Raw genomic sequence first — 61,338 nt, 5'->3', positions numbered from 1 at the left:
CTTCCGGAAAAGCTTAGGAAGGATTTGTAGAAAAACTTGGCAACAATTATAAGAAGTTCTCACTTTTATAGATTTTCCTTCGCGACGTAAAAAATATTAAAAAAATCTTAGGTATAAAAACACATTACTAAATAGCGCACAACTTTACCAATTTTCCATTTATTTACTAATAGACCATTTGAAATTTGATAGATTCCAAATTTTTTTCAACTTTTCCTTTCTTCTTTTAACAAAAACACATTCCATTTTTTGCTTTTTGCATATATTGTATATCGTTACACAGTGAATATGAAAATTACCGCTTCTCTTGAAACAACTTGGAAAATTCTCTAACGGTGAAACATGTTTGGCACGATATACGTAAAGGAAAAATACACTGATCGATATTTCGTAGAAAAATGTGAAGTTTTTGTAACACTGAGCATTATTAAAAATCAAAAAGTATGTTAATAAAAAGGTAAGGTATATTGAAAATAAAAAATCTTAGCCAATTGCATTTACCAGGTAATATTTTAAACAACATATTTTCACATAATGTCGACGAAATGAAAAATATTGTAGAATTTTCTTAGACAACAGCCTGTATAGGGCTGGTAAAAGTATAGTGGGATATTGCATCTAATACAAATACTAATAGGACTATTTGTGTATTTGCTAAGAATATTTTAAAAACGAGAAAGTTGAACACAAAAGTAAGTGATATTTAAACAGGCTTGTCAGAAAATCAGCAATAAAAAAAAAAGTTCCTAAAACTTGGTTATTCACCAACAGTACCCTATATAGTGTGACATGGTAAGAATTTCAGAGCCCGTGTAGAACTGTAGCATTTTAAACGTTTTTAATATCTCTCCATTCGTGTTTTGAATTTAAAAAGCAACCTACTTTTAGGGATTTAATATCCCTATCATGTCTAACTTAATTGGCCAGCCACTATGCTTTCCATCGTTTGTTTTGGAAAGTCCATCGTTTGTTTTGGTAAAATAGGCCCACCTATGACAACATTTTAGACAACTTAACATTGCAACATAAGCTGGTGAAATAAAAAATCTCCCGCTTTAAAATTGCGTATAGTTAACAGTTCAATTGTATCTATAAATTGTAGAAAGTTCTATTGGTCTTCTTGTCCTTTTTGTAACCAAATTAAGGCCACGCACTTAAGTTGCCTACTACTAAAGAGTTTTGAAACTAAATCGAGAACTAACCCTTATCACACAAGCTTCTCATATTTCAAAAACATTAGGAAAAAAAAAACTAGAAGAAAAGTAATACTGTATACTAAGAACAGGATAAAACATGAACTATGTTTTGTAAAGTTTATAAAAAATGATTCATGATTTTATTGTACATTTTAAATATCCATTTGATAAGTGTTTTGAGTGCACTAGAAGGAAATAAATCTGCAAAAAAATGCGTTGCAAAGAGCTATTTGCAAGTGTTAAAACCCTTTTCGTGAAAAAAACGGTCAGAAGACTTACTACTAACATTCTACAACGTGTTTTTCTGAAACGTAAACAGGGGACACACAATGTTGAGAGCCCATGGACACAACTTACCTAAGGCTACAATCCACTGGGCTAAAAGATATATCAGCATTTTTACCCGAAATTGAGGTGAACATGTGACGTGAATATACTGGTCTATAAACGGTAATAAGGATGTGCTTCGAATGAACACTTCTGGACAAGGCAAGCTACTTTGCTGGAATGTAAATATGCTGATGTAGGTCAGAATTCATCAACTCTTGAACGGGTCTTCAGGTTTCATAATCTGAAAAACGAAAATATTCTTAAGATTTCAAAGTTTAAAGAACACTAAAAAGTGGCTTCAGAATGGTAGAGCGACGTTCCCGGTATGGCCGAGGTCGTGAGGTCGAACCTTACCAAAGACTAGTTTTACAAACAGGATGCAGCAGGCAAGGGTGCTATGGACTCGCTTCCCTCTGAGCCATCATAGTTCAGTTGATAAAGCGATGACCAAGGTCGTAGGTTCGAATCTCCCCACAGATCAATTTTGCTAGTTCTTCCTTGTTTGTATTACAATCCTTATTAAGCCAACTGATTTCGGTAAAAAGCCTTTTCGAAGTCACCCAATTTAAGGCTGAAAAGCCCTCGCGTACCACTAATGAACAATGACATATGTAGGGTATTTTAGGGTGTTTTGAACTTTTGATGAACAGGTATAATCTTTCAAAAAAATAATTGTCTTTAAAAAACAGCCTACTTCTCTAAGTACATCAGAGAATCAGCAGTTCATGCTTAGTACCGACCCTAATAATTTCTTAGTGGTCACCATTGTGAAGCCAATATAAAAAAACTGGCAATATGTAACACAGGTTAGAAACCACTGATATAGAGCAGTAACGACTAAGTAACACCAAACATGATATAGACTAAGCAAACCAAGTAATGCTAACCAAGTAATGCTAACCAAGTAATGCCAAGTAATGCTAAATATTAAAAACTAGCCATGTGTACCACATATTAGGAAGCACTGGTATAAGCAACCAGGTAATCCTAACATCAAATCTACCACAGCACAAGTCCAACAAAACAGTCAATCAACAGTTCAACACCTTGCTCTAGTTTTCTCACCTTGTTTTCGTACTTAAGTTGGTTAACCCTGCTCTGCAGATGACACAAGAGCTTAAGGGTGCTGCTGCTGTTGCTTCCGTGGCCACTGTTACTTGCACCGCTAGAGTGACTCGAACTGTAGCTCGGCTTTGGAACGGATGCCTTTATAAAGAAAATTTCGTTTAAGAATAAAATATTTTCAATTTACTTTAAGATTAAAGAAATTTCGTTTATTTGCTTGGTTATCGTCCAATGATGGAAAATATTAAAAAATACTAAAAACAACTTGCATCTCCTTTCAGCCATAAACATAGTTCTCTTCTATAAACTGTTGCTACCAGGTATAGTAATATAAATAAAAAATAGCTCATCTGGTAACTGTAATTCTTTCAGGGTGAGTCAGGGCGACTTGCATAGGTTGCCGAAACGTTGGTTGAGAATTACAGTTACCAGAGGAGCTATTTTTTGATTTATATTACTCTTCCTGGTAGCAACAGTTTATAGAAGAGAACTGTGTTTATGGCTGATAGGAGATATAGGATTTTTTTATTTTATGTTAATATTTCCCACTATTAAATGATGACTGAACAAATGAACAAAATTTCTTTAATCTTAAAGTTACATTGGGAATTTTATCTGAAATATTTTATTCTCAAACGACGATCAATAGTTGAGAAAATATATTTATTATTTTTAGTTAAAAAGTTTCACAGATATCTTAGAAAAACAATAAGGTATAACTAGCCCAAATATGTGTTATTGACAGGCAAATGGACGCTATTACTTTAATCAAGTTACTTCGTTATTACAAAAAATAGAATCTGCTACTTACTGGCTGGTCGTATGGTGAAATCGAATCCTGAAACAGTTTTCTATAAAAAAATAAAAAATTTGCAAATTTATTCTGCTTCAAATAACTCTTAAAAAATGTTACGCACAAGGAATCAACAAATAAATTGGTACAGGGGTTCTTAAACTGGGATCTGTGAGCCCCTTGGGGTTAAGTGGATTAATTTTAGAGCAGTGGTTCCCAACTTTTTGTGGTCGCGACCTTCTTGCCAGTTTTTAAAAGCCTACGTGACCCCCCCTACCCCCTACCCCCCATTTCTTCTTCCATTGGTTAAAAATAAGGGTAAAGGAGACTCAAAAACACGACCGGTTCACTAAAGCAAATGTCGTTAACATAATTGTTGCACATTATTTTACTCCTTACACTGTTTATTTGTTCGTATAGTTTTGTTTCTTGTTAATTTTTCCTTCGACAAATAGTACACGGCGACCCCCGGTTGGGAACCATTGTTTTAGAGCAGTGGTTTTCAACCTGGGGGTCGCGACCCCCGGGTGGGTCGTTTGCCTTTTCTCTGGGGGTCGCGAAGACGACAATCAAAAATACAAATCACTATTGCTAGAATGCGAATTAATTTGCTTCAAAAATTAACTTGTAATGATAGTGAACGTTCGAACAGTGAGCTGCCAGGAAGAAAGATGCGAGATGGAATATTATTTTAACACTGTAGGCTTGCTATTGAGTTCCCGGTATCAATCATAGGTAGGTTACGGCAGTGCTTGTCAACCTTTTTTGGAACAGTACTCACTTAAGTTTACTGAAGAACTAAATCACAAGCAAAAAACTATTAACCGTTGTGACAAGAACCATATTTATTACATCACAATAACGATTATTACATCACATTAACGATTAAACTAAAGTTTAGTCAAATAGTGTTATCGAATAAAAATCTTAATGCGGCGATTAGAGGCTTAAACCGTAACTTTATGAGCTAGTACGTATACTTTTTTTCGGTAATCCGTATAGTTCAACCAAATTTACAACAATCGGTCGAGAAATGTGATCGTTTTACCAATTTAAATGTGACTCTAATTCACTTAGGTTCATTAATTCAAAATTGAGGGGTCGCGTAAGTTTCGAAAACTGGAAAAGGGGTCGCGACAAGAAAAAGGTTGGAAACCATTGTTTGTTTTAGAGGGTCCATGAAGGACTAATAGAAATATCTGTGAACCATTAGATAAATGGAATGAATATTTACATAAAGAGTTTAATTGAAAAATCGCCTTGGCGCCTTTTTCTATTTAGACGTTAGTTTTAAATTAAGCGAACCGAAAACGGCAGGTTTCTTAATATTACTTGTTTTATGGCGTCAGTTTATGACGTCATCTCTAAAAATTCCACGCGAAGCCAAAATAAATGTTTTGGAGGGATGACGTTGAAAAAAATGTTGAAAAACCCAACTTTTGTAGCTTAAGGTTAAAAAACTTTGAAAACTTTTTTTGTCGCGGCCCAAAGTACTCTTTCTATTGAAGGCCCACTACGTAAAACCACTACGAAACAGTGGCGGAAAAAAAAAGAAATGTTTTGGAGGGGCAACGTTAAAAAAATTGAAAATCTCAACATTTGTAGCTCGTTGTTAAAAAAAATTGTTTTGACTTCAAGATTAATTTATTTCACATGTATGGGAGCACTTTTAAAAACACAACCTAACCAAATAGAAAAACAAATTTGAAGCCGCTGTTCTAGCATAGTGGTACACTGCCTAAATAGCTTGTATTTAAAAGTAAGGAAACAGGCAGACGTGAAAAGTGTTGAAATGCTCAAACCCTCAGAAACAAGAAAAGTACAATTTAATCAAAAAAATCCTAATCAGCATTAAGCATTGGAGCATAATGGTCGTACGTTGTAGTAAGGCGTAATAAGAATATCAAAGCCCATATAGAAGTAGGTTTTAAACGTTTCGAAGAGTATTAGGCAAAAAATTTCAAATCTATAAAATCATGTCCGCGTTTTGTAATATGCACAAAATTATGTAAAACATAGAACGAAATGAGATTTATTCAAAACTAAGTTCGAAGCTTAATTGAGATCTACCTGTCCAGTTGCAGAATGTACTCCTCCCCAAACTTTTTTGCCAAATGTTGAGCTGTCATTTCTTTCCAATAATCGACTCCACTTCCAATTCGAGGTCGGACTTGGGGAGGCTCTTCCTGGGAGAGCATTCTGCAAAATAAAAAGCGGAAAAGTTTTATATAATATAAACTATTTAGATAGGAAGTAAAATTCGAACATAAAAAATTACATCAATAAAATAGCTAGGCTATCATGCTATGCATTTTCTGTAGGTTTTTAAATAATACCAAAGCAGCCATGACATATGGACAAATTGGTTTTAAAACTACCAAGTCAGATTACTGTGTTAATATTTAGATGGTGGCTCTTCCTGGGAATTAATTCTGGAAAAATAAACATGAATTTTTGGGGCTTTTATTTATTTATTTTCTTTTATACAAGATGTAAACAAATATATTTTTTCCGTTAAATGTGTAGAACATGGTTACAGTTATGGGCAATATAAAAGACTATTGTTCAAAGTAGAATCAAAGGGGGGATTGGTTTCAAATCTAAAATTAGAAATCCAGAATAATGAACCCTAGTAAATTTTTATTATTTAAACTTTGGGGGGATAATTATATTATACCCTATGATGCAATTATCCATTTATCAACAAAACGGCTGGCATATGTATATTTTAACAAGAAATAAGCCCCCCAAATGTTTAACATTCACAACCAACATAAGAAATAAACCAGCGGTTGCCAATTTGGGTTCGTGAAGCAGTTTTGGGAGATCCACAAATAAAAAGTTTTATTTCTAAGCCCAACTGAAAAAAGAAAATTGAATAGTGAAGCAGTCTCAATAAAACTTGCCATATATACTAGTTCTTTTATTTTATCCTTTTGCTTTATTCTTCTTGGGTCTTCATATTTTAATTTACTCAGGTATTCGTAGGGCAATAAAATTAAAACTTTGGGAACCACTCACATACACAAATAATCAATAGTAAGCTAAAAATAAAGAATAGCAGGGAAAGGTGCCTTCAATTTTACAAAAGTGTTTTTTCTTAGAGTTAAAACTGCTGAAGCTCCCCATAGAATAAAAAGTAAACAAGAACTTTATGAAAAGCCACCTTTCATTTCTAGTTTGAAGTGCAGGGACTTTGTTGGCAAGAAGTTCTTTCTGAGCGAGCTTTCGATTTCTTCGCTTTGCTTCGTTTAAATCATCAACGAGGTTAAGAGAGAGTTTAGAAACTTCATCAACCAACTCTTTTAATCCAGACACCGCTTCAACGCCAGTACAACTGTAAATGTGCCATAATTTAGCAAGATTTCCATAAAACACCACCAAACATTGAACTTTTAGTAAGGATGTCAAAGCCCATAAAGTAGGCAGCATTTTGGACGTTTTGATCGAATCTTAAGATAATGGCTGGAGGTTGTAGTTAGACATATAATGAACATAAAACCCATGCAGAAGAAAGTGGCATTTAATTGTTTCGATCTAATCTTTATTCATTTACAACATACAAAATCAGCTTTAAGCAAACATTTGCAAATCTAGGATATCAAGAAGGTTTTCAAAATATGATGTTGAAAATGAAAAAGAGTATTTTAAAATAATAAAAAAAATAAGGCTTTAATACGCTGTATGGGCTTTAATATTCATTATATGCTAACTAAACCTCCAGCCATTATCTTAAGATTTATTCGAAACATTTAAAACTGTTACCTACTTCTGTATGAGATATTCATAGTACAGTACGTGTAACTAAACCTCCAGCCATATTCTTAAGATTTATTCAAAACGTTCAAAACTGCTACCTACTTCTGCATGGGCTTTGATTATCCTTGTACGTCTAACTAAAACCTCCCATTATGCTAAGTCTAAATATTGCACTATATTTTACTAATAAAAGTTGGTCTACAAAAAATTTCAGAAGAAAAACAAAGTAACCTTTCTATTTGGATTACTTTTACCATGCTTTAAGTTATTTAGTTTATGAACAAACAAATTATATATAGTCTCGTTTAAAGTCACAGTATTACACAACTGACAAAAGTTTTTAATTGCATAAATTTCAAATTTTAAGTTGTTGCCCAAAAATAGTTTAAAATCGTCAATGTGGTTTTCAATAATATTAAAACATAAGCAAACAAATTATAAACAACTGATTTGGTTTTAACTAACAGCAAAATTAAAAAAACACAACAAACACTAGTTTTAGCACATAACTAGAGAAAAATAGAAACGGATGATAAAATAGTTGGGTAATTTCTACTATCCAAATTGCAATTAGAAGGCACATTTCCATTACAACACTTATCTTACCCTTTCTTTGGTAAATTTCCACTAGACGAACTTTTAGTGGCCAAACAGTTTTGTAGGTGGAGTAGTTTTTCGCATTCGTCCAAAACGCCAGAAACTACTTTTTGGTCTTTTTGTTGGTCCTTTACCATTTCCTCCCTTGCCTAAAAAATTAAAATAAATAAAAGCCTTTATTACAAGGAATCCATTCTGATAGCTTAATAATCGTGCATGAGAATTTTAAATAGCCAAAGACAACTTCAAAACGGATTATCGGCCTAATAATTAAGGATTCTTGTGGTAATGTTAATTTATTGTAAAGTATGTAAATCACTACACATAAAAAAAACCAAGCTTGCAATTGTTATTTTTACACCAAAAGGAAAACTTGAATTCATATAAATAAAAAAATAAAATAATTTCACCTTTTACCATATAAAATTTTTTTTTAAAAAAAAAAAAGGGTTATGTAGCAATTGTGCTGAAATTTGTTTTAGTATAAATATTTTTTAAACTTTACGCACAAATCTGATGCAAAAAAGTCACTCTCCAAGGCCGCCATCAATGTTTTCCATTAAAGAATCAAAACGTCCACTTAAAAGCTACAAAGATTACAAACCTTCACAAGCAGTTGGTTCATTTCTTGCTTGAGGTATTCGTTCTTGTTGATTATGCATTCATAATTGTCTTGTATCGCGTTCGAGTTTGTTATGAGAGCAGAATTCAACTTTTTCTGTGATTCCAGAGCTTCACTGAGCTGTGAAATCGACTGTCTCTGACTCTCCATTGATTTTAACACATCTTTCAGTTTCTAAATAAAAAATAAAAAATTGTGGCGATATTCGAACAGCTTACAAAAGGTAGGAATGTCTGATAAGAAATGGTTTATATTTGTAGAAATGCAGTAATGTTTTGACACAAAAAGTTAATTAAAAACAACTAGAACTGATTTAAGAGATAATTATATAAAAAATAAGCTAGATATGATTGTATCAGATCACAGACAATAGAAAGCAGGGGTTCTTAAACTTATTTTACCGCGGACCCCTAAAAAGTATTTTTGTTTCACGTTCACCAGTATAGGCAAGGAATTTTATAGATGACGTCATAAATTATTGACACAATACGAGTAGACTAAAAAATCTGCTGTTTCCGTTCCAAAACATGTAAAAGTCCAATCTACATTCAGTGCAAAAACACATCTTATTTACTTTATCAATTTTCTTTGAACAAATGCTTACTCTTCAAATATAAACTAACATTTCAATTAAGGCTTCATGGACCCCTATGGTAAGCAAGCAGCCTCAGGTTTTTGTACAAAACCCCAGATTCACAACTTAATATTTTGTTTGTCTGGATTTGTTAACATAACCCCCCCTCGAAACCCATTCTTATCGTTACTTAACTATTCCTATTGTTTCGAAACAATGCATTCTTCAAAAGACAGGCCATGCCATTTGTCAACAAGGAGCACAGTTGCTTTGTGAAGCGAACAACGCTGTGTGACAGTGCGCGTTAATTATGTCAAATAATTGCATTTCAAAGATATAATTAACTGTTTTATAGCTTAAGCTACAAATAGTGTTGAATAATGCTAGTTGTAAGCTAAAAATAGATAAAAACTAGACGGGGGTGCGGTTGTTGTATATTTTGTCAGGGGGTATATTTTCAGGTCTTGTGTTTATTTTTATTTTGTTTTAATTTTTTTTTTTTTTTTTTTTTTTTCAATTTTTTTTTTCATGTTCATTTTTAGGTTTTTATTTTTTATTTTTTATTTTATACTTTTTATTTTTTAATATTTTGTATTTTGTATTGTGTATTTTATATTATATATTTCATATTTTGTTTTTCATTTTCCTTAACTTGTTTCTGCAAGCAAAAACAGATATGGGCCGAAAACTTCCCCACTTTGCTGCGAAAGGGGTTCCAATATGGCGTAGTACTTGGGGAATGATCGAAACATATATTTGATAAATAGAATTTACATAGATAATGTGTATGGCCATTTTATTACATTTTGGCCAGCTTACGTGTTTGAAAAGCAAATATTATCATTCTCCTAAAGACTTAAAATGGTTTAACGCCTATGGTTTGCAATACTTATGCAAACTTTTACTCGGTAAATTTTTACCATGGCTTGGTCCGAGCAATCACTGTTAAAACAGACTTTAAATCTGTAGTTTCAAACAATATGAAAAACACTATTATGTGCTCAATACGCAAACTATTAAATCGAAAGTTTTGCTAGTTGTTTAGGCCTGATATTGGTATGTTGGTTGGAGCAACATGCACAACAGGTGCTAACAGAGAGGCGTACACTGCCTTAAGATTTCGCATTTAAATTTGCGGCGGTAAATACACCCTATTGACACTTGATTATTAGGCGAAGCTTTTCATTATAAATGTGTCGCCGATATTCTGCCTTGAACATCCCTACTCGAAATGCTTCCCTGCTTTAATTGTACGGTGGGTGAAACTTTATTCACGGCCTTACCTCTTTTTGTATTACCGCGACAATACGATGAAATACGATTTGAAGAATATTGGAAAAATCGTATTTGGAGAATATTTGCTATTTGCACCTGTATAGTATGTTACTCCAATCCAACACAATTTTAATATAAATCAAAAAACAGCTCCTCTGGTACGTGTAATTGTTAACCAACGTTTCGGCAACCTATACAAGCCGCCTTCGTCAGGGTGATTGACACTGAACGCTCGTACAATAAATGGAAAGCAAAAAAAGCAGAAATAAACGCGAGCAACAAAACGATAAGAAAATAATTAGCGACTGCCTCTAGGCCTTCAGCAGGTGCTTGTAGCATGCAGAAAGCACAGTTTTGACGTTCATGGTGTTACCCTTCTTATGAATATTCCACGATTCCAAAAATAATATTTTCCTGTAGTCTGATTCTCGTGCTATTATTGAACGTTAAACGTTGGTTAACAATTACACTTACCAGAGGAGCTGTGTTTTGATTTACATTACCATGCCTGGTAGCAACAGTTTATACACAATTTTAAGTTGTGTAGGCCTGGTGTTGATATGTTGGATTGGAGTTGCCACCAGATTTCGCATTTAAATTTGCGGCGGTAAAATAAGATGTTTCTTAAGACCATTAAGTAATTTTACTAAAGAGAAGCCTCTTTTTAAAATGCAAGTCGCATGGCCCAGTTTTGGACCTGTCACTTCGCACAATGAAAGTCTCACGCGCGGGACAATAAAGCGCAGCAGGCGGTGAGTCGCTTGGTCACTTCACAAGCTGGAAAAAGCAAGCGAATATGAACGAATTCTGTATGAAAGTTTATCTGCTGCTAGATGGCAGTCGTTATCTAGAAAGAGCTAAAACGCAATATTTCAGGTTTTTGCCCCCTAAGCAAAGGCCCCTGGGGGTGCAGCCTCATAAACTTCTACAAAGCACCTACATACCACTCTACGCCATGTCTGAAAATTTGAAGGTTCTACAATGTCTACTTTTTCTATAAAGCTTCGGACAAAAATCGGTCTGAAACATACCATAGGAAACCAAAAAAGAATAGCGGCAAAAACAAGATATGTCCCGAAAATAAATTTTCGGCCCATATAATAAGATTCAATCAAGTTAGTTGTTTTGCAAGAAGTGGTACACATGACACTGCAGAGCGTCGAAGTGGTACAAGATCTTAAAAATGTTGGAAAACCCTGCCCTAAAACTAGTTTATAGTATTTGTACTGCTTAAAAAACAACACACTTTAAGCCGTAAATGTTCTGTGATGGGAAAATGGATGGACTTAGTAAATGAGGCAATTAATCGACAGTATAACACGCTGAAAAACTATAAAAAACATTTACTCAATATTTAATCACAGAACACAAAAGCAATACAATATAATTCTGCACAAGTAGAGCTTAATATATATTTTAATTTGCTCACATTGCTGTTTTCTTCATTTTCCGAAGCTAGCTGTTGATTTTGAGTGTTTAACTCGGCTACTTGCTTTTTATGCCGCTTCTCAGTTTGGGAAAGAAGATGTTCAACTTCAGCCGTTTTCTGCTTCCATTTTTCAACCTCTGATAAAACTTTCTCCTCCTAAACAAAAAAACACAAAAAACTTAAAAAAAAACAATGTTTAAATTCATGTAAAAAAATGTCTCAAGATAATCATTTTTGTTCATCCTACAATAGTACTCCTAACTTTGAGTCATTACTAGAGATAGACCGATAATATCGGCCGATATTTGGCTTCTACCAATAACGCTATCTAGTACAAAATTATGATAAAAATTTTCCTGTACAACAACAAAAAAAAAAAATTTTTAATAAAAAAATTGAGTTTTATCATCACGCCAAGTTAATATGCAAAATAATAGCTTAATAATTAATAAAGGTATATAAATTAAAACGTTATTTGAATTTATTTTTAAATAACTCAAATTTTGAACATTTCTTAGGTATATATATAAAAAAAATTGGTATCGGCATCAGTCAAAAAAGTGATTCCGGTCAATCTCTAGAAGTCATTACCTCCAAAGTGATATCAAACAAGTTTAAGGCGGGTTTTTAAAATAGTTTGAGATGCCGTCTATGGCCTCTGCAAAGCCAAATGAAGCATAAACCAATTGCTTAATTTTATTAATGATACAGTGGATGCAAATTACGGGACATTCTAGTGTTTTAATTCTAATAATAAATAGCAGGTCATCCAATTATCAAAAAAAAGTTTTGTTAGAAGTCAATTTAGTTCATCTCAGGGCTAACAACAGTAAAAAGGTAAAAACAAAATCACAATTACAAAAATTTACTGTTTTGCACATATGAATGTAAATAGAGCAGAAAATATTCCAATTGAGAAGCCCAAAATACCCAATGTGAAATGACCAACATAAAATTAAACCAATGTGAAATGACCAACATAAAAATTAAACCAATGTGAAATGACCAACATAAAATGAAACCAATGTGAAATGACCAACATAAAAATTAAACCAATGTGAAATGACCAACATAAAATGAAACCAATGTGAAATGACCAACATAAAAATTAAACCAACGTGAAATGACTAAAAACATAAAAATTAAACCAATGTGAAATGACCAACATAAAAAACAAGCAAAATACGGCTTGTGTTTATTGTGAAAAGAAAGAATTGCCGGCAGTGTACATTTCAGTTGTAATATGATCCTAGGTGCTATTTATAAAGCACAGCAAGGGACAGGGAATAGATCTGCTTCGTCATCGAATGTTTTTAATCCATCAACATAAGGTCTCACCTTGTCGGATTTGTTTGACCGTAAGTCGTCTATGGTCCACTGAAGGTTAGCGATGAGATCATCTTTCTCTGCAAGCGTTTCGTCAAAAACACTCTGAGTGTGTTCCAATTTCTATGATGAACATTACAAATGTCAAAGCTCTTAATAAATATCAGCAATTTCGGGTAAAAATATGGTCAACTTTACTATCTTTTTTACATATAAAAAAGTTCAAAAAAAAAAAAAAAAAAACAAGGTGCTGTCTAGTTTGCAATAAAACATATTGCAAACAAAACAAAACTTAAAATATAAGAAAATATTTTAATTTGGGATATTGCTATTTATCTAGAAGAGACCATTTTTATTTTGAAACATATATGCAGCACACAACAGTGCATACCAAAAGCAAACAACATTTCTGTTAAAAAGCCCTCCCAAGTCACTAAATCAGTAAGAAATTTCTCATATCAATAAGACTATAGATCAGGGGTGTCCAACATGTGGCATGCACGCCAAATGTGGCACGTAACCTAACAAAAATGGCACGCAAGCCCCACAACAATACTAAACTTGTTATTTAGTCAATTGTTGAAAAACACTAAATTTATTATTCAGCCAATTGCCATTTTTTATTTACAATATAAAACAATCGCTGTAGTGGAAGCTAGCATTCACATAATTTTAATCAAAAGTCAGCTCACCGACGGACACTTGGATGCAGTAATGCACAATTTTACTACACAGCCTAAGGCCAATCTATCTTCTAAGTTTGGCTGAAAATAAACGTTTGCAAAGAAGCAGGTTTGTTCAATTAATAATGTTTTTCTTGATTGAATAAACAATTTTTTTTCATGTGTAGATAAACGTTTTTATGTTTTGTTAAAAGGGCTTTTAATATTAAAAGGAATTAGTCACAGAACTTTGGCACGGGAAGAAGTTGTAAGATGAAAAATTGGCATGTCGGCATGTTTGAGTTGCTATAGATGTTACATAAGGCCTATGTTGTGAAAACAAATAATGCCGGTAGTGTATCAATTTCGGTTGTAATCCAATCCAAAAATCTGCTTTGTTATCTTAACATTAACAAATTGATGTCAACATAAGGTCTCACCTTGTCGGGCTTGCTCGCTCGTAAGTCGTCTATGGTCCACTGAAGGTTAGCGATGACATCATCTTTTTCCGCAAGCATTACGTCAAAAACACACTGAGAGTGTTCCAATTTCTGTGAGAAAATTAATGTCGTAAAAGCTATGAACTATTCGGGTAAAAAAATGGTGGACTATACTATACTTTTCAAAAATGCTTATCATAAGATCTCTATGTGCATCTTGATGTTGGTTTTGTCACATTTTTTTTAACCTATTGATATTAAAAACCATTAAATATACAAGGAAACAACACTATTCTATACTGGGAACTGCTATTTGAACAATTCTATATTCAGTGGGGTATTTATTGTTAGATCAATTTGTCCTTGAGAATATAAAGGTTTTCAGGTGGCGTTTTTAAATACTAATATTTTAATAATTATGTTGTAAATATCACTACTGCACTGAAGATGGCAAAAGCACTTATAAATTCTGCACTTACAAGTAATAATATAGAGGCCTTATCAGATTTTTTTATTTTTGTATCAAATAAAGAGTAAAACATGTTTGAAGCCTAATTCATTTTAAAGGGCTTTATGTTTATGTCGTGATGAGTGTGTTTATAGTAAATAAATTTGTGTTTAAATGCAAGAAATATAAATGTTTACTATTGTTACTTCAAACCACGTTTATTTTACCATGTATTGTAACAAGATAAAAGGTGTTGCTTAAACATTGTGTAAATAAAATTAGAGTTGACCGATTATAGGCTGATATTTTTCTTCTACCGATATATTGGTATCTGTCAGTTTCGGCCGATATATATCACAAAAATATAATGAATTTTTTTCTGAGAATTCAACAAATTTCTTAATTTTTGGCATTTTTTTATTTTTAGCATCGTTCCGAGTAAATATGCAAAATAAGAGTATAATAAAGATGGGTAGATACGCTGAAATGTTATTCGATTTTCTTTTCAATTAAAGAAATTTTGACTATATTTCAAGTATATAAAAATCAGGTATCGATAAATAATATATTGTGCTTTAAAAAATATATACATGCGGACGATGTCTACAAAAACGCATCTAAATCAAATCCCCACACAAATACCTCTTCAAGTGAGTCAATTTGTTTCAGGTAAAGCTTCTTTTCTTGAAAAAGCATAGCTTTGGCTCCATCTAGTGCCCGTTCAAGCTCAACCCTTTCTTCAAGCGACGTTTTAGAAACCTCTCCTTTGCGAATGCGAGAAAGCAGCTGGTCTCGTTCCAAAGTTACTTTCTTTAACTGAAATAACAAAGTTGTTGTTTTTTAAATTTGTAAAATGACCATGTTCTGCTTACTTGTGTTCAAACCATTTAAAAATTTATAACAGTGGTTCTCAACCTTTTTAATGGAACGGACTAATTTATTTTTATGATAAGAGTTTGTGGACTTATAGGAATGATACAAAAGTTTTTTAGATAACATGAAATTTAAAAGCAATTTAATTTTGAACAAACTTGCAATTTTATTTTAGCTTTAAATGCATCAATCGCTGTTCTGTAACATGTGCTTGTTAGTTAGTTAGTTCAGGCAATAATAGAAGAAAAATTGCAAAGCTTATGCAATCGCTGACTTATCTAGAACCTTACACAGACTCAAATAAGTCGATGACTTAAGAGTGGAAAAGCACTAGAAAATTACATGAAAATAAAAGACCACAAAAAAAAAACAATGAATGACAAACATTTTTCTTTCAATAAGACATTGCACAAATGTTCACTGTTCAATAATAAACCAATAATAAAATGGATTTTTTCACCTTCATATGGATTTGTGATGTCCAGTGTGTCATATGGCATGCGTATTGCGTATCAAAGCACAGGCAGATTTAACAAGAAGATATTGACCCCAAACACAGAAGTTCTTATCAGCCTATAAGCTTGACCTACATCAGGGTTCGGCAACCTTTTTCTAGTCGGGGGCCAAAGCCAAAATTAAGATGACTTATGACAAGCATAAAATGTTTGATGTGTCAATAATAAATTTGAATTACCAATTGTTTTAATTCAAAATGGGTCTAATTAAAATAATAAGAAGGAGGTTAAATGCAATAAGAAGACACAAGATTGGCAAAACTTTGATGGTTTATAGTTTCATGGTTTGTATGGCGACTTTAGGGTGGAAATCCCCTCAAAATGCTGGAAGTTTCTCAAATTATTTTAGCGAACCTAAACAATAAAACCAGCGGTGTATCTTTATTATATTTTTTTCACATATATAAGTAAACTTGCACACTAATCGCGAGTGTAACTTTTCCTGCAATAATTTCAGGGCATCTAAAAATGCTTTGCACACCCACATTCGACGCCTATGTATATATATATATATATATATATAAATGCATATACATACTTAATGTAGCTAAACAAACTGACTTTGCCTTTTTAGACAAAATATGTAGGGTTGTTCCTAAGCTTTACACTGGCCAGCCGGGCGGGTGGCTATCAATCAGCACTCGCCCGGACGAAATACCAATCGCCAAATTTGTTGGTGCCGTCTGCAAATTTCCGTCCTAGCTAGGGATGTTCAAAGTAGAATATCGAATCCCATCTGGATTCGAATCCAATTCTGCCGTTTATTTCGGATAATTGGAACCGATATAATTTAATGTTTTAACGCGGATTGTTGCGCCTAATTGCACCTGTCGCTGCGGCGAAAATTGCAAATCCGCACCTGACAATACACGTTAGTAGTCGCTCACCCAATAACGCTTGATTGACACTTAATTATAAGACAAAGGTTATCACGAAACGCGAAGTAATTGGTCGCCCGAAAAAACGCTGACACTGCACTTAAGGGTAGATTTACAGCAAACACAATAAATGTGTCGCTGCAGAGACAGGCCTTAATCTAAACTTACCACACGCGTTTGTACAATTAGGCGCAATAATCGGCGGCAAATCATTAAATTATATCAGTTCCAATTACCCGAAATAAACGGCATAATTGGATTCAATCCCATCTGGGATTCGATATTCTACTTTGAACATCCCTATTGACCGCAGGTTGTTTTGTGCCACAAACAAAACGCGTCACGTTTCGCCTGAGCACTATAGTTACTAGCTAAACAGCAAATAATGAAAAAATAATTGAAAATTTACAAATAACCCGCCGATCGCTTGAAAGCTTTCGCGGCAATAAGAAAAAAATTCATTCGCAAAGTTAACAACCATATGCACCAGAGGTTCTGTGCAGCGCAACGCCCAATAGTGGGTCGATTTAATCTATCAAATTTTTTAAAACTGGACAAACTGTCTTTATTACGAGCTTTAAATGGGACTTTGTTTAACCTTGTGGAGTGTTCAATGTATTTGCGCCTTAGTGTTTAAGAAAATAACTGGCGCTAAGTAATATTTTGTTAGTACTGGTGTTTAGCACAAGTTGTCCTACAACAACTAATTGAATTTCTCGCCGAAGCCACTCGCCAGTCGGGCGAATTGGTATCAATCAGCACTCGCCCCGAGCGATTTTCACTCTCATTAGCGAGCGGGTGAGTGCTTAATCCCAACCCTGATATGTATTCCTTTAAAAAATGCTGAACCGGTCTTTCAGTCAGGTTTTTAAACTTACTGTTTACTTTGTAAGATCAGACATTAAATGCACTCTTAGAAATGCCTAGCTTTCAAGAATGATCAGCTTTTAGAAACGCTTAGCCACTTTACCTGTTGCTGCTTTCCGCAAGTGCAAATATCGTCGGCAGATTCTTCAAACCATTCTTCGACAGCATTTTGAGAAGCTGCATCAGATTGTGAAACTTCCTCTGTATAATAAGGGCTGGGATATTCGTGTTCTGCTTCATAGCTGCAAAACAATAACTCTGTTTCAAAAAATTAAACACAAAAATATACATATTTTATTAGCAATACCATATATATAACTAGGCATATTACACAAACAACAGTGTTAAAATCCTTTATTGTAGATAAAAATCCAACTTTAGTAGAAAGAGAGTGGCCCAAATAATAGATAAAAGATTCATTCTTTTATTAGCAAACGTTTCGGCAATTTCTTTTGCCATCATCAGTGCAGTAAGTGAGACTAAGATAAAAACGAGTCACTATATATACGCTCGGACGTTTTAGAACGTTATATAAACAGAAAAAGGAAGTCGCAAAGTAACGGAGATAAGAACTGCAACGGAAAAGTACATCCGTAAGGCGAAAGTAGGGCAAAGAAGTAGGGCAAAGGCAAAAGAAATTGCCGAAACGTTTGCTAATAAAAGAATGAATCTTTTATCTATTATTTGGGCCACTCTCTTTCTACTAAAGATAATCAACAGATCCGTGTTTAGTGTTCCTAAAAATCCAACTGTTTAAGTAATTTTTTTGAAAAATTATACTTAAGTACCATTTGGTTTCTTTGTTTAAAACATCTGGATTTCCTTTTTTCTCTGGCTTTTCGTAATCCGCATAACTGGATTGCTAAAAACATTGTTTTCATTTAATGGTAATAAAATTATGTATAAATTATAACTACAGAGATATCTAAATGGCTTTTTGCTAAATGTAGTGTTTAAACCATTAACTTTCTATTCAAAAAGTGATAATTTTCATCCAAATCTTGTTTCAAAATAAAATAGTTTTGAAGGCTGCTATAGTCCTAACATATAGGATTTTAAAAGCATACCAGTAACACTAAACCCAACGCCGCAACTAAACTAATACAATGATTAAATTGCAAAACCTTTGCAAGGATATTTCTTAAATGGTTGATGTCGTCAAAATAGGTTGAGCATCTTGCAGCAATTTGTTGCCTTTGAGAACCTTCTTTATCTAAAAAGAATTTTAACACTCTGTTTATATAAGTTTCTTAACTAGAATCAATAGTTTAGAAACAAAGAAGTATTATATACAATTCCAATTTATCAAGAAAGTAAATTTTTTAAGTCAAAAACTTAAAAACAAGATAAAAACCTGTGTAAGACTCCATTTTTACTGTGATAATTTCAATAGGTTTTCATCATGATTTGGTTTATTTCCCGAAAGTCATTAGTGAATGACTCACAATTAATCAGGTTACAAAGTTATCCAATTAAGTATACATTCTCCTAGATATACAAATCAAATAACTAAAGCAGTTAAATCAGTACTGTAAAAATTAAACACTAAAATTGTATTTTAACAATTATGGACGTTGGATATTATCCGATTGGTATGAGAGTATCGGTACTTGCCTGATGCAATTGTGGTATCAGTGTCAATCTGATAATTTCATTTCACCATTAATCAATTAAATCCAAATACCTTTAAAATGCTTAAACATCTCCCCCAAGTTCTATCTGGGATACGAGTATAGTATTTTAACCAGGACTGCCAGAGTTCAATTTTAGACTGAACTGAGTCGGTTTATGTCCGTGGAGTTAGACTCAGGTCAGGTCAAGTAAGACTACATATGACTACTCGAATCCAGAGTCTAATGTGCATAATTGCAGGTTCAAAATCGAAAAACCTGCAAACTGTTAATTGTAAAGCTTGAATGTTTGTCACACACATATAGTGGGGCTGAGTAATATGACATCCTTAAAAGTATGTTGCTTTATATCCACCCTTTGAGTTAATTTATTGGGTGAAACCAATCTGCATTCGGTGCACAACTCAATTTTTTTTTAAAATTTGTTTGCTAAATTAGTATATTGCACACTTTATTTGAAAAAAAAGTTTGCCGTAGGATTTTGTACCTTAACTTTGGCATTGGACACCCAAGATCTATAAAAAGTATGGCAAGTGCACCTTTGATTTTTTTTCAACAGACTAGACATGACCCCTAGAAAATGAATATGCACCCAGTTTTCGCATCTGTTACAGTGGCACGTGCACTTTTGACCTTGGTTGCACCCTGTCACCAGGGCTGCAGAGTCGGTTACAAATAACCCAAGTCCAACTCCGGCCAAAAAAATAAACCCGAGTCCGGCTAATACTCTACAGCCTGTATTGTACCAATTTACGTAACTAAAATAATGTGGATATTCAGCAATCCACTTATAGGGGTTTCGTATAATTCATTCACTCAAAATACATGGTTGGAAAATATTCCATCATATAATATTCCACCTTTACAATTTCCATTTGGCGGCCGTTTCAGTTTTAAAATTTGGTACTGAGCATGTCGGACTTGGGACTCCAGTAGTTTTACAAGGTCTTACTTGAGTCCCGAGTCCGACTCCAGCAAAAACAAACTGACTCCTCAAGTTCAGTGTTCGACTCCGTAGCCCTGCCTGTCACCCAATTTTTTTCTGTGGTGCACCTGCTAGGTTTCTAAATTTAGAGCAATATGCACTTTGCACTCTCATTGGCGAGCGGGCGAGTGCTTAATCCCAACCCTGATATGTATTCCTTAAAAAAATGCTGAACCGGTCTTTCAGTCAGGTTTTTAAACTTACTGTTTACTTTGTAAGATCGGACATAAAATGAACTTTTAGAAATGCCTAGCTTTCAAGAATACTCAGCTTTTAGAAATAGCGATTTTGACAGAAGAGATAACGACAAAACACTGTGTTTAAATGAACATCGGAAAAAAAAAGAAGAATTTATTGAAAGATACCTTTAAATTAATAATTCTATTAATATTTCTTACAAACAAATAAAACATCGGGAAGGAATCTCACATTTTTCTAAATTTAGAGCAATATGCACTTTAAACTGTAAAGGTTTTACAAAACGAAAAACCCAGCTTCATTCCTTGGCAATCTACAATCGTTTAAACCAGCGATTCCCAAACTGGGGTCCGTTCAGCATTTTTAGAGGGTCCGCAAAGAGAATAAGTCTTTAAGTTTTTCAACATTAGGCTTTAGCAAATGTTTTAAACATTATCTGTCTTCATTATTGTCTTTAGTTATGCTTTAATATTCAATCACATAGCGTGTTTTATTATGTCTCTTGTGACATCATAAAGCATCTATTATGATGCTTTGCTACCTGGTCCTTCTATTAGCGAACTGTTGCATTATTCGGAATGTAGTTACATTAGAAAGAATCGTGTTAAATGCAAAGGGTCTATTTTTTAGAAAAGTTTGGGAACCGCTGGTTTGAAGTTTCAACCAATATAGGCGCTGGCAAAGAATCCTACCGCTGTTTGTTTTACACAAACGAAACGAGTTGTCAAAATTGAAACCGCAAGAAATAAATGGGAGAATAACTATCATCATAAAAATACTTGACTCACCCTAACCCAAATAATTTAGCAATATAAACCCCCAGACGAAAATGTAGTTCTAGACCAGCGCCAAGCCATTGTCATAAGTGGAATTAAATTACAACAAAACACTCTTTAAACTGAATAAAAATTAGGTAAATATTTAGTGACACAATCCTATGAATGATTAATTCTAGCAATATTTCTCCAAAACAAATAAAACTTCAGGAAGGCTTTGCACAATTTTATAAATTCAGGGTATTATGAATTTTTGGCGCTGGTCTAGAATCCTACCACAGTTCTCAAATCAACGCACAGAATTTGAGTTAGGGTGCGGGTTAGCGTTTGGGTGTGGGTGGGTCAAGTATTATTATATTCTTTATTTAACAATAATACCTGACCGACCTTAACCCAAACGCTAACCTGTACCCTAACCCAAATGGTGTTTCGCTGTGGTAGGATTCTAGACCAGCGCCGAATTTTTAACTGTGCAGGTTTTACAAAACGCTGGTCTAGAATCCTACCACAAGGCAAATTATTTGGGTTAGGGTGCGTGTTGGCGTTTGGGTTAGGGTGGGTCAAGTGTTATTATTATTAAATAATGAATATAATAATACTTGACCTACATCCAAACCCAAATATTGTGTGTTGATTTAATAATTGTGGTAGGATTCTAGACCAGCGCCAAACATGCTTTGGTTGGCAATCTATAATTGTTGAAACAAATATATTTTGTAAAATACCAAATGCGCTTTTGAAGTCTTATCAAGAAACTAATTCATGCGTTAACTACTTTTCAATTAAATTGACTGTTTCACAAATCCTCATGATTTAACGCTTGTCAAAATATACATAAACGATTTTCAAAAATTGTGAAAAAATTGTCCATTGTGTTTAGCGTTTAAAAATGAGATTTATTTTTATCAACGAGGTTTGGCTGTAAAACAATTGCAACAAAAAAAATTAAGTAACAATGACGTCATTAAAAGCTTTAATTACGTAAAGCAAAGTTGGCCGCAATGACCAGTTTGGTTACCTGGCAACCGAATTGATCTGCTCGATTGTTGCGCCCCCAAACGGTGATATTTATCTTTACAACTACCGCAAGGTGGCAGAAAAGAGTTACGGGAAGTTAAGTGCGAAATAAAACAACATCTACGTCTGAAAAAAAACACAGTTAGACCGAAATACGACTAAATCCTAATATTCGTAATACCGTCTAACTCAGTGTAAGACTTAAATGGCCGAAATCAGACATATACAACATTTTACGTTCAACCAAAGCCCACTCCTAAGTTTATAACTACCGTAACTCCCCTAATAGTTTCAAACCCCATTTTTTAACACCACCCATTGCCCACCAAAACCCCGAAACGGTGACAATAAATCAGGTGCCACAACAGCGGCGACCTAACGGCACCGGTCAAACTAGGCAGCCCAAGCGTCTGCAACAGCGGTTCTCAACCAGTGGGCCTTAAGAACATTTGAGGTTGGCCACAGACCAATTTAAAAAAGCTAGATTTAGTTTCATTTGTGTCACTATATTTAATTTTACAGGAATAGTGGCTTGAAGAGGAATTAAAAAGGAATGTAAATTTATTGTTCAGCCGCAAGTAGCTCACTAATCCACGCTTTTAAATAATCTGTTTTGAAATATGTTCTGCTGTGTTTTGTTGTAAACCTATTTTTCATTTTTTTCTTTCTTAAAAATTTATTGGACCACAAAATTTTTTGCAACGTAAATGGGCCACGAACGAAAAAAGGTTGAGAACAACTGGTCTACAACAAAACGGCCGACGCCAGACTTTTAAGTTCTGTCATGTAAATTAGTCCGTATTTGGCATTATATTTCGTTCGTTCAAATACTATAGTGTTATTATTGTTATAGATTTTGCTTCTTTTCGTGTTGTTGATTTTTAGGTCTTATTATGTATTCCAAGGTTAACGCTTAGATAGAAACATTGCTACAATGCAATGCTCTTTCAAAAAGTTAAGCGAAGAGAGTTGTAGATAAGTGTATCGCCTAAGCTCCGTTGTTAAATTTACGCTTGATAATTGCAAAAAGGCTGAGAAACATTAGGTTAAACAAAGAAAGTTCAGGAGGATTTTGAGTAAAATTGCTATTTATAAATCCTTAAATTTTAAATATCATTTCAAATTGTTACACCAAAGCGTCATAGCAGACATCATATGTTGTTCCAAAAAAATACATCACATTTTGTTCCAAAATAGTTTTTAACATTGAAGCTTCCGTACCCGGCCACAATAAACCCATTTGCCTAAAGTACACGGTGTGACGTAGCAGTTGTACCTAGTTGACTGAGAGCGTATTTGGCCGAGAGCGTTCATAACGCATGTATTTCACCTTTAGAAAAGGGTAAAAAGACTGGGTATAAAAGGCTCTAAACCTATTTTTCATTTTTTTCTTTCTTAAAAATTTATTGGACCACAAAATTTTTTGCAACGTAAATGGGCCACGAACGAAAAAAGGTTGAGAACAACTGGTCTACAACAAAACGGCCGACGCCAGACTTTTAAGTTCTGTCGTGCATATTAGTGCGTATTTGGCATTATGTTTCGTTCGTTCAAATACTATAGTGTTATTATTGTTATAGATTTTGCTTCTTTTCGTATTGTTGATTTTTAGGTCTTATTATGTATTCCAAGGTTAACGCTTAGATAGAAACATTGCTACAATGCAATGCTCTTTCAAAAAGTTAAGCGAAGAGAGATGTTGATAAATGTATCGCCAAAGCTCCGTTGTTAAATTTACGCTTGATAATTGCAAAAAGGCTGAGAAACATTAGGTTCAACAAAGAAAGTTCAGGAGGATTTTGAGTAAAATTGCTATTTATAAATCTTAATTTTTAAATATCATTTCAAATTGTTACACCAAAGCGTCATAGCAGACATCACATGTTGTTCCAAAAATTTACATCACATGTTGTTCCGAAATGGTTGTTAACATTGAAGCTTCCGTGACCGGCCACAATAAACCCATTTACACAAAGTACACGGTGTGACGTAGCAGTTGTACCTAGTTGACTGTCAGCGTATTTGGTCGAGAGCGTTCATAACGCATGTATTTCACCTTTAGAAAAGGGTAAAAAGACTGGGCATAAAAGGCTGGGTTGGCAAATACAATCACCAGTGAGAATTATACTCTTCTACAAAAAGCAAGTTTATAAAAATAAAGTGGATTGGCTGGTTCAATATAATTACTGTTGTTCCAAACTTAGTTTTGGCATCATCGTTGTTTTGTATTAATTATTTTTGAATTATTTCTGCGTTGATAGATTTCGTTTTTCATTTTACTGTCAAATATCATGGCTGTAAAACTATTGCAACAAAATCGACTAAAGATTTAATTCTTTATTAATGTGGATACTAATCAACGAAAATTGATGAAGAAATTTCCAAAAATGTATTTATTTATAACTAACTTGAACTTAAAGGGTGTTCCTTTCTAAAAACAAAATTAGGAAAAAACTAATATTTATTTTAGTTAGCCGTTAGGAAAGTTGTAAATAAGTAAAATTTTAAATGGTATTCAAAATAATATAAAAATTCAAGTCTGAAAAAAATTATTGCTTTTATCATCACCATTACATTTAAATCAATGAATATTACTAATATTGTTTAGTTTTTTAATATTATATAGAATGCCAATAAACAACAAAATATAGGGTAAAATTGTTTGAAACTTTACGAAACATAAAAGTCGACCAAGTCAATGGGCCCCAATCGCCATCGGTGTTGTAAAGAAATACTTTTGAAAAAACTGAAATCCCAACAAGTCATTCGTAAAATACCTTGTCCAAGTTGTATTTTTAAGAAATAGCATTTTAACCCAAGTCGTTTGTCCGAAAGACACCTAGTTAAGCCGCACAAGAATATATTATTACGCACAAGAATATATACTATTACGTCATACATGAGAAATATGAGAATTTTTTCGTAAACAACTTTTTTTTTTTTTTATGAAGGTGCTAGAAGTAAGATTTACGATACTGGATAGCAAAAGGTTTCGAAATTATTATGTTGTGTAGTTTATCTTTGAAAGGGTACGTACTGCACAACGTATATGTGTGAAAATATATTCATATTACCGCGGACCACAGTTTGGGAAACCCTGATTTAGGTCACTTCCTCTAATAAGTCATGTTTGAGTTAATTTAAAGTGACTTGCGTGCACTTAAATCAACTCATTAACTGTATATTTATGCAGAATAGTCATGTAGTGCAATGGTTATCCACCGGGGTGCCATTTTTAAGGTTCAAGGGTGCAGAGAGAATATTGAGGATGCTCAACTCTTACAACTTTTTGTTTAACATTAGAGTGGAATAAATCCAATTATAACTTTCTACGTTGTGTAGAGTTGATGTGTGTTGTTCCAGTTCCATTTATGTTGTGTTATTTTAGTGAATTACCTTCGGTAAAATCTTGTAGGGCTAGCCATAAAAGGCTGAGAAACACCGATGTAGTGTATTGCTCAGAGTAATGTTGTAAGTAAATACCCTACTTAACCTGGGCAACGCCGGGTATTGTAACCCTAACGCTAATAACAAGTAAAAATTCCTCTAAAAACGACTTAACAGACATTTATTGAAAACAAACAATATGCAACTTTTGTAATTTCTCATAATTTGATCTTGAAATGTGTGCTTGTACCGAATTATCTAATGGGAGCACCGTATTGACCTAAACCTCTTTTGCAACCCCAAAGCTATTTTAATTTGTTATTTTGGCAGTTATTTTTTGCTTTGGTTAAAAGTAGCCTACTTTTGTGTGGTATGTCATTCATTGTACAATATATCTATTTTTTTATTTTTGACGAATTTTTTTTACTTGACGAAAAGTTAACGAATTGCATGCTTTTTCGTACAGCTTTAAAAACCTGTAGGAAATTAGTAAAAGGAAAATTTTCGAAAATGAGGTTGGCATTTTTAGCTTTACTCAGTTTTGTGAAACTATCAATCGGTTCCTCAGGGTGCCAAGATTATCAGTGGCAATGTAAAAATGGAGAAGCCTGCATCGACCAATGCGATGTTTGCAATGGCTTTGGAAACTGTGACGACTTTACCGACGAATTGGAATGCAAAACTTGCAAGCAAGGAGCGTTCAGGTGCGAATTGGAAGGACGTTGTATAGTGCCAAGTCGGGTTTGCGATGGTTCAATGCTCTGTATGACAGGTGATGATGAGTTGAACTGTACAACTTGCCCCAAAGATCGGCCTTGGAAATGTGAAACAGGCACCAAATGCATTATTAGAAGGTCGGTGTGTGATGGGTGGAAGGACTGCGACGACAATAGTGACGAATTGAACTGCACGATATCGTGCGATGACTTTCAGTGGAGATGCAAAGACGGGAGCGAATGTATCGATTACCAGTCGATTTGTAACGGAAACAAGGACTGCAAAGATGGAAGCGACGAGTTGAACTGTAATGGAAATTGCTCTAACGAAGACTGGTTATGCCAACAGCAGAGTGAATGTATTCCTAAACGCTGGCTTTGCGACGGAATTGCAAATTGTGACGACAACAGTGACGAGATGAACTGTACAACTTGCAAAAACAACGCTTGGCTGTGTGAAGATAAAAGCAAGTGTATTGAGCAAAGTTTTGTTTGTGATGCATTTAAGAATTGTGAAGACAACAGTGACGAGATGAACTGTACAACTTGCAAAAACAACGCTTGGCTGTGTGAAGATAAAAGCAAGTGTATTGAGCAAAGTTTTGTTTGTGATGCATTTAAGAATTGTGAAGACAACAGTGACGAGTCGAACTGCACAACTTGCCCCGACGATCGATGGAAATGTGGAAATGAAAGCGTTTGTGTTAATCAATGCTATGTTTGTAATGGAGTGAAGGATTGTAGCGACAATAGCGACGAGTCAAACTGCGGAGTTTGTCAGGTTGGTAGACATCTAATGTGCGGTTGTTTGTCCCACCTAAGTCCATGCAAACCCAACGGGAAGTGCATAAAGGAACATCAACTCGCAGATGGAGTTAAGGATTGTGAAAATGGAGACGACGAACCTTGTAATTGGTCTGAAGCAGGTTACTTTCAGAATGCTTGGCGCTGTTCGGATGAGTTTAAAATGGACATTCTGCTTTCGTTTCGGTCTTACAATGAACAATTCAACTGCAGTAAAATACTTGGTCCTTGTGAAGATGGAAAAGACAAACGTTGCTACACTGGAGAGTGGCTTTGCTCGAACGTGGTTATTACAAATTTTTACGAGCAAATTGACGGATTGTTTGACAATAAACACGACCGCTGCATCAATCCTAAACCTGGCTTCGGATTCAAATGTTTAGAAATAACGCTAACATCGCACAAGCCAAAAACATGTCGCTTACCACAAGGGAATATTTACGACGATGCTGCTCAATGTGGAGATGAGTCGGATTTGTGCTTCGTTGAAGGTGAATTTAAGTGCTTTTTGTGCTTGGATGAAAGACTGGTGATATCTCAACAACAAGTCTGCGACGGAATTGTGGACTGCTACGATCTTTCCGATGAATGTTTATGTGGAAACCAGACTGTTTGTGATGCAATATTGGGCGACGCTAGAGACACTTGCCCTCCCAATCAAATACATTGCCACAATGAAACTGACTGCTTGAATATTGAAGATACTTTATGCAATGAAGAAGTCAGTTGTGCGAGACAGTCCAACATTTGGTGCAGCGGTTCCCATAATCAAAGCTTAGAAACAGTTACATGCAATGTTTTTGACATGACTTATTACACTTATAAGTTGGCCAAAGCGACGAAATGCGACGGAAGACCCGAGTGTCAATATTTATCTGATGAATGTGATGATTGTGCAACTCGACCCCCCTTCTGTGATGACTTGTGTGCATCAAGTAGTATATTTGAGGTATTTGTCTGCCGGGGTTTAGTAATGGGAGAGCAAAACGAGTCAGTTTGCAACGAAATCGAAAAAAACCTTTGCCCGAAACGCTACAATTGTCGGCACGGCTCAACGTTTGCCAGCATTGACGTCACTTTGCTTTGTGACGGAATAATCCAGTGTGATGACGAATCAGATGAAATGGAGTCTCGGTGCAAGGACACAAGGTTTTATTGCGTCAACAAAGAACCATTGTCGGTCGACATCGACTTGGTTGAAGATGGACTACAACAGTGTTCGGACGGAAGTGACGAATGCCCGGATGTTAGCAAGTATAACACCGTGTTTTCAAATGTGAAAGAAATGATTGCAAACCTTTTTTTTAGAGTAATGTTCTGGGTCATGGGATTTCTAGCTGTGGGTGGAAATTTTACTGTTTTTGTTACCACCTTTAAGGAAATGGCTACTCATAAAAAATCCAGTGAAGTAAAAAAAATGAATCATTTTTTTATTTTAAATTTGTCTTTTGCCGATTTTTTGATGGGTGTTTATTTGCTTGGTATAGCTGCTAAAGGCGCCCAACTTTCAGGTGATTATTGTTTGAATGATGCCGCATGGCGAACAAGTATTCCTTGCAGTTTGTTCGGTTTTCTGGTAATCCTAGCTTCTGATGCAAGTGCTTTAATTATGGCAACAATGACAGCATATCGACTTTATACTGTGTGTAATCCATTTGAAACTAGGGATATAAAACTCTATAAAGTTTACTTGTCTTGTATTTCTGCATGGCTTGTAAGTATCTTGCTTGCAGCCGCACCCTTAATTCCTTACCCATCTGGTTACTTCATTTCTCATGTTTGGTTTCCAAATCTATTTTATAAAACGTCCAGAGTTCCCCGAAACGAAACACTGCTTCTTGCAAAACGAATTTTAAAGGATAATTTTACTGATCAACCTTGGTATGACATAAAACAACTAATAAGCTCAACATTTCCACGATTTCCAATTAAAGGTGAATTTGGTTACTATGGTGAAACTAGCGTTTGCATGCCTAGGTTGTTTGCTTCAGTAAATGAGTCTTCTTGGCAATATTCAACCTTTCTGATAACCCTTAACTGTACATTGTTTATTTTCATGTTTGTGTCTTATATTGTCATTTACATTAAAAGTAACAACATGTCGAAAGCTAAAAAGAAACAAGCCAACACTAAATTGCAAAGGCGTATTTCTCGCTTGCTTTTTACTGACTTTTGTTGCTGGATTCCTTTATGCATTTGTGGCTTCTTGGCTGTATCTGGTTTTCCACTTTCCAAAGATGTTTACATTGTCAGTGCTGGCATTTTACTCCCCATTAATAGTGCAGTGAACCCATTACTTTACTCAAACTGGCTTGATTCTTTTTATATTCGCTGCAAAAATCTTGTTATGGCCAGGATTCAAAACCTTGGCAGCGAAACTGAACCGAGCGAGAATGTGACTGGCTAATGTTCAGCTCATCTAAAAGTTTTGTTTTAAAACAGTTAAACTTTAAGGTTGTTTTTTGCAATTGCTATTTCTATACCCATGCTGCTTTTCTGAAACTTAAAAGTGAAACTGGACCATAATAGGCCACATAGTTAATCAGTAATTTTGTTTCACTGCTATATTTGAGCTGTATTTATTGCTTACAATTTTTTCTGTGTTGATATTTTTTATTGTTATTAAACAATGTACCACTAATTAACTATAACCTTAGTAAATAACTATGACTATTTGTTTCTATTATTGCTTATGCTAAACCTATTTTTAGAGCGTTTTCACAAATTCTTGTTTTCAATTGTGTTAATGAATTATAATCAAATATATATAACAGAAATACAGTTTTGCTTGTTTCTTTGTGCAAAAGGTTAAACGAGTAGTACTTTAACCTTTAGCGAGAATGCGAGCTTATTGAAACTTAAAGCTTTAAAACCATAGCCTTGTTAAAATATTATTGGTACGTTAGCAAAAAGCAATTTCAGCAGAAAAAAGTTATCCATTTTTATATTTGTGATAAGATTTATTTATTTTAGAAAAGTATTTTTACAGGTTAACGTTCATTGATTGTTATCACCTTCCATGAATAAAGCTTTTGACAATTTTTAAACAAGCCAGTTTGAAACTATTTAAGTCTAAGTGAAGTATTTTGCAAAAAATAACAATTCAAGCTCCAGTCCATGTCATTATTTCCACTAGGGTTGTACTCCACTAATGTATGTACAAGCAAGCAAAGCTATTGGTAAAAGCTGCATTATTACAACAAAATACTTTGTATACTGAACAAACATTAGGTAATAATTTAATTATGCAATCATCTAAAACTGTGGTTCTCAACCGGGGTCCGCAAAAAGTTTTCAGTGAGTCCGCAAAAACTTCTAAATATACCTTCATTAAATAAATTAACGCTTGGAAGTTATAAACACGCTTAATCACAAGTTTGGTTAGTGACAAATCACATTGTAACATTTTGAAAATCGCATTGAGTGTGACGTAACACTTTCATTATGATGTAACACACATATATTGTAAAATGGAAGTCAGCATTACAACAGTTCACATGTACCCTACTGGATTTTTAGCTTAGTTAGCCTATCGTTCGTAAAGATGACATCCGTCTATCATTGTTGAAATACAACCACGCATTTCAAAACTTGCTTCGTGAGATGCAGCAGCAAAAATCGCATTATAACAAACGAGTCATAATAAAGGAATTTGGTGTTTTCTGTTACTTATACTGAATTTATGAAATTATTAAAATATACTGAATTATGAATTGTTAAAACGAACTAAACCCAGTTATTACACCAGAAAAATCTAAGGGGTCCGCGACTATTTGGAAGCATCAAAAAGGGTATACAGGTACAAAAAGGCTAAGAACCACTGATCTAAAATGATTAATTCTAGTAATAATTCTCCCTAACACATATAACGAGCAACCTACAGCCGCCCGTATAAATGACACCGGCTACCAACCCCGGTGAATAACACCTCGGGAAGGCTTTGCACAATTTTCTAAATTCAGGGTAATACGCATTTAAACTTAGGTTTCCGAAAAACGAAAAACCCAGTTGCCTGTCAAAATATACATCGACGATTTTCAAAAATCTATTGTGTTTAATATTCAAAAATGAGATTTATATAATGTGGGAAACAAAATTTAGTAACAATGACATCATTAAAAGTTTTGATTACGTAAATTCGAAACAATGATAGTTGTGCCGACATGACCGGTTTAGTTACATGAGCACCGAATTTACAGTTGTACCTAGTTCACTGTAAGCGTATTAGGGCGAGAGAGTTCATACCGCATTTGTAACATGTTAAAAAACTAAACGCCAATAAATACACGCAGTTAAACTTATTAAAGAGTAAAACGTCTGACCCTAAATGGATGCATTGGCGCATGTAATTTTACTCCTGATAAAATTAGTCTCGTTAACAAAAAGCAAATAACATAAAAATAATTTCCAGGGTTACTCTCATTGGCGTTTCGAATATTCGTTAGATTATTTAAACTATGTAGTTTTATATTTTTTTTTGTTTGATAAAAAGTTCGTTCAATTATTTATGCCTAGTCAAACTTTGTCAGGTATAATTATTGATGTGAAAAAAGGATTGGCAGTTAATCTTGTTATGTGTTGTTGATTAGTGAGATTCTCCTGTTTAGCTTTTGTGTCAATCGTTCAAAATACACTTCAAGAATTTGTGCCTTGTCGGGATCAACGATTCATGTATCGAAGTTTGAACTGTAGACATATTGGTGGAATTTATAATTACTACAATTGGTTCAAAGTTAATTTTGGTGGTTTCACTGCAATAATTAGGCTTTATTTATTGTTTACAATTGTTTTTAGAATTGGTATTTTTATTGTTATTAAACAATGTACCACGAATCTTAGTAAAATAAGTAGGCTATGACTATTTGTTTCTTAGATTGCTGTACAAAACCCATTTTTCCAGCTTTTCCACAGAAAAGAAATTCCTGTTTTCAATTGTATTTAAGAATTTATTGAAATGTAATCAAATATATTCACAAATAGATTTTTGCATGTTTCTTTATTGAAATATAATTTCGTAAGCTTATTGTAGTTTAAAGCAATGAAACTAAAACCTTAGCATTGTTGAAACTTGAAATATGTCTGACAATTTATTGGTACGTTATCGACAAGCAATTTCAGTATAAAATATTTAGCCATTTTTATTTTCACTTTAATGCAGTGGTGCGAATCAGCCGGTTCGCGTCGGTTCAATAGAACCGTCTGTCTCAATGTTATGAGATCAGCGAACCGATTTAGCATTTGCTGGTTACTCTCTATAAATTTAATTATCTAATACACCGAATTTTTAAATCCAAGTAGCTCAGCTGTTTTTTTTTTGCAATAATTAAGTTCGCACGTAACAGTCATACATTGTGTTTATTTTGATAACTGTACTTTTCCTTTTGTGTTTGTCGGTCTGATAATTTAATTGTTGCGTCATAAGAACAATAGTCATGAGACGACTGCTGCTTTTTACTGTGGCTCTGTGGCAGTTAGCAGTGATGGGATTCAGCCGGTTTGATGTTCGCAACATTCGCTGGAACCAGGGACGCCGGCGAGGGGGGGAACGGGGGGGGGCAAGCACCCCTACTGCCCTTTGCTAAGGGGGGCTGTAGAGCGGCAAGGGGGGGGGGGAGTGCCCTATTCATGCAAAATGATATATTGCTTTCACAACGTTAAATATTATGCGACGGAAATCATGAAGCAGTTTTGTACACGCAAATTAGAAAATTCAAGTAACTTTTACTAGTCCACAGGGCCGAATAGAGTAGGGCTTGAGCTACGGAAAAATGCAAAAAAATCGTGACATGGTTGACATTTGTTTAAACATTTTTGGTACCATTTTAAGCCAATCTAGAGAGCGTGGCCGCAAAAAATTTTCCGGCGGAGTAGCCCCGGACCCCCCAATATTTTGGACCGCTACGCTCGCCTGCGGTCTATGTTGCCCTTACCAAAAAAGTCGCCCCCCTTGCCCTGAAATCGCTCCGGCGTCCCTGGCTGGAACCTGGGGTTGCATCCTGTTTTTGCAAGTACTTTAGTTATTTGCTGATTAAATATGACAGTTTGTAACAGAACCTGCTGACAAACAAATTGAATCCCACCACTGCTTTTATGTGATCGTCATTGTTCTTCTACCTGCATTTTTTTGGGTATTACTTTTATGTGATCCTAGGTTGAAAAGGAAAGAATGAAGTATTCCATGACAAAAGCAATGAACAAATTTACATTTAACACACGTCCAAAATGAACACCAAAGTAAACGGTTTTTGTTTTGAAATTATAGAATACAATGACTTTGCATGGCATTTTGTGTTGTTTGTTTTTTCGAGCAGCGTACGTGACTACAGAAATAGTTATAGTTTCCTGATGTAATTGGTTTACGGGCAACTCATTGCATTTTATCTTACATAACATTGTGTTGCATAACATTGTGTTACATAACATGGTGTTGCATAACTGTGTTTTATAACTGTGTACTACATAACAGTTTGTTACACAATTGCTTTTTACAACTGTTTACTACGTAATGTGCTTTGAAAAACAATTCAAAGGCCGTTAACAATTTGCTAGTTAGCCTATTCGGTCACGTAGAATATTATATTGAGACCCCTGTAATTTGCCAAAATATCCTTTTAGGGTAATTACTCACAAGTTTGTGAGGGAATACCTCACAAGTTAGGAAAAACATTACCATTATGCCGAGTTGTTACTTACTGGTGTTAAAGGGAAACTAACATTAATAATACCAAGGTGGATAATTGTGTTTAAAACCACCATCTGTGTTTCTTTAAATTGTAGAGTCTCATTGTATAATTGATCATAAGAATTTAAGTTTATTTATTTGCAAGAAGTAACGACAATCCACGTTAAAATGTAGTTGATGTTATAAATGTTTTTATATATTCAATATGAGCTTAAAAACATTCTTAAGCATTTAAATTTGGCAGTTTGGTTTTATTACTTGCAATCATTATTATGCAAAATTGAACGGTGTCATGCAACATTGGTTTGTCATCTTTGAAGTCTAATGGTAAGATAGTAGGCAATTAATATGTATAACGATTATTTTATGTATTTGTACAACATTGTTTGCTTCTCCTATGTGTTGGATGGCGAATCTGTAAAATATAAATAAATTTTATGTTTTAATTACACGTTATATACTAAACACATTGCCAGTCTACATAAGTACATATTTTTTCCTCCCAAATTCACACTAACCAACGACAACGCAAATCTATAGTGACTGTGCGCTCAATCAATCGGCAAAGACTAAACACTTGTGAAGTCAACAGATAATATCTCTTAATTATCAACAAATTGTGTTAACCTTACGATTAGTCGTCATGTGAAGATGCTTTTTCTTCCTTAAATCCCTTCCTTTCATTTTCTTTCGTTCCCCCCTGAAAAAATACAGTTGAAACTTAGTATAAAATGTTCCGTAGATAAATTTGTTGTGAAATTATTTCGCACAAAGTAAATATACGAAGTGGCTAAATATCTATTATTGGTTAAATTAAGTATTATTGTAAGTGAAGTTTAAAAATCACTAACTTGTAAATGTATTCAGACGTAAAAGAAAACATTTTATACCGGATGCCTTCAGAAATTACCAAATTCAGTTAGTCAGAATTCATGCAAGACAATTAATTAGAGAAATATCAAGCCTGAAGTAATGTGACGACCTTGGCATCGCTCTACCGACTGAGCTACGCACAAATTTAAGTCATGTCGCGCCCATCAAAGACGTAGCCAGGATATTAAGCACCCGGGGGCAAACTAGGAAATAGGCGCACCATCCTCCATGTTTAATCACATTTTCTATTGCATTAACATAATATACCTTAGTTTATAGGAAAAACAATTTAAATTTTAATATAGGCAATCTCATTTTGACGCCCGGGACATATGTATCCCACCGCCACCCGTAACTGTTGTCGCCTAACAAAAGTTTGTGGCAATAAGAAATACAAACAAATTTGCAGTTTACCGAAACAGTATAAACAAAACAAGTATAAACAAAACAATAAAAAAAATTATTGAATAAAACTCGACAAATCTTTTTTTTAAAATAGTGTTAATGTAACTGACCTTATACGTGCGAGAATTAATCTTTCAGGTTTTTGTGTAAGTCGACGGCTTCATACAGGTGCTACTTCCACCGCTCGATGTCGCCCTTAAGCTCCATTAGTTTCCCGCAAATAAATCTCAAACTGGGCAAGCTTTAATGCTCAACTTCTGTGAGTAAATAACTAATTAGCCGATTACTTATAAAGCATCAATCAGCTTGGACATCTGGTTTGCTGATTGGTCAATATAAGTCACGTGGTGGCAATCTACCGTGCTTTTCAGAGATGAATTTTGTGTTTTTCCTTTTAAATGAATCAAACATATAGCCGTGGTTGCCACAGAAATTTATGAAAAAATAGAAGACAAGCTTATTGCTTAGACACGACGTAAAATCGTATGGGAATCAACTTGAATTTTTATGATTTTAGTTCAAATATAAGAAAGCTATATATAAAAAAACTGGTATTGGAAAGCCCATTAAATCGCATTTTGATATTGTTCACATTGGCTGAAGATCAAAGAAACGTGAAAACGTGACGTCAATGCGTTTTTTGGCGAAAACCATTCAATCAAAGTAAGTCAAGACATACTAAAAACATAATTAAGATTCGTGCCGAGCGCGAAACATTTGCCATTTACACAGTAATTGTCGGCAAATGCTGTGGTTATTTCAGGCCATTGTCACGTGCCCCCTGGAGCCGCCCCCGGTGCTAAATAGTTTAGGAGTAAAATTTCGCTTGAATATCCGTAAATGCTTTTTAGCTGCAGTGATTGCAAATCATTTAATGGTGATTCCACTGAGGTAAGAAATCTGCGGCTTACTAAGTAAAAAGGAAAATAAAATCCAGGCACAAACAGCTGTACACCCTTATTTTAACTGAAGACCTCTGTACCTACTTTATGCTGCATTCAACAGTGTTCGAACCAATGGTTCAGAAATAACTTACTTAATTTCATTGCTTATTCCCTGATGAATTTGAACCAAACTTTTTAGCAACTGCTGGATTATTTTGCTATATGACAAACTAGTTTGCAAATTAAAAACCTTGTTAATTTATAATTTTAAAGGTCACCGCTTTATTTGTCAAATATGCTGACTCCCAATAAAGTTCTTAAGATTTTGTTAATTTCTTTGCAAATCCGAAAGCTTGCTGTTGTTTTAATTAGTGATTTAACTAATTACTTTTACCACTGTTTAAAATCGTTTCGCATTTTTTTTTTGCACCGAGTTACAACTTTACAAATTAAATAATCGATTATTTTCGTCTGACTCATTTTCGTCCAACCTGTGAAAGTTGATTCCGATCTCTCTCGTTATACAGACTCGAGACTTGATTAAACAAAGAGAAGGTGTTACGTCGAGCGCTGCGCTGTATTGTGACGCGTGTTGCCAAACAATGGCTTCAGTTGTAGAATGTGACGTCATCAATATGGGCGAAAACTCTGGTTCGCTTGAAATCGCTTGATATTTAACTTGTATGCGGGAATAGGCGACCACTGCTCTACCAGCTGAACTATCAACAGAACGAATAAACTGATGTTTATTAAGATTTGTGTAAATATTTCTTAATAATAAAATCGCATTTTTATTTTATCTTTGCGCAGTTTAAGTCAATCAAGGTGGTTTCTATAATAAAATAAAGTTTAATTTGCGTTTGATTTTAATTGAATAACAATTTATGAGAACCACTTATATGTAATTTCCTTTACTTCATATTAAACCTCTTTAAATCAAATATTTGACACCTGATAATGATTTACCAATAGTACACCTTAACATTTTGCACATACAATTTAATGTTTTGTTTCATAAGCGAGAATTACAAATTTCAATACAATGTAAATGCATTCAAATCAAGGCTTTGAAGCCGGAGCCCCGGAGCCGTGCATTTACAACGGAGCTGGAGCCGGAGCCGGACCTCTATGTGAAATTCAAATGGAGCTGGAGCAGTTGTTTAAAAATGGATCCTGCTTCGATGTGTTTCATAAGATGCTATGCTACTACAAATGGCTGATTTCAAATAATTTAACAGCAGTCCTTCACAAAATTAGGAATTGTTGCCTCTTTGGCGCCACCTTTTCTAACTATAACCAAGTTGCTGGGGGATTTGACAGCAGACTGAGCAGAGCATTCAGCTGCGACCGATGATATTGACTATTGACTGACCCCATTTGATAGTTTTTACCGGAGCTGGAGCTGGAGCAGTGGTATCAGTAAGCTCCGGAGGAGCAATTTAATATTTACGTCTGCTACAAAGCCCTGATTGAAATACCACTTCAATTTGGCATATTCATTCAAAAAGACTACCAACAATAATTATGAAGAAGTTTTTTTCGGGAGTAGGCTACAAGGCACGGTTTGCAATTTCTAATATTTCATCGCATGCTTTAATTTTCTCACTTGCCAAAGGATGGTCGATTTTTGTGAACAACTTGATTGCTGTTTTCGAACTCTGCATTGCTTTGTCATGTAGCTTCATCAGCAAATAACATTCACCGATTCCCAAGTGACAATCTGCAATAATCATCGCTTCTTTATCGGGATCCGACGTCGAAAGAAGTTCGATTTCTTGTTTAAAGCATTTTACCGCATTTTCAAACTTGCCAAGTTGTTGATACGAACAACCGACCAAACAAAACACAAATGTATATTCTTCTAATGGAACCAGTTTTATGTGCTCTTGTCCTTGTTTGAAATAATCAGCAACTTGCTCATATTTGCTTAATTTAAAACAACTTCTAATGAGCATCATGGAACATCTTCCAATCATTACATCTATCTCTACAGTTTTATCAAAACCCAAAAACATTCCCAGAGAAGTTTCCAGTGGGTTGTAAGCTTCCTCGTATCGATCAAGTATGAAGAGAAAAATTCCAGCGTTTAATTGCGCTTTTGCAACTAACCGCATAAATTCATGTTCCTGATGTCCATCACATGTGGAGATTACTTCTTTAAACCGATCTAACGCTAATTTGTAATTATTGTTGATACCATTATGCATTGCAATACACATATGCATTTCAGCTTTGACACGAACTTTGCTTCGCTGAAATTGTTTACTTGAGGGGTAGAGCTCATAAGCTTCCTTATACAATTCACTTGCTCGTAGAAAATTTCCTTTTTCAAGGTGGATTTTGCCTCTGAACACTTTGCATTCAGCAGCCAGATTATATTTGTTGTTTGGAACGTAATGCTGACTCTGAGAAATATTTTCTGTCATTTTAATTGCCTTTTTAGCTTCTGAGTAGTTTTCCATAGCGATGTAAGTTTTACAAAGTTCTAAAAACGCAACTGCTGTCTCGTGATCTGAAGTTTCATCAAAGGCCTTTTCACGACATTGAAGTAGATATTCCTCGCCGTATTCAATGCTTTCTTTGTATTTACCAATACCATAGTAATATAGAGAAACATTTCGTTGTGCATGTTTGTAAACATTGTCGTTTAGAACAACAAGATCAATCATAATACCAGCCTCCTTAAACATTTGCTCTTTAACATACAACCCGAACAACTCGCATTGGCTTCTTCGCATATCCATATCTATGCTGCTTGAATACAAAGCTTTTTTGCAGCATTCAATCGCATCCAAGTTCATTCCAAGCTCAATGTTACAACGTCCCATCATATTCAAGGTAACAGCCCGCAGTGAATCATCGTCTTCCATGCAATTTAAAGCACATTGAAAACACATTAAAGCGGTTTTAGGCAAATTAACTCTAACCTGACAAAAACCTTCCCAAATGCAACTCAGAAATTTTGCTTCTTTTGACTCAAACATATTTTTGCTTCTTGCTTTTTTAATGACATTAATTGCTTCGTTATACAAACGTAAATACATAAGCGAAAGTATAGCACGACACCAAGTTAATTCTTTTGGTTCAGATTGTTTGTTGGTAAACATTTGCAAAGTGGAAGCTAAAGAGAAAAATTCAAAAATTCTCGATTTTCCAAATTCTTCTAACAACACATCATGAAAAGGTTCGAATCTTGCGTCAAGATAATCGCACTGGCCGGAGTATTTGAAGTAAACCCGCAACCTAACTTCACAGGCGAAAGCAAGTGCGAACATAAAATCATCTGATTGTTGCTGTGATATTTGACTTGGAGTCAATTCCCGCAGAATATCGAAAGAAGACGACGATTTGCAATTATGTCGTCTGCCAAGTGCTGCTATAAACAAAGTGACGCTTCGAAATACGACGTTTTTGATGTTTACCGAGTTTTCATAATTCATCAAAGTCAAGCATTTATAGATGTTGAATTTGTCAGTATCCTCCTTAAGTTGATTTTCTAGATTATCATCGAAACGAGGCTGTTGTAAGATGTTATATGTTTCTATCTTCAATTGGTCGTAGATTGCATCATCGCCACAAACAAAGCATATTTTAGTTAAAATATCGCCCAAATGGTAACCGTTTTTAAGGTCAATATCCCGTCCAAGATATTCAAGCATTTCAGAGACAGGTTTAATCAGCTCAGTATCCCAGGGTTTGTTCGGTGTAGCTGACCTACCAAGTGGGAACTTGCAAGCATGTGGCATCATTCCATCAAACGAAATGCCTCGAGGAGTGTGCGCATCGAAGAACCAATCTTGGTCGTTTTCCTGATCATTAATGAAAGGCAAAGCTACGCTTGGTATTATGGTTTCACCAAAGTTTACAACCACAACTTGAAACATTACAGATACCCAACGGAAATATTCAAGTATATTATTATGATCTGAACGATTTTGAACACCTTCTTCCAACAAATAGATGTGCTCGAAATCTGAAAAAGGAGTGATTTCATTTCTAGCAAGTGATCCCATTCCAACCAAAGCATATTTACAAGGAGCTGGACCTGTAGCTTCCACACAAAACTCCATTATATCTGCCATTAGCCACTTGTATTTTTCTGTGATGATTTTTTGTAAACTCTCAATCAGACTAGCTCTACGTTGATCAGTTTCTGCAAGTGAAATTGCTTTTAACGCACTTTTCCTAACCCTACGCCTAAAGTCTTTCACTTTAGTGACAGATGCTTCAACCAGTTGCTTGAAACAGTCCACACTGGTGCCATGGCTGCCAGCAAGTTGAAGAACACGCGAACAAAGCTGATCGAGATCTTTCTCAACCTCAGCAACGTTGTCAGGTTTTCTCACAACAGCTGCATTTAACAACACGGCGCTGCGAATGAGAGATATTTTCTTGTCTCTACCATCGGGTAGTTCATCAGCTATTTCGTGATAAGCCCGGCCGAGTTGATGGATAACTTTGGCGGATTGTTTTACATCACGTTCCTTTCCGTTTGCGTAACATAATGATTTTAATTCCTCTGCAAGTTCAAAAGTTTTAACTTTGTAAATACCAGCTTTATTATCTGAGCACTCTTGCATATTTTTACTGATTGTGAATTACAAAAGAACAATTGCTGTAAAATATTAAAATGCAGCTTTAAATCAATCTTGTTATTTACCTTTTGAATGTACTTCTGAACTAAATAAAGTCGTCTAAATTGCAAGCAACATACTACTGACTGTAATTTCGCCTACAACTACAGCACAACACTAAGCTTACACCAACACAAGTAGGCTGGTTGTGGCGCAATAATATCCGACTGTGGTGCAACAAAGGAAGTGTGGCGCTTTTTATGCTTTGACAATAAATCGACCGTGACGAGTTATACGACGATTCCGACAAAAGGCGTTTGACTTGGCTACGGCCTTGTATAGCCACGAGCGGATCAAAATATGGTAAAAAATAATTGTTGCGAGTTAAGAGTTTGAATTGACTTTTTGCATTTTTGCAGGCTGCTTATTTATTCAATCTACTGAAAATGCAACTCAAAACATCTTTCCTTAATGTATATATCGTATTAACAAAAAAACGAAAAAATATGACATTACTAGTTTACGAAGAAACTAGTCGATTTGAGACACAATCAGCGGGAAACAGTTGAAAGACGACCAGCGCCTTCGGTGTCTACAATGTAGACTACACGCACTGCTATCATCACGAAAAAAAGATACCTTTTATAAAATTTATACTTACTGCATGTGTTGCGCCACGTAGTGCAACGTTTAGGCTTAGGTAAAAATGATATGTCTTAAAACCATTGTATTCTAATGCTTAGCCCTCTAAAAAAGCTATTACGCTTTCCCAGTGACGTGCGGTGAGGTTCCTAGATGGTGAGGCACTAATTTTTTCGAGTCACGTTTTACTTTAACAACCGCAAAAACGGTATCGTAATAATAAAAATAAAATGAAAGTTTGAACTCTTTTTGTTTAGATTTTGCCATTGTATGAACTGCATACCGTTTCGAGAAGCAACTGACTGAATTTTAACGCAATACTTAAAAATTATTCAGAGAGCGAAAACAAAATCACCAAAAAGTACAGTTGTAAAACCACATTATTAAAGCAAACGTAATAATGACTACATCTTTTATGGCGTAACAGTGCATGACATTTGAAAGCGTGGCAAGCCTGTGATTGACTGTTGTGGTAGGCTACTGCTCATAAAAGCTACAAAACGAATTATTATTAGGAGTACAATATTTATAAATTTCTGGCTACGCCTATGACAGCCACACATCCACTCCGTTTTTACCAATCTTTTTGAAAGTTGCGTGTTATTTTTTTTTTGTCCAGTCGTCTGGTGCAAAACTTTGAAATTTGCAATAGGTCTGCCTTTATTTATGACTTCAACTTTAGAGCTTTACACTACAAGAAGTCAATGTACATGCACTATGCCAGCATTTAAGCTGGACAAAGAAAGGTTTCATAGCGTGGACGTCACAATTGAGGCATGCCTCAAATCATAGCTGAATCGTTCATCATGTTTTCCGAGAGAATTAGCGAAAGAAAAAGGCACGCATAATGCAGTGTATAGCACTTCTGTGATCTGAAGAGAGGCACGGCCTGGTGCTGCCTCACTTTGCGTATTCAATGATTTTGACCGCGTGAACGCTTGATATGAATAACGCAAAAAAATAGAAGAAAAAAATAAAGCACGCTTTAGGTAAAGAAACGTAAAATTTTTGGTAGAGATATAACTGATATATATTTTGCTTTGCCAGACGTTGGAACTACCTCACCCTGACTGCATGTCCCTGCGCTTCCGTTAAATTACTTTTGGTTGTATGTTAATAGCCACATTCATTTTGCATCGGCTATAATGCGAGGCTAGCAAATATACACGAATATCGAATATGCTACAATGTGATATGAAATAGTTACAAAGAGCCCCAGCTTGAGGGCTTCTTAATTTTGTTTAACCTCGCTACATTCAGGTAAGATTTCGCAACTTACCGCTCTTATTGCAGTTCTAGTTAACTTACATCGTCAGGACACCGCAGTCGTCCTTCACTATAGTAACGCCACAATTTCAAATTTTATTTAATTTGTTAATAAAAAGTGCCAGAAATACAGGCTTAAAATAGGTCGATCGCGTATAAAATGACTTTGTTTGCTGGTCAGTCCTTTTTCCCAGACAAAAGTTTATGAGCGTTTTCCTTTTAAAAACTGAAGCTATGAAAAGAAGTAACAAAAGGTAAATAAATAAAAGGACGAACTACCAAGCTTATAAAGCTTGTTACCACATATTTCTACAGGAAGCTAAGCAAATCAATGTTAAAGTCCGGGCACCTTTATTATTTCAATGTTTATTTTTGAGTCCCGGTGACCTTTTTGACGTATATATAAGTGATATATTTTCTTTTCCTAAAGGCTTAAAATAAGTTGCACTGAAAAAATACTTAAACACTATATACTCTATTTAACCTGGACAATGCCCGGTATTTCGAGACCAAAGTAAATAAACATAAGTAAACAATTAAATTTAGCAATTTAACGAATATTTTAAAAGGATTATTTCAGAATAAATCTTTAAGCTTCTTAAAAATCACGAATTCGTACAAGTGTCACTTCCACCGATCGATGTCGCCCTTGAGCTCGATTACTTACCGCGATCAAATGGCTGAAGCTTCTGAGCAAGGCTGTCAGAACAACACGGCGCTGCGAATGAGAGACCTTTCATGTTCGCATACATCAGTTGATTTATCGTCTATTTGTCGATTTACGTGACCCTAGTTTGTGGTTAACATTTGCGGTTTCTTAACATAACCTTATTTTCATCAATAAATCAGAGAAAATTTGATATCAAGTTCGCATTTTCTTGTGTAAACGTTATGTTTCGATTCCAAACTTTCCACCATAACTCACCACAGCTATTTTAATTACAGCCTCGCAAATATATATTCTGTGAAACAAACATTGATGTATTTACTTAGTGGCTTCATCAAACATAAGCAAGGCTACCACCGACCTACAAACCAAAATGAGGACGGTTAAGTCCTAGAAAGGAAGATAAGGCAATTCTGAACAAATCTTTCATTCAAACGACCCACGTTTCACGACATATTCATGATAAATCTGCAACACAGAACTCACTTAAGATGCTGATTGCTTTGGACGCAATATTGTAGAGTTACCATGGGTCAGCATATAAAAAAAATCTCGATTCAGGGGGCCATGTCCCCACCCGAAACGTGAACAGATTTTACTGTGTAGATGCAATCTGTTTGCATACGATGGCATGTTTTGTCAAGTGTGGGCTCATAAACTATTTCTGCCATGAAACCTGAATGCAATTTGTTTCCAAATTATATTTTAATGCCATAATAAAATATATTTGCGCCTCGCGTAATTAGCTTGAGGTTCACTTGCATATTTGCGCACATGTTCACACAAGAACAACAGGTGTCTTAAAGATTAGTTGTTTCATGACGTAATTTATGACTGCATCTATAATTTTTCATGTCCTCCCTTTTAACGAAATTCCCTGACAGTTACCAGCTTAATGCCTTTAACAGATAAACGACGGAAACCAGTAAAACTTTTTAGGCTGGAGAGGTGTAACTTTTAATACAAAAGATGCAGCATTGTATTAATATTTTTGATTCGCGCAAAACAAGAAACAGCTTTATATCGTTTAAGTTGCCAAAACTTTTATTTGTGATGTTGTGATGAGAGGCACGACGCATTAGGGCTTAAACAATTTATCAAAATGGGCCAAGACATACTAGTAACATAATTGAGATTCATGCCGAGCGCGAAACATTTGGCATTTACACAGTAATTATCGGCAAATGCTGTAGTTATTTGGGGGCCGGGGAGCCGCCCCCAGTGCTTAATAGTTTGGGGGTGAGATTTCGCTTGAATATAATAGGAAAAGGCATTTTTAGCATTAGTGATTGCGAATCATTTAATGGCGATTCTATTTAAATTAAAAACAACATCGACAGCTTACTAAGTAAAAAAGCAAAATTAATGTCAGGCACAAACAGCAGTATATCCTTCTTTTAACTGAAGCCCTCTGATCTTACTTTGCAATCAACACCGAACCACTATAGAAGGCACCGGGCTATTTGTACTTGTTTGGGTTTATGAATGATAATAGGAGGAGTTAGCATTCGGGTTAGAAGTGGAATTATTAAGGCAATTAGTGATAAAGTAAGGGGTAGGATCTTAGGTTAGTTACTTCTTATTTTAGGCTTTATTCTAAAAGATTTAGGCCCTTTTTCCGATGACGTAGTATTTCGACTCTTATTTCTTAGTCTAATTTTGAGTCAAAATTTTATTTTATTTTAACGTCGATGTATTTCCAATTTCTGTTTTATTACTGGAATCAAGTGAAACTTAAACCACCTAAACACAATACAAGGGATTTTGAGTTAATTTAGTTAAAACTAATAAACCTTTTTTAATAATGGTTGACATTAATTTGTATAATTTAACTAATTTTGGTAATTTGAACTTTGTAATTGTAACAAATATAGTTAAAACGTCTGGTTTAATTCATACTAATATTTAATCATTTTAATTGACTTTTAATTGATTAATTATAATAATCTGGCTAAATGCAAATTTTTACTCAATCCCTGGAAGTAAGGCTGATTTAAACAAGGTAAAAATGCTATTTAATTATTTTAATTGGGTTTTTAATTGATAAATTGTAATATATGTGGCTAAATGCAAAGTCATCACTCATTTCCTGGAGGTAAATATATTTTTTATCGCACGTGTTCTAGGTTCATAGATACATGGTAGTAGGTCCATGATACTGGGATGTAAGCAAAGAGGACATTTATCCATAAATACTTAAATCTAACGCAAATAAATTATATTAACTTCACGATTGTTCACATTTTCATCAACAAACACAAACAGCGACGTTTACAAAGTGATCGCCCAACCAGCAATTTGCATCCACACATAAAAGCACCCAGACATAATACAAACAAGCACATAAATACACCTTCATACTCGATACACGCACTCGTATAATGCCGACCAAGTAGGGTAAAGGTCACCGCTGTAAATAAGCTGACTCACAATGAAGTTCAGCGGGCGCAAATAAAATTGCTAAGTCATGTTTAAAGGAGTAAGTTTCGTAGTTTGGGGAAACTTTTGTGAATTCAAGTTTGTTTTTAGTTTAGCTGTTGAATTAACTAATAACGAGTAATTTAATCCGTTGCAAAACTAATTAAAATCATTCCTGGATATTTTTGCACCGAGTTACAACTTTATTAATTAAAATAATCAATTGTTTTCATCTGACTAATATTTACATTCTGTGAAAGTTAATTCCGATCTCTCACGCTCTACAGACTCGAGACTTTCTTAAAATACAATATTTGGAAACTGAAAAATACAATATTTGGTAACTGAAAATAATTTACCAATAAGGCAAAACCTGAAAAGGATTTCAAATTGAGCATTATTAACTTTCGTATTTTGTTTCAACGTTTAAATTATAAGAATTTCAATAAAAGTTGTGATGTCCAAAGGCCACGCCAAGTCATTTGGACGACATTTAAGGTTTTAAATTAGACAAAATAACTAGGAAGAAGTTTATTTTTTAGATTTAAAACCACGTCTTGCAAGTTTTATTATTTTGTCGCATTCTTTAATTCTTTCACTTGCCACAGGATGGTCGATTTTTCTCCACAACTTGATTGCTGTTTTCGAACTCTGCATTGCTTTTTCATGTAGCTTCATCTGCAAATAACATCCACCCATATACAAGTGACAATCTGCAATATACTTTTCTACTTCTTTATCGGGATCCGACGTCGAGTGAAGTTCGATTTCTTGTTTAAAGCATTTAACCGCATTTTCAAATTTGTCGAGTTGTTGATACGAATGACGGACAAAACATAATAAATATTTTCGTTCTTCTAATGTAAGAAGTTTGATATATTTCTGTGCTTGTTCAAAATAATCAACAACTTGCTCATGTTTGTTTAATTTAAAGCAACAGCTAATGAGTTCCATTGAACATTTTCCAATCATGACATCTATCTCTACAGTTTTATCAAGACTTAAAAACATTCCCAGAGAAGTTTCCAGTGAGTTATAAGCTTCCTCGTATCGATCAAGTTTGTTGAGACAATCTCCAGCGTTATATTGCGCATTTGCAACTAACAGCATTAAGCCATGTCCCTGATGTCCATCACATGTGGAAATTACTTCTTTAAACTGCTTTAACGCTAATTCGAAGTTATTGTTGTTATCATTATGTATTGCAATACACCTATGCAGTTCAGCTCTGGCACGAACTTTGCTTAGATCAAATTGTTTACTGGAAGGGTAGAGCTCATAAGCTTCCTTATACAATTCACTTGCTCGTGAAAAGTTTCCTTTTCCAAGTTGGATTTCGCCTCTGGACGCTTTGCATTCAGCAGGGAGATGAAATTCGTCGTCTGGAACGTAATGCTTTGTTTTTGAAATATCTTCCACGATTTCAATAGCTTTTTCAGCTTCTGTGTAGTTTTCCATCACTGTGTAAGTTTGACAAAGTTCTAGCAACGCATCTGCTGTGTCGTGATCTGAAGTTTCATCGAAGGCATTTTTACGACATTGAAGTAAATATTTCTCGCCATATTTAATGCTTTCTTTGTATTTACCAATATAGCAGTAATATCGAGAAACATGGTGTTGTGCGTTTTTCGAAACATTGTCGTTTAGAACAAGATTAATCATGTCACCAGCCTTCTTAAACATATGCTCTGTAACATACAACCCGAACAACTCGCATTGGACTGTTCGTGCAAACATATCTACGCTGCGTAAATGCAAAGCTTTTTCCCAGCATTCAATCGCATCCAATTTCATTTCAAGTCCATTGTAACAAATTCCCATCCAACACAAGATTACAGCCCGCATTGGATCGTGATCTTCCACGAAATCGAACGCACATCGAAAAAGCATTAACGAAGTTTTGCGCTGATTAATATTATGTTGACAAACACCTTCCCAAAAGCAACTCAGTGATTTTGCTTCTTTTGACTCAAATATATTTTTGCTTCTTGTTTTTTTTATGGCCTTAATTGCCTCGCTATACAAACGTAAGGACATAATCGAAAATATAACACGACGCCAAGTTGATTCTTTCAATTCAGATTGCTTGTTGGTAAACATTTGCAAAGTGGAAGCTAAAGAGAAAAATTCAACAATTCTCGATTTTCCAAATACTTCAAGCAACAAATCATGAAAAGGTTCGAATCTTGCGTCAAAATAATCGCATTGGCCGGAGTATTTGAAGTAAACCCGCAACCTAACTTCACAGGCGAAAGCAAGTGCGAACATAAAATCATCCGATTGTTGCTGTGATATTTGGCTTGGAGCCAATTCCCGCAGAATGTCGAAAGAAGACGGAGATTTGCAATTATATCGTCTACCAAGTGCTGCTATAAACAAAGTTACGCTTCGAAATACAACGCTTTTGATGTTTACTGAGTTTTTACTTTGCATTAAACTTAAGCATTCAAGGATGTTAAATTTGTCAGTATCCTCCTTAAGTTGTTTTTCTAGATTCTCATCGAAACAAGGTTGTTGTAAGATGTCAATTATTTTTATTTTCAATTGATCGTAGATTGCATCATCGCCACAAACAAAGCATATTTTAGTTAAAATATCGCCCAAGTGGTAACCGTTTTTAAGGTCAATATCCCGTCCAAGATATTCAAGCATTTCAGAAACAGGTTTGATCAGCTCAGTATCCCAGGGTTTGTTCGGTGTAGCTGACCTACCAAGTGGGAACTTGCAAGCATGTGGCATCATTCCATCAAACGAAATGCCACGAGGTGTGTGCGCATCAAAGAACCAATCTTGGTCGTTTTCCTGATCATTAATGAAAGGCAAAGCGACGCTTGGTATTATGGTTTCACCAAAGTTTACAACCACAACTTGAAACATCACAGACACCCAACGGAAATATTCTAGTATATTATCATAATCTGAACGATTTTGAACACCTTCTTCTAACAAATGGATGTGCTCGAAATCTGAATAAGGAGTGATTTCGTTTCTAGCAAGTGATCCCATACCAACCAAAGTATATTTACAAGGAGCTGGACCTGTAGCTTCCACACAAAACTCCATGATATCTGACATGAGCCACTTGTATTTTTCTGTGATGATGTTTTGCAAACTCTCTATCAGACTAGCTCTACGTTGATCGGTTTCTGCAAGTGAAATTGCTTTTAACGCAATATCCTTTATCCAACACCGAAAGTCTTTCATTTTAGTGACAGATGCTTCAACCAGTTGCTTCAAACTGTCCACACTGGTGTCATGGCTGCCAGCAAGTAGAAGAACACGCGAACAAAGCTCATCGAGATCTTTCTCAACCTCAGCAACGTCGTCAGGTTTCCTCACAACAGCTGCATTTAACAACACGGCGCTGCGAATGAGAGATATTTTCTTGTCTCTACCCTCTGGTAATTCATCAGCTATTTCGTGATATGCCCGGCCGAGTTGATAGATAATTTTGGCGGATTGTTTTACATCACGTTCCTTTCCGTTTGCGTAACATAATGATTTTAATTCCTTTGCAAGTTCAAAAGTTTGAGCTTTGTAAATGCTAACTTTATTATCTAAGCACCCTTCCATATTACAACTGATTGTACATTTCTAAAAAAGCAAGTAAAGTTGTAAAATGCATGTTAATATTGTTTTTTAAAGATTAAATGCACTTCAGATCTAAAAAGTACGACTTCTAATTACAAGAAACGAAGTTCTACTGACTGTAATTCAGTCTACATTAGAACAGCTCAATATTAAGCTTAAGCCAATTCAGGTAGGCTGGTTGTGACGCGACAATAACCGGATGTGACGCGGCAATAACCAGCCGTGACGCAATGAGGAACCTGAACCATCGTTTGTCGAAGCGAGCATTAGTGAACTGAATCCAAGTGATGTTTGTTTTAAACCGAAACAAAAATGTTTCAGGGAAACAACTTGTAGTTTGGATAAAAAAAAGTTTCCAATGACTCTTCTCGATTGTTCTTTCTGACAATTATAACAAAAGCAAAGTGCACAACTATTTATAATAAATATGCTGTTGCTGCCAGGCATAGTATATTTAAAATAGGTTCGTCTGGCATATATTTCTCCAACCAACGTCTCGGCTCACTATACAGAAAGCCTTCGTCAGGGACTAACACACAAAGCCAACAGGACGCAAAGAAAAAAGGAGATAAAAATGTGCGAGACGCGTTCAAACTACACAGCGATTAAACAACGTTTAAATTCAAAGCGATAAGACAACGTTTAGTGGTTATCTTTTAGCACCTGTCGGTACGGCGCTGGAAACAAAACGTCCGTTTTGATGTTTATCGTATCCGGCCTTTGGTGTATATGCCAGGATTCCCGAAACAGACGTTTTCGGTAGTCGCTCTCGTTTGCAACAACAGCGTCCCCATCAAAATTAATACCGTGTTGGCGACTGCAGGCGTGCTGCGCCAAAGCGGACTTTTTAGCGTCGTTGTTATTCACGTCGCGAATATGTTCTTTCCGGCGTGTGTTGAACGATCTTCCTGTTTCGCCAATATAAACCATCGGAAAATCTCCGCATGGAATTGTATAGTGTTAGTCTCTGACGAAGGTTTGCCGTATAGCAAGCCGAAACGTTGGTTAAATAAATATATGCCAGACGAACCTATTTTAACTATTTATAAGTTTATCAAAAAAATATGTTTAAAAAGGTTTAACGGTACGTTCTTGATAGATAGATTTTTTTTGGAAACGAAACAACTAAAACTCATTACGAAGTAACAAGGAAAAATTACAGTTGTTGTTCCAGGATGCAGTGAAAGACCGTAAGGTACATCGAGTCAACTGCACTCTGTTTGTACAAATGTTCATTAGAAAAAAACAAAAACATATACCCAACACACAAATAAGTGATACATTGGAAAAACACAAGAAATATAAGATAACAAACAAAAAGTCAATAACGACGACGCAGGTTTACTGCCGGAAATAACATGGACGCATATCTACAGCCTAAATAAAAATAATACAATTATTCAAACCACAAGTTCAAGGAGTTTGAGAAATAACAGCAAAAGCGGAAACATAAATGACGGAAATACAGATATATATGAATGTTTAAACATAATAATAATATTCGTCCACATAAGATGAGCTCGAAGAGATTGAACGGAAAAGCATCAATTATAACAGCAAAAAAACAACAATATAATACAATTACTCATACCAAAAGTTCAAGAAAATTGACTTAAAATCATTCACAATAACAGCCAAAACGAATTTTTTAATACAAATGACGAAAACGCAGAGATGTATGGAAATTTAAACTTAAGAATAATATTCTTACACAAAACAAAAGCTTGAGATTGAAAGGAAAAGCATCAATTATAACAGCAGCATTTTTTTATCGCCGCAGACGACGGAAACAAATTTAAAAAAACAACAACAACGATACATTTACCCATACCAAAAGTTCAAAAATATTCAACGTAAAAAGCATCACAAATTATTATGACTAGACGAAGTACTGGTATTTTCTACATATAGAAATATACTTGAGTGATAAGAATTTTAAAAATTACCCTATTCTAATAATATGAATTTGTAATTGTCGCAAATTGAGTTAAGACACCTGATTAACTTCACATGTGCTATAAGGAGATATTCTGTGGTGGTAATGACTTTTAAACAGAACTACTTTGTTATGTATTCTGCAAATATATACTAAAAACTTTGTAACCTATATTATGAATTTGTATTTAATGCTTTTAGCAACATTTGATGTTAAACACTCCTTGTTTTTTTATGCGACAATTTCGTAAACGTAACAGGTTTAATTTGATTTCTTGTTAAGCCAAACTTTTTTTTAATCAAACTTCTAGAAACTCATTTTTCATGTGGATCTTTATTACCATCTAGCGGACAAACATTTGTTGAACATTAAAATATCCAATGATTACATTAGAACTTGACTTATGTATTGTGTTATGTTGTAAATTGTGTAACATGTTCACCTTGAAATAGCTCGAAAATATACAGGGGGCCTAATTGTTACAGTGCAATGTGCGGTTTGGAATTGTGTGCCGTTGAAATATATAAACTTAGCTGAAAGCGCCTGTAAACCTCGTTTACTTTACTCAATATACTCTAGTATTGGCCTTAGCTCTGAATGGATTGAATACTCCAGTGAACTTAACTTTTTACGGACAATTAAACTCTCAACTTAGAAATAACACAACAACTTTACACAAGGATAATTATAAAACTCAATACTCATGCCGCTTTAGCTTTGTATAATGTTTAAATAGTTCTAGAAATATCAGGGCCCATGTATTACGTATAAGTAAAACCTTCAGCCATTATGCTCCACAGTTTAACAGTAGAGTAAATTTAATAGTTAAAAAATAATAAATATCATGCAAGTCACATTACTTGTCACTTTTAAATAAACAGCAATAAACTGAATTCCAGCAAAACTTACTCGAAACTCACCTTAAGGCAATTAATTAGTTGCCAATCTTCCATTGCGTTCTTGTGGCTTTCAGCATGCTTTGGGCTGCAAAGAAGTCAGTTTGTTGCAACAATTCAACAAACTTTGTTCATTTGTGCGTTTCTACAGCGGGCCTTGGTTGAAGAAAGAGTTGTTAAAGTAATTTAAGTGTAAAACGCTAAACTGTTATATTGACCCCTTTTTTATTAAAATATTTTTATTTTTGTTACATTGCATGGCAGATGTGTTTTATAAAAGGTTATACAACTTTAGATACATTGCTACTTATTTATACAGCGGATGTTTTCATTTGTACCAATATTTTGGTGTTGATTTGCTTTTTTGTACAATTTTATGTTTAAAGAGTTGCACTGTAGATGTATTTGGAATATTCAAAACAGACGCTGCATGTAGAATGTTTTCGGAAATTATTTAAAAACTTCAAATAAGAAATGTTACTTCTGAAAGGCGGATTATGTGCTTACTTTGTTTGGTGGTTGATTATCATTATATTATGCCTTGGTCGTTAGATATAAGGTTTTATTGACATTTTTCGGTTGTTATGCTGTTTTTGAAGTATTTTGTTTCTGTCTTTTTTGATTGTTTAAAGGATTTTGTTTTTGTCTTTTTTGATTGTTTGAAGGATTTTGTTTTTACTTTTTTGGTTGTTTGAAGTATTTTGTTTTTATCTTTTTTGATTGTTTAAAGGATTTTGTTTTTACTTTTTTAGTTGTTTGAAGTATTTTGTTTTTGTCTTTTTTGATTGTTGAATGCAATATTTTAATTTGAACTTTTTGATTGAGGAAACGATTTTGTTATTACTTTTTTTGGGTGGTGGAAGGATTCTGTTTTTGTCTTTTTTGATGGTAGGTTGAAGACATTTTTACGTGTTTTTGTTCTTTGACCGATTTTTTTTTGCATTTTATGATTGTTGAAGGATTTTACTTTCTGGTTGTTGTGTGAATAATTATTTAGTTTTCGTTGTTGTTGGAAATATTTTGGTTGTTCAATGATAGCGTGTTTACCATTTTTTTTAAATAATAGACTATTGCCGTTTCTTTTTTGCTTGGTGGCTTGCTTTGAATGTGTTTAAATTGTTTGGGCGTTTACGGATTAGTTTTATTAGAATAGTAATTTGTCATTTCTTGTAATTTATGGTGATAAAAGTATAGCCTGTGTATGTATTGCACTGAAAAAACGATGGTGTGGTCGTACAAGTTGTGCGCGCAGCTCGAAAACATAGGGGATTTGTGCAGTCAGATGTATCTAACCATAGCTCATTTTAAGCCTTATTGTTTTCTATAACCTACCACATGACAACACATACTTACAGAAAGCTCAACAAGCTGCTTTTCTGCGCGGAACATCAACTTCCAACCTAAGACTGCAGCCAACAAAGAAAGCGCAGCAAGTTTAGCGGAGCACGCAGCAGCTGGCAAGTTTTCCTGCGTGGACCACAACACTTACTTGTTTCACATTTAACGTTGGTTTCAGATACGCAGATTATAGCGCCTCTGCTTTGATAACGATGGAGCAACTATACAACGGATCATCATAATATTTCATGTTCAAGTTGTTTTAATTTACATCGGTCGGAATAAACCTATTTACACATCTTTGAAACATCAAGTACTGTAAATACCACAGATTAAAGACATGCTATAAAAGTTTAGTCCTGTTACTTGTTGGAGTCACATATGTGAACAAACTTCGTCAAACTTCAGTATGTTGATGACATGCTTAAATACTATGTGTTGTTGATTTATAATTAGAGCACCACAGCAACAATCTCAAACATATTTGAATATCACAGATGCAAGAAAAGAGAGAGAAATTAAGAACAGTCATCGACTACTCGATATATTCCACAAGGTGCATCAAAAAAGTGAAATTACCAAGAAATCAGAAGGTAATGAAAGAACAGAATAGTTTTATGTATTATGCTACTTAACCCTGGTATAATATCACATAAAACTTTACTTATTTCGCAGCAAAATGAAATGTACTTTTTAACACTTCGCTGCGACTCGAATAATAAGAATAAACAGCAATATTTTGGCCTCTATGCAATATCAACTAACAACTTTCTCTATAGGCTTAACTGGCAATGATTGAGTTTACAATGCAACATCAACCAAAATCCACAATGCTGAATCCTAAGTTATCTTTGATGCCCAATGCGGTTTACATTTGGGACCCACGTGGAATTTTGTAATTCGTGTTCGATTAACTTTGTTTTGCTTAAAATCAACCCGTTGTCGGCTTTTAAGCTTTATTTACAACAACAAAATTCAAATTTACCTAAAGTTTCTTGATTTTGTTCACCAAGAAGACTGGCCTCTAAATTCAACATTCACTTATGACGTCAAAAAGCATCGTCTCCTACCAAGTAACGTAACAATAGTATATTGGCTGTAGCGCGCGTCAACCTCGCTTGTGGGTTTTTATATTTATTTGTTAAAATCACAAATATGTCGCAATTTTTGTTCGTATATTGCGTAATCTCGGTTAAGCATTGCGCAAACCCGGTTCTACATTTCGTATTGTCGCGTCTGTGTTGCGTAATCTCGGTAGTATATTGCGTAATCGCGGTTCTGCGTTGGGAATTTCAGTTCACTATTGCGTATTCATGTTTCAGTATTGCACAATCTCTGTTAAAGGTTTTGCAATTCCGGTTTAGGTTTCATATTGCGTAGCTTACCTAAGTTCAGCTATTTCAGGTTTAGTTTAAATTTTATTCAGTTTCTTGAGACAAAGATGTTTTCAGCAAGGAATAGCTTTACTACGCGTAACAGATTTCGTATCAATTTAACTTTTTGTTTTTTTACTTTTACCACTTGTTGCGAACACCTTAAAATTAGATTAAGAAATCTTTTAAGCATTATTTCTATCCCACAAGTGAAGTTGACATTTAATGTGACCGTTACTAATTAGAAAACTTATCACACAAATTCGATGTTAATGATAATAAGTAAAGTACAACCATGGGCGCGTTACAGCTTTTATTTGTGTTTTGCGAATAGTCAAGCATTTTTAGTTTCTATTTAAATATTGTAAATTCGCGTCCTAACAATTTATTTAATTAAATACTAAACATTTTGCTTAAACATTACCATTTTAGTTTTTTTAATAGCGGACATTAAATTAAAGGTTTAAAATGTTATTTAATTTTTTATTTTTATATTCATGACCCAATAATGGCGACAACTTAAAAACCAGTAGATTAGAGATAGTCAAGATCTATGTCCAAAAAATTCAGTTATACAAATTTTAGAAGATTGCAAAAGAACACTCACAAACAGAATCATAAAATTGCAGATAGTTTATTTGGTTTCTGTCGATAAAGGATTATCGTAGAAAAAATATGAGAAAATTTCAGTTTATTGTAAAATTCAGTTCAATTTTGCTGATTCTGCAAGAAAGTTTTACCACCGAGGTTGCTGAGTCATAATATGAACTCGGGTAAGTTTCATTTTAAGTTTGGTTGCAAACTGCATCAAATTTCTCGCGGATTTTTTTGTTTTTCAGGGTCGACACTTTCTCACTGCTGCCACCTACCTGACACACCTGATTCTCAAGAAGGTAAAAAATAAATTATCCTCCCATGAAATAGATCTATTTCGAAATACTAAAACTAGGCCGAAGGCTACTTTTCAACTGCATAAAATAAATGAGCTAACCGTGCAAGATATTCGCTACAAGATATAGTTAAGATATACTTTGGTCGATGAATTCAACATAAACATTAAATTTGCAGATCACCAACATGAAGGAATCCAATCCAGATCGTAAATAGAGATCAAGATTAAGTATACGGTAATTATTGTCCGGTTTAAAACCAATATTTAGTAAGATTTGTATTTTAAGATTCTTTCTGGAAAAGTTGGAATCAACGCGAGTTCAAGAAGTTTAACTTCCCTTCATGGAAGAAAACAAGGTCAATATAATAAACTTATGCAGTTGGTTTCAAAACTTTGTCGGTAGAACTTAAATACTTCCGTCGAGGTGACATTAACTAAGTGTGTCGAATTAAAAGTCAAGTAAGCTAACATTGCAATAAATTTGTACAAGATATATAGTTTCGTCGAATATTACATCATAAACATAAAATTGCAGATCACCAACATGAAAGAATTCAACCAAGATCGTAAATAAAGACCAAGATTTAGCATCGGGTAATTATTGTCGGGTTAAAGCTTTTTATTTATTCCCACTTTCGTTTGAAGATTCCTGGCGTTTCATGAACAAGATGGAATCCAAGTGAACTCAACAAGTTTTATTCAATGGATGGAGACAAGGTGAATACAAAACTTTTATATACATTTACTTTTATAATCACAACTTGTGGATGTTGCTGTGAGCTTTGTGGTTACAGCAGATCAGTTACTATTCTTGAACAAATCAATGACGTCAGATATAATGTTTGTATGTTTTCAGTGTAGAAAGTTGGCAGCTAGTCCGTTATTTTGTGCTCAGTGTCATGTTGGCTGGTGGTCGGCGTCATGTTGGCATATTGCCACTGTCATGTTGGCAGATGGTCAGTGTCATGTTGGCTGGTGGTCGGTGTCATGTTGGCAGATGGTCGGTGTCATGGTGGCTGGTGATCGGTGTCATGCTGGTTGGTAGTTAGCGTCATGCTGGCATATTGCGGAAGATGGTCGGTGTCATGTTGGCTGGTGGTTAGTGTCATGCTGGCATATTGCCACTGTCATGCTGGCCGTTGGTCGGTGTCGTGTTGGCTAGTGGTGGTCGTTGTCGTGTTGGCTAGTGGTGGTCGTTGTCGTGTTGGCTAGTGGTGTTGACTAGTGGTCGGTGCCGTGTTGGTCGGTGTCGGTCGGTGTCGTGTTGGCTGGTGGTTGGTGTCGTGTTGGCTAGTGGTGGGCAGTGTCGTGTTGGCTGTGGGTGGTCGGTTTCATGTTGGCTGTTGGTCAGTGTCGTGTTGGCTGGTGGTCGGTGTCGTGTTGGCTGTTGGTCGGTGTCGTGTTGGCTAGTGGTCGGTGTCGTGTTGGCTAGTGGCCGTCGTCGTGTTGGCTAGTGGTCGGTGTCGTGGTGGCTAGTGGCCGTCGTCGTGTTGGCTAGTGGTCGGTGTCGTGGTGGCTAGTGGCCGTCGTCGTGTTGGCTAGTGGTCGGTTTCGTGTTGGCTAGTGGTCGGTGTCGTGTTGGCTAGTGGTCGGTGTCGTGTTGGCTACTGGCGGTCAGTGTCATGTTGGCTAGTGGTGGTCGTTGTCAGGTTGGCTGTTGGTCGGTGTCGTGGTGGCTAGTGGCCGTCGTCGTGTTGGCTGGTGGTCGGTGTCGTGTTGGCTGGTGGTCGGTGTCGTGTTGGCTACTGGCGGTCAGTGTCGTGTTGGCTAGTGGTGTTCGGTGTCATGTTGACAGGTGGTCTGTGTTATGTCGGTTGCTTGTGTTTGGTGGCATGTTTTTTTATGTGCAGGTGACATGGACATGAGTTATTCGAATATAAAGTTTGCAGACGTAGGTGCGTTATATAGGTAGCCGATGTCTTTGTGGCAGGTGGTCGGACGGTGTCGTGTTGGCTGATGACAGGCTATGTGTATATTGGCAGGTAGTCAGTTATCTTGTGGCATGGTAAGTTTTTATTAAACTTTTATCAATGTTTAGTTTTTAGTTGACACAGCTACAATATTTATTAAGTTCCGGTTCTGCTCGCTTCGGATTTTTAATTTAAATGAACAATAAAAATTGAAAAAATCGACCAGCTTTTGCTACAAAATTTGCTAATAAATTTAAACAATGATATTGATGCCGAGAAATGTGGTTTATTTACACAACGAAACAATAATTCACGATACAATTGATGATGTCAGTAAATGGTCTGTAAATCAAGAAAAGCAATAAAAGCGCATTAAAATTGCGATTAAGTTTTGTTACTTGCAATAATTGTCGAGAAACATTACAGTTAATTTGTAATAATTTTTTGTAGAGCTTTATTGACCTACAAAAGCTTGTGAAAAGGATCTAATGATTAATTATTGGAAAGATTAGTTGATTATATTCTTTGTACAATGTTGTTTTCACTCCATTTTGAAAATGACGAATCTGTGAAACATAATTCACGATAATTAAAGCAAAACCCAGTGTTGTAGGGACTCAAGTTAAACTGCACTTAAGTTACTGTTTTCATATGACTTGGATTAACTTAAGTCTTTTGGACAGTAGGACTTGGGTTAAAACAAAGTGTTTCTATTAGGCATTTTTATAAAATTGACTTATTTATCTCTTTTTTACACAAACAATTAACTTGCTACATGTTGCGTCTTTGTTATTCTTTGTTTTATTGTTACTCATAATTGGATGAGTTTAACCATTTTAATAGTTTGAGGTTTAATTTTTATGACAAAGACTTGACTTAAAAACTTGCTCTGATTATGACTTGATTGGGATTTTGACTCAAATGTGACTTAAGCCGTTTCAAAATGAACTGTTTACAACACTGGCACACACACAAAGTAAAAGTAATTTCAAGAAATTAACGACCAAAAACATAGTGTATGTTCGTTTTTCTACTAAAATGACATTAGTCAACGATAACAGAAAATTAATATCCATTATGTGGACTAAAATAAATTAAGTGTCCGTATAAGATAATCGTTCTCAATCAATTGTATTAAACTTACCATTTTTTGTTATATGAAGATGCTTTTTCTTGATTGAAGTCGTTCACAATCTGATTATTTTCCTCCTAAAGAAATTTGAAATTATTTTACAATACCAATGATCAATCAAGTATTATTGCATAATGTATAGATGTGGGCGTATCCCAAAATTAATTAAATAATGATATAAACAACGTATTTTATTTTAATCCTAGCAAATCATAATAGTTGTGTCAAACCAACAAGCAACAATTAAATACTTTATTAGCAAAACTTCTCACCCTCAAACTTATTTTCTCCTGAAAACATCTGATTCTCTGCAGTTTGCCTCTGCATCCGCCACGGCCCCTGCACAAAAAAATCATGCAACAAGAAAAGACTTAACAAATATCTTAAATGAAGTGTTTGCATTGAATATATATTCTATAAAATTGTATTAATAATCTTCTTACTTTCTTTTTCTACATACAACGATTTGCTTTATGTAATACTTTTGTTACTTTTGGTTGAAATTTTTTCCTATATTTAACACCGGTTTGGCTGTTTATTGTAACTGTATTTATACATTCTGGACTTCGGTCAATGTTTATTTAGGTTTTATCAAACTGCTTTAGATTGATAGCAGTAGTTCGATGTATTACGCTTTTTTAGTTAAATGCGTAAGCTTACGGAAAATCTGACGTCACAGTATCAGTCATAATAAACAAAGCAGCATAAAGCACAACAACAAATACCAGTTTGTTCATTTTACTTTACTTCTGTTATTCACTCTAAGAAATACGCTTGATAAATAACTGCAAGATGTTTGATAATCAATTGTGAAGCTAAAAAGGTCGAGTAGATCGACATTATGTTGATTAAATGTTAGAACAGCGCACAGTGACTTTACGACCACTCCGTATTCAATTGCATGCTAGGCTTTTTTAATTTAACTTTGCGCCTGTACAGCCTAGAGCTCAACTGAGAAGAACCAACAACTTCTGCCATTTATATACGTGCATGGAAGTTTTCTTTTTTTGTAAACAGGTTTCTTGTTTTTCGTCGATCAAACTACCAAACTTATAAAGCTTCTTGCAACATATTTCTACAGGATGCTAAGCGAATTCATGGTAAAGTCCAAGCACCAATACCCCTTTATTATTCCAATGTTAATTTTTTACATGAGTCCCAAAGCCGGGTGACATTTTTGACTTCTGTATAAGTGACATACTTTGTTTTCCTGACTCCTTAAAAACGGCTGCACTGAAAACAAATTTCAGAAACTAATTTTTGTCATATTATTGTGAATATTTATAAATAAACTGGCAAGTACTCTATTTAACCTGGGCAACATTCGGTATTTCGTCCAGTATAGACCAAAGTAAATAAAAATAAACTAAACAATCTAATTTAGCAATTCAACAATTTTTTTATGACCTTGGCTTTACAATATTTAACCTTGAACTGCGTTGCCCTCATGGGTACTAAATGTTGATCCCACCCGTTACTTCCGTTAGAGCTAAATAAAAAGATTTAATTCAATCTTGTTTTGTCAAGGTTTTATTGGAACTTGCGTGTAAGTTGGACGATTTGGTGAATGAACAACAAAAGCTCACTTGGCAGGTTTGGCCTTTTCAGCTTTATCCTAAACACGAAGAGCTTCAGACATGGTGCTTCAGGCGCACCTTACTTACTGCTTCAACGCACTTGCTTGACAAATTTGCCATTTTCACACAAACGCCAGCAAAAGCGTTTCATCAGCAAAGCTTCACCGTAAAGGCTCGTAACTATACGCTCTGAGGTTACATAAGGTCACGTTTGGGTCTATATCTAGCGAGGTTACTTGCGGTCAAGCTGCAAAGCAACTCTATTAATTTCAACTTACTTTATTTACAGCAAATATTAAGTTGCCTTTAAAAACACATTTGTTATATAATCACAACCTATAAACATCGCATATAAGAAAATTGTTTTTTATTTTGTGTTGTTAATTTGCTTAGCAGACTAAACGTTAATTTTGTAGGTAGCCGTTATTTTTGTACCTCTTAATATTTAATTTTCCAACCAGTTGTTATTTTTTCTGTTTTTTTGTTTGGTATGTAATACACTTTGATTGTAATTAAACATTCTAATAACCATACCAGTGGTCCTCAACCCAATGTTTTATACTTCGTGACCCCCCTTTCATACTTAGTTTCACCAAAATTTAACAAATCAATTATTTTAATTTAAGTTTTTTAGTTATTACAAAGCGTGATCTTGCCTAGATATTTTTAGATTCGGATTTATGGATTTTCGGTTTAATAAATGAATTACTATAACTTTACGTAACTAACCTAGCTAAATATTGGCCTAAAATGACCTTGAGTAACCCTCCCTGCAGCGTACCCCCCCCCCCCTTTGAAAATAAAATTTCTGCGGGCGCCCCGGGATGTGTTTGTTTCTCAAATTTCTCCTCTGTGAGCCCGTGTAGCTCATTGTTTTTCTACAGAATCGGTTGGTCTGCGATGGCTCCGATGTTTACACAAAACAAATTGCTTTGTAGGGATTTAATTAACACAATCTTACTATAACATCGCATTATTGCCACACTATAAACTTCTTGAAGTATATGTTTTAGATTCGCAGCCTGTTACAATCTAAGCGAATGCCAAATACTAAACGACCACTTTCAGCTTATCCTTAAGTATTTCAATGATTTACATTTATTTATTTAGAATACCCTT

General features: G+C 34.8%; 2 protein-coding genes across 2 annotated transcripts; one reads left to right on the top strand and one right to left on the bottom strand.

Moving 5' to 3' along the window:
* Window positions 1–965: 965 nt before the first annotated feature.
* LOC146139099 (uncharacterized) lies at window positions 966–19,138 on the bottom strand. The gene is made up of 15 exons (XM_083391638.1): window positions 19,004–19,138; window positions 18,774–18,862; window positions 18,438–18,511; window positions 17,753–17,891; window positions 15,159–15,332; window positions 14,069–14,179; window positions 12,979–13,089; window positions 11,641–11,796; window positions 8,345–8,536; window positions 7,750–7,889; window positions 6,551–6,721; window positions 5,455–5,583; window positions 3,403–3,442; window positions 2,592–2,732; window positions 966–1,767 (listed from the first exon to the last, which is right to left on the bottom strand). The coding sequence occupies exons 1-15, from the start codon at window positions 19,017–19,019 to the stop codon at window positions 1,735–1,737; spliced, it is 1,716 nt and encodes a 571-aa protein (XP_083247764.1). The 5' UTR covers window positions 19,020–19,138; the 3' UTR covers window positions 966–1,734.
* Window positions 19,139–26,153: 7,015 nt separating this feature from the next.
* On the top strand, window positions 26,154–29,570 carry LOC146139098 (uncharacterized). Its single transcript, XM_083391637.1, has one exon. It carries the CDS (start codon window positions 26,154–26,156, stop codon window positions 29,568–29,570), a length of 3,417 nt encoding a protein of 1,138 aa, XP_083247763.1.
* The last annotated feature ends 31,768 nt before the right edge of the window (window positions 29,571–61,338 follow it).

Source organism: Ascidiella aspersa, chromosome 6 (assembly GCF_963924565.1).
Source record: "Ascidiella aspersa chromosome 6, kaAscAspe10.2, whole genome shotgun sequence".
NCBI classification, from domain to species: Eukaryota; Metazoa; Chordata; class Ascidiacea; order Phlebobranchia; family Ascidiidae; genus Ascidiella; species Ascidiella aspersa.
Note: the sequence above shows the minus strand (reverse complement) of the source record. Positions and strands in the feature narration are given on the sequence as shown.

Bases quoted from the DNA above. Each gene is read 5' to 3' on its own strand.
- LOC146139099 (XM_083391638.1), bottom strand. The intron at 11,797-12,978 runs GTGAGACCTTAT...TTTTTTGTTTAG, and splicing joins GGTCAAACAAATCCGACAAG to GAGGAGAAAGTTTTATCAGA. The intron at 2,733-3,402 runs GTAAGTAGCAGA...TTCTTTATAAAG, and splicing joins TTTCACCATACGACCAGCCA to GCATCCGTTCCAAAGCCGAG.
- LOC146139098 (XM_083391637.1), top strand. From the start codon at position 26,154: ATGAGGTTGGCATTTTTAGCTTTACTCAGTTTTGTGAAACTATCAATC.